This window comes from Diceros bicornis, unplaced genomic scaffold (genome assembly GCF_020826845.1).
Source record: "Diceros bicornis minor isolate mBicDic1 unplaced genomic scaffold, mDicBic1.mat.cur scaffold_92_ctg1, whole genome shotgun sequence".
NCBI classification, from domain to species: Eukaryota; Metazoa; Chordata; class Mammalia; order Perissodactyla; family Rhinocerotidae; genus Diceros; species Diceros bicornis.
The window spans coordinates 383,108-455,196 of record NW_026691812.1 but is presented as its reverse complement, the minus strand read 5'-3'; the positions used below and the strand labels follow the sequence as shown (position 1 = coordinate 455,196).

General features: G+C 37.3%; 1 long non-coding RNA gene across 1 annotated transcript; it reads right to left on the bottom strand.

Moving 5' to 3' along the window:
• Positions 1 to 24,663: 24,663 nt before the first annotated feature.
• LOC131403845 (uncharacterized) lies at positions 24,664 to 44,493 on the bottom strand. The gene is made up of 4 exons (XR_009219567.1): positions 44,413 to 44,493; positions 35,145 to 35,208; positions 26,064 to 26,159; positions 24,664 to 24,826 (listed from the first exon to the last, which is right to left on the bottom strand). It is a non-coding gene; the product is annotated as an uncharacterized LOC131403845 (long non-coding RNA).
• Positions 44,494 to 72,089: the final 27,596 nt, after the last annotated feature.

Genomic DNA, 72,089 nt, shown 5'->3' with positions numbered 1-72,089 from the left:
AAGGAATGAAGTACTAATATATGCTACCAGATTGATGAATTTTGAAAACATTATGCAAGTGAAAAAAGCCAGTCACAAAATACCACATATTATATGAAACCATTTTTCCAGAAAGCTGAGACATTCAGAAAGGAAAGAATAATGGAATGGTAAAAGTTGAGATAAGCAGAACAGACTCTCCTTTACCTCATGAGTTTCTTTAATCAAATTTTATGGTTGAAGCAAAAATTTTCACACAACCTGATGTGCTGCTCAATTAATGCAGAGGAAATACTTAAGAAAATTATGCTTAAAAAGTGAAAAAGGGAAAGAAAACTAAACGGAAGTAAAGTTTCTACACTTCACTTAAAGTGGTAAAATGTTGATACAGTAGAGTTTTGATAATCTAAGTATGTATATGGTAATTCCTAGAGCAACTACTAAGAAAATTTAAGAAAGCAATACACTAAAAAACATTATAAATAAATCATAATGGAATTCTAAGAAACGTCAAATAAGCCACAAGATATCCTTCAGTGGGTGAATGGTGAAACGATGGTATAGTGATACCATGAAATACTACTAAGCAATAAAAAGGAACAAACTTCATAACACGCAGCAATTTGTATCAGTCTCATGGGAATTATGCTGAGTGAAAAAAAACAATTCCAAAAGGTTATATATCATATAGTTCCATTTATATAACATTCCTGACATGACAAAATTATAAAATGGAGAACAGATTAGTGGTTGTCTGGGGTTAAAACTGGGGGTGAGGGAGTGGGTGTGGTTAAAAAGGGGTAACACAAGGAAGCCTTATTATGATACGGTGATGGTACAATTAAGTATCTTGACTATGATGGAGGTTACAGAAAGCTACACATGTGATTAAAATGGTCAGAGCTCTACACACACACACATACACACACACGAGTGTATGTATAACTGGTTAAATCTGAATAAGCTTTATAGACTGTACCACTGTCAATTTTCTGGTTTTCTGTTGTACTATGTAATATAAGGCATTAACATTGTGGAGGCTGAGTGAAGGATTCACAGGCCCTCCCTGGACATTTCTTTGCAATTTCTTGTGGATCTGTATTTATTTCAAAATAAAAAGTTAAAAAAAGTTTTTATTCAATTGATACCTCAAAAATTTTTGACTCTCCAAATTTGTAGTAATTGTGACAATAATTTTAAATAAAAACTAGAAAGCTATGAAAATGAGAACAAGAATGAGCTATTAGATATTAAAATGTGACTGAAAAAAAATTCAACAGAAGAGCTGGAACAAAAAGTTAAGGAAGATTCCCTGAATGTAGAGCAAAAAAAAAACACAAAGAAATAGAAACCATATGAAAAAAAAGAAGAGATTCAGAGGATCACTCCTTTAGGTCTAAGATCTCACTAATAAGAGCACTAATAGAAAGAATAGAGAAAATAAAGAAAAGGAAATTATCAAAGATATAATTTAAGAAAATTTCCCACAACTGAAGAAAGTCACAAAATGAAAGGGGCAACCAAATGCCAAGCAAAATAAATGAAAATAAGATTCATACAAAAACAGGTTCCCATGAAATTTTAGGACATCAAAAATAAGGACAAGTTCCCAAAAGGAGATGACCCAAAAAATGTAGTTTTATTACATCGTTTAAAGTTATAAAGGTGATAAATAAAAGAACTAAAAATAACTACTAAATATTGGGAGATTAAGATGGAAGGGAGGTTGGGGTATACAAGTGATCTTTCCAAAACAAAGAAACAACAGATACTGTGTAAAGGTAAAACATCAAGCACAGGAGTTACATCTACATTATTCAGAAATTTGGAGACAGAGGTGAAAACAGATATAGATTTAAAAAAGGCTTTTCTAGAGATGGAGAAATGGTGGAATGGTTAATACTCCCAATGGATTGTAATGCAATTGCACTGTAATCTTATCTGTATTATTTCACATTTTACAATATGCATTTATGTAACTTTTTTTTTTGGTGAGGAAGATTGGCCCTGAGCTAACACCTCTTGCCAATCTTCCTCTTATTGCTTGAGGAAGCATGGCCCTGAGCTAACATCTGTGCCCGTCTTCCTCTATTTTGTATGTGGGTCACTGCCACAGCATGGCTTGATGTGTGGTGTAGGTCCGTGCCCAGGAGCTGAACCTGTGAACCCAGGCCACCAAAGCAGAGCGTGCAAACTTAAGTACTATGCCACCAGGCCGGCCCCTGCGTTTATATAACTTTTATATGTAGTCAAAGAAAAAGGCACTGCATGGGGCTTGGATTTTAAGGATTCTGACTCAAAAAGAGGCCAGGGTTTCAGGATGAAGGTTGCACTAAGTGTGGAGGTCTGGGAGTGGTTGAGGGCAGGGTGTGATATTAGATCAACAATTCTGCGAAGGAAGAGCAGGGAGAAATTTGGAGAAATTGCAGGATATAGGTGAAAAACAAGGAACTGAGGTGACCGTGTGGGGCCTCGAATGTCGGGATATGGAGTTTAGAATCTATCGTGTAGGTAGCAGAGAGTCAGGGAAGGTTTTAAGCAGAAAATAACATGAATGCACCCACGCTTTATAAGATCATGTGTTCTCAAGCACAGATGATAAACAGGAGGAGAGACTGGAGACAAAGAGATTATAGTAATCATCCCATTGAGCAGTAATAAAGTCTGAGTGGTACATGGCAGTGCGGATGAATATGAAGAGACAAATGTGGATGTTACTGCGAAGGCAAAGCCAATATGACAATCAACTGAATACAGAAGCTACTGGTGTGAGAAGAGACTACTGCAGTCCTTTCTTATCCAAGATAGGGACTGTGGAAAGAGGGGCAGGTTTGAAAAGAGAAGACAACAAATTTGGCATTAGAAATGTTGGCTTTTACTTCTTTTTAAATTTTTTAAACCACTGTATTGAGAAATATGCACATACAAAAAGCTGTGCATATTTAATGTATACAACTTGATGAGTTAGAAATAAGTATACAACCAGAAACATCGGGTTTTAAATACTAGATCTGTGGAGAGATGATTACCAGGTAGTTGGAAATTCAAGTTTAAATATTAGGAAAGAATCACAATTAGAGAAACAGATTTAGAGATATCTGCATGAGAAGTCCACTTCAGGACCACTAGGACAGGTCCTGAAGCTACAAAAATGAATAAAACATAGTTTCTTATCTCTAGGAGTTTACATTCGAAGACCTCCAAAAGGTTTTTTTCTTTTTTGGTCAGAATCTCATAATACGTTCAAGTATATCTGCTATTGCTTACAATGCTTTTCTTTCTACTTCTCTAAACTTTACTTACAAAATGGGATTTGTTTTATTCTCTAACTAACATCAAGAGGAAACAGCAATTTCTGACTAAAGAGTGAGTAGTGAGAAGGGTTACCCTAGATGATACCACACTTCTCCAACCTCAGTCTTAGCCCCAGGTACAAAAGTATTCCCTTTTCCTGAAATGAATTTGCTACGGGTATTGTTAAGAAAATCAACAGTTCTCAATTTAGTCCTCAACGTTTTGGGTTTGCAATGTGCCAATAGCCCTATGCAAACTTGAAGGAATGGACCTTTCTACAGTGCTAGCACACTCCCTGCTTTCTGGATTCTGGAAACTTCCTTCTGCCATAAACCCTTCTGTGAAGGAATGAGTTGATTCGGCAGGTCTGTGTTGTTCAAACCCTGAACATTCCCAAGAAAGGCATGTTTTCAGGATGGGCCCTTGGCCGGCTTCTTGGAATGTTCTGTCAGATAAGAAAGAGTGTTTTGCATGCCTGAGGCCTTGGGCCACAGCTTTTGCTGTGGTTTGTCCAGAGGGTTTCCCCTAACATTGTGGTTTATGGGGAACATCTGCTTTTTCTCTAAGGGGCTAGAGCTTGAATGACCGAGGTCAGTCATGCGGGTGCTGTACGCCCACAGGACTGACCCCCAGTGAAAAGCCTGGACACTCCAGCTTGAGAAAGCTTCCCTGCTTGGAAACGCTCTGCACGCTGTCACACGTGGCTGCTGCGTAACTGCGTCTCGCACGGCTCCACTGGGAGAGCACACTGGGCGGCTTGTGCCTGGTTTACCCAGACTTGCCCCACGTGCCTCTGCTGGTTTTACCCTGTACCCTTTCACTGTAATACACCCCAAGTGCAAGTACAACAGCTTCCGAGTCCCGTGAGTCCTTCTAGTGAATCTCTGAGGCTAAGGGTGGTCATGGGGACCCCGATACATCTTCCTTCCAAGTCTGGGATTTCACTCGTTTTCAGGAATTGTCTGAAATTTACTCCTCTCTATTTACTTTTTCCAACACTTGGCAGACTTTAAAGCACCTGGTCAACCCCCACACATCAGCTAATTGCAAAGTCTGACCTGGTCAATCATGACCAAGAGGCCACTGACACCATTTCAAGCAGAGGACTACATCTGACCTCTATATTTCGCCAGTCCATGTCACCCAAGCCAGCAATGGACATGGGCACGCCAGTCTTGGCTACCGCTTAAATGGCTGAGAAAGTGACAAGGGCACCTCACCATTTTATATCCTACCACAACAAAGCTGCCAGTAGGGTGGGGCATGACAGCTCCCCGCAATTTTCTGCTGCCAATCCTCCCCATCATCTCCCTCTCAGAAACCATACACAACTCTGCACAGACGTAATCTACCACATGGCTGCAGGAGACGAGCCTTTGTCCTTACCCTAGAGCAAGTCTCTTAGCTGCGATGTGGCTCCACCAGGGAGGCATGCCACAGATAATTTAATAGCAACATCAGAAAATGATTTCAATGTTAAAAAATACACGTAAAGCAAATTCTCTATAAAAGTCACTCTCACTCACTCTGATGTGCTTTCTTGAGTGAGAGAGAAAGAGCTGCAAGCATATTGGATGTCAAAAAATAAAAATAACCCACAGCCTTCCTTATAAGTATCAAGCATAAAAATTGTTTATATTGTTGATTTTGCTAGCCATGTGCTTTGATGTTCTCTGGCTCCTGCCCCCACACCTCAAATCTGTGACCTATTACTTTATTTTCTAAGAAAAGGATTTGAGATTTCATTGCCCTAGAGAAGTGGGTCACACATGTGAAATGCTATGTAAATGATAAACACTAGTCTTAAAATGGCTCCGAGTCACAGCACTGGGTAATATGAAGTTAAATGTATTCCCTATTTTATCATTTCTTCAATGATAAACTGCATGTCTCAAATCTGTACAGAATGTACACTTGTACTGCACTGACCCCAGTGGTAACTAAGATAAAGGCTAAATCCCCACCTTGTGTAGGAGCTAACAGGCCAGTGAAAAATTTCTATCACATATTAACATAGGGATTTTATGTTCTTGAGAAAATCTTAACATTTATTTACAAGTCTCCCAAATAGCTTCCCATCTATAAACCACAAGGAGTACTTAACATGTTTTGTTGAAGACCAGCAAAAGACTCAGAAATAGCGTGATAGAATGTAATGGAGCTGGTTGGCTCTCCTTTCTCTCATTAAAACAAACATTTATTTCTGTGTGTGTGTGTTTGTATATGTATGTTTTTTAAAATAAAAGGAGCATTTCAATTTTGTAGACATGTCTTCTATAAGTTCTGATGCTGTTCTTATTAAATAAATGTTAACTGCTTGGAATCCCAGGCACACACTCAAGTTCATTCCCTTTCTCCTCAGGCAGTTTCCATAATCCACAGCATTTTCATTTTAACAGTCCTCATTACTGGTATCATTTAATACTTGAGAGTTTGCTCAAGTCTACATCAATCTTGCTGATCCTGCAAACACTTATGTTGTTGACACAACACAATCTGAATCCATAGCTACTAAATGTAAAAAACTGAGAACTATTCCTTCACCCGACACATCACCAAGTACTAAGAAGAACTCTGTCAGTCACTTGTCCCGTCACAGAGACACAGCGCTGGAGAGACGTCAAGCACAGGGCCTTTCACCAGACCCCATTCCCTTCAATATGGTGCCGTCTCATCTATCTCCCTGCCTCCCATAGGTACTGCATCTTCTCAAAGACATTTGACACCTTAAGCTTACCCACTTTGAAGAGGAAAATGTGTACCTGGAAAACATCTTGTTAGACATATCTGGCTCATACTCCCTCACTAAAAAAGAGCCCTTTACCACAAGTAAATTTTAACTAACCAGAGACGGAGAATCTTCGCCCTCGGAAAAAGCAATAAAAACCCCTTCAGAATAAAATTTCTTCTTCAATTAAGCTTTAAATGTCTTTGAATGAGTCTAAATCAAGAAATAAAATCTCTCTTTACCTGATTGGAAAACTTCACGCTCACGTTACGTTGATTCTGTAGTGGGATATAGCGCTGAACAGGATCAATGTCTTTAGGACTGATTAATTCATCAGCTGAAAAAAAAGAAGGGAAATGACATTATCAAAAATGCATCTGTACAACACCATAATCCAACCAGACCTAATATATATCTATAGAACATTCCATTCAATAAGAGCAGAATATATATCCTTCTCAATGCAAATGGAACGTCTTCCATATGCTAGGCCATAGAACAAGTTTCAATAAATTTAAAAGGACTAAAATCATACAAAGTATGTTCTCTGACCACAATAGAATGAATTAGAAATCAATAACAGGAAGAAGTTTTAGAAATTCACAAATATGTAGAAATTAAACAACGTAATCCTAAATAACCAATGGGTCAAAGAAGAACCAAAAGGGAAATTAGAAAATACTTTCTAATGTACTTTCTGATGAGATGATTAAAATAATGAAGACATAACATAACTTATGGGATATAGGTAAAGCAATGCTCAGAGGGAAATTTGTATCTGTAAATGCTTATATTAAAACAGAAGAAAAGCCTCAAACCAATAACCTATTCTTCCACGTTAAGACAGTGGATGAAAAAGAGCAAACTAAGTCAAAATCAAGCAGAAGCAAGGAAATAATAAAGATTAGAGTGCAAATTAATGAAATAGAGTATAGAAAAACAATAAAGAATATAAATTAAACCAAAAGAAGATTCTTGAAAAGCTCAAAAGTTGACAAACCCTTAGCTAGACTGACCAAGAAAAAAAGAAAGAAGACAAATTACTAAATCAGGAATGAAAGAAGGAACATTACTACCACCTTTAAGGATTATAAGAGAATACTATGAACAGATGTACACCCAGAATTTAGATAACCCAGACGATATAGACAAATTCCTAGAAATACACATATTACCAAAACTGACTCAAGAAAAAACAGAAAATCTGAACAGATTTGTAACAAGTGACTGAAACTTCCCACCAAAAAAAAAGCTCAGAACATATGGCTTCACTGCTGAAGTCTACCAAACAGTTAAAGAAGAACTAAAAGGAACCTTTCACCAACTTTTCCAAAAAATAGTAGGGAGAACACTTTCCAACTCATTCTAAGAGGCTGGTATTACCCAAACACCAAAACCAAAGACACCACAAGAAAAGAAAATTACAAACCCAAATCTCTTCTGAATATAGACACAAAAATCCTCAATGAAAATACTAGCAAACCAAAGCCAGTAACATTTTAGGATTACACACCATGACCAAGTGAGATTTATCCCACAAATGCAAGGATAGCTTAACATCCCAAATCAATACTTGCAATACACCATTTCAATAGAATAAAGGACAAAAAACTACATGATCATCTCAGTAGACACAGAAAACACATTTGACAAAATTCAACATCCTTTCTTAATAAAAAGCATTCAACAAACTAGGGATAGAAGGGAACTTCCTCAACCTGATAAAGGGCATCTATGAAAAACTGATGGCTAATATCATACTCATGATCAAAGAGTGAATGTCCCAAAGATTAGGAACAAGACAATGATGTCCGCTCTTGTCACTTCTATTCAACATTGTAATGGAGGTTCTAGCCAGAGAAATTAGGCAAGAAAAAGTAATAAAAGGCATCCAGATTGAAAAAAAGAAGTTACAGTAATTAAGACAATGTGGTACTGGCATGAAGATAAGACACACAGATCAACAGAATAGAATCGAGAGTCTAGAAATAAACCCTTACATTTACAGTCAATTGATTTTTGACAAGGGTGCCAAAACAATTCAAGAGGGAAAAGAATAAGTTTTTTTCCCCCACAAATTGTGCTGGGACAACTGGACATCCAAATGCAAAAGAATGAAGTTGGACCTTCATTCCTCACACCATCTACAAAAATAAACGGAAAATAGATCAAAAAGTTAAACGTAAGAGCTAAAATTATAAAACTGTTAGAAGAAAATATGCATAAATCTTTGTGACTTTGAATTAGACAAAACTACGACATCAAACCATAAATGACAGAAAAAATGAGATAAATTGGATTTTGTCCAAATTATAACCTTTTGTGCCTCAAAGGACACCATCAAGAAAGCAGAATGTTAGCCCACAGAATGCAAGAGAGTATTCGCAAATCATATATCTTGTAAGGAACTTGTACCTTGAATATGTAAAGAACTCTTAAAACTCAATAATAAAAAGACAACCTAATTTAAAAATGGCCACAGTACCTGAATAGACATATCTGAATAGACATTTCTCCAAAGATTTACAAATTACCAATAAGCACATGAAAAGATGCTCAACATTAGTCATTTGCGAAATGCTTATCAAAACCACAATGAAATACCACTTCACATCCATTAGGATGGCTATAATCAAAACAGACAAGAAGAAGGGTTGGAGAGAATGTAGAGAAATTGGAACCCTCATACATTGCTGGTTGGAATGCAAAATCGTTTAGCCACTTTGGAAAACAGTCTGGAATTGCTCAAAATGTTAAACACAGAGTTACAATATGACTCACCCCTAGGTATAGACCATACATTTCACCTATTTAAAGTTTACAATTCAGTGGTTTTCCACCCCTAGGTATATCCAAGAAAGCTAAAAACATGTCATTTTATGAATGAAACAATGTCAAACAATAATTTGTACATGAAAGTTCATAGCAGTATTACTCATAACAGCAAAAACGTGGAAACAACCCAAATGTCTATCTCCTGAGGAAAGGATAAATAAATCAGATGTGGTATATACATACAATGGCATGTTATTCCACCACAAAAAGTAATGAGGTGTTGATTGATACATGGATGAACCTTGCAAACAATGAAAAAAAGTGAAAATAGACAGTCACAAAAGGCCCCACATTATGAGTCAAGGTACATGAAATGTCCAGAACAGGAAAATCTATAGAAAATAGAAAGTAGATTAATGACTGTCTAGTGCTGGGGTGAGGAGTCAGCCTTGGTGGTCTAGTGGTTAAGATCAGGTGCTCTTCCACGGTCGCCCAGGTTCGTTTCCTGATCAGGAACCACACGACCCATGTCACAGTTGTGACACTGTGGCGACTGGGTGTTGCTGTGATGCTGAAAGTTATGCCATTGGTATTTCAAATATCAGCAGGGTCGCCCATGGTGAAGAGGTTTCAGCAGAGCTTCCAGGCTAAGACAGACTAGGAAGGAGAACCCGGCCACCCACTTCCAAAAAATCTGGCCACGAAAACACCATGAATAGCAGCAGAACATTGTCTGATATAGCCAGGATGCTGGGGGGAATGGGGGAAGGGTGAAGTGATTGGGGGGAAGTGGGGGGTGACTGCTAAAGGGTATGAGGTTTTTTGGGGGATGATGAAAATTAAATTAATTAACTGTTTGTAGTGACAGTTGCACAATTCTCTGTGAATATACTAAAAACCACCGAATTGTAAACTTTAAATAAGTGAAATGTATGGTGTGTAAATTATACCTCAATAAAGCTGTTCTAAAAATAATGCATTTGCATTCTCAAGGAAGGAAATCATTTCACTAAGGGGAGTCAAAGTGTCTGCTGATGCTAAATTCTACAATAGTCTTCTGAGATGGGGCGTTTTTTCTGGGGCACTGACCAGCATGACGGTAATGTCTCCAACTGCTGCTATACTGTAAACACGGAAGCTCTTTTCATGTGGTAGTCCCTTGTGGCAACTTTTGATAAAATCCAAGGATACAACAAGGAACGCCACTTAGATTTTTGGGAGGGGAGGTTGAGAAGAAGGTACTAAGTCAGTGGTTCTTTGCTGTCTTCTGCTCTAACACACCTGAGAGGCCCATCAGCACCTGAGACTCACTGAGGCAGGGATTCTCCCTGGGCCTGGAAGAAACTAAGCTGGGGAGGAGAGAGTCGGTGGTGGGAAACCACAACTCAAATATAATTCTGCATAATCTCGTCAGAGGACAAGTTGGCAGTATTACCCAAATTTACAGCAAGCATACTCTGACCCAGCATTTGCACATCTATCAAGTTATCTTATTATGCTCAGACATGTGAAACATAATTAAATAATAACATCGAAAAAGGAATCCAACTATTCTAAAGTGAGTCAGCACACTTTTTTATTTTTACCGCACTTAAGTTATGAAAATGTGCTCATTTCACTCTTGATCTTCAATTCTATATTGATCACATAAAAACGACACCACGCTGAGTTTTGTATAAATTCACCCACGTATAATATTTACTAAAAAAAAGAAAAAAATTACACCTCATTTTCCATAGCTTTTTAGGTACTGCTTTTAGACAGTGAATAATTCTGAAAAACAGAACAGGGAGTTAACCACAAAAATGCTTATAAATTTCTTTGCAGTTTTGGGAATGTTTCTCATTATATTTCTATTTGAGGGTAACTTCAGGGCACATGTGCAATGTTATCCAACAGGCAAAATCACCAAAGGTGTTTATAGTAACACTTGGAAGATGTTTTTAATAATAATAAAAGTGATATTAAAAATAGAATAACAAAAAAAGGAGGAGCAGCCCCAGAAGCCACTGCTGCCTCTGCAACAGCAGCCCTAGCAACACTCACACAGAACTGACTACATCCCTGGCAGTATGTCACATGTATTAATTCATTAATCGTCACAACAACTTTATCATTTTACAGATGATGAAATGGAGGTACTGAGTGGTTAAGCAACTTGCACATGGCTGGTAAATGACAGAGCTTAGATTCCAACACAGGCAGTCTCTCTCTGGAGTCGGGGTTCTAAACCACATACAATTCTGTCCTTTGAGAACACCGACATTCTATACAATACAGATGGAAGAGACACCAGGAGGAAGAAACAATAAACAAACAATTTAGACCTTGATATGTTATACTTTCCTACCCAAATCAGGGAGCATATTACAGAACATTCTTCTCTCTGAAAAAAAATATACTTTTGCAAAATTTAAAACAAACCAATACAGGCTTAATTATGGCAAATATCAACATATAATTCCAATTTATTACTATCATTTTAGCTCATGATGCAAGGTTGACCATGATAGTCTAAATAGCAGCAAATTGTTTCCCTATTTCATTTGTCTGATCATTGAGATGTGGAAAAATTTCCACTACCAACAAGCATTTTACATAATTGATGTTTCACTGTCATTCTATAGAAATGAAATTCTATCTTTATTATTTTGTTATTTATAAATGATGACAGATAAATTAAGAAATCTTTATATCCTTGGAAAGCATAAATGCTAACGTATCAAAATTGATATGAATCAAATAGTTAACCAAGTCTTTTGAAAGTTTATTTCTTTGTACTTCCTTCTTATTTCTCTCTTTGTACTGCACCTGCGTATCTAGCCTGATGTTCCCCCACTTATACCATGTGCTTGTCTATGTCTCCACGGGCTGTATGCTTCTCACTCATAGCTGTACCCCACTACCTAGCACAGCATCTGGCATACAGCAGGTACTCAAGAGACTTATTAACCAAAATAATAAATTGGTGAGTTAACAAATTTGGAAACATTAATTGCCATAATCATTACTTTAATTTCCATAGAGGTAAAAGCGACAGGTATTTTAAAAGGTCAAGTTAACAGACATACATTTTTTTCACTGCACTGATTTTTATCACTCAGGAGGCAAAAACGGAGCTCCTCATTGCGCTAATTCCGTGACAGCAGCTTTCTGGCGAAGTGTGAGAAGCCTGAAAGAACTTACACCCAACCAACTACAGAATTGCTAAAGGGAAAATGAGACAACAGGAGAAAAGAGCAATTGGCTTTCTACATTTCACAATACAGTACCAAAGCTCACAGAAAATCAAGCATTTCTATAAATAGGAGTAGCTGTCTTTAAATCCTTAGAAGACAGATTAGGTTCATTAATATTTGCACTTTTTTATGCATAGAAAGGCTTATAAAACATACCCTGGGTTCACCTCTAACAATAATTATTGAGGGTAAAAAGAAAATATTAAGGAGAATTTTTGTTTCTTTAATGAAATGACAATTTAAAGGAAATTTAACAGAGTAATTTTTTATCATGACACCAAAATCACATAGGACACACTAAAACAGGCTCAGCAGCTAATTCATGGAGTAAAATTCTGTGCTGCAAAGCCTGGTTGATTCTCAGGGGCAGGGACACATATTAGCAACACATGTATTAAGAAATGAGCTATGAAGAAAAAGAAAATGTAGATCTTCAACCGAATACATTGTACCAAAAAATTTCAAATGTATAATATATGTTTTTAACTCAATTGATTAACAGTGATGAACTTTCAAAGATTAAATGTTAAATTCTATGGCAAAAAGTTAAATAGAAAAACAATGAAACACCTGAATATATAAAGACTTTAAATTTCATTCATCGAAAAACAGAACAAGCAAAGTTTAGAGGCAAACAAACTAGGAAAACGTCAGAGAGATTTAGTATACCTAACATATGAAACATTTATGTAGACTGATAAGAAAAATCGTAAAACCAAGGTTAAATGCGCAAAGCAGATATCCAGACAATTCACAGAGGATACAGAAATGACTAAGAAATATGTTTTTAACAATCAGCATGTAAATGAAAACAGGATACAAATTAATTCTTATTAGGTTACCAAAGTTTTTATTTTTAATAAGCATATTTACTGCCACAAAGGTTACAGGTGACGCAAGCACCTCGAAGACTCCTGAATAAATCAATCAAGTCTCTGTCAGTCCCGGGCTGGGTGACCTCGGGTGAGGTGCTGAGCTCTTCGGAGTTTCAGTTATGACACAGAGTACCCATCTCATAGAGGAGTTAGGAGGATTACTTAGGACATTATTTGTAAAGGGTAGAGCACAGAATCTGACACATTTTAAGGCAGGTATTATTATTAGCATTTCTGGGAAATAGTTTGACAATATGTATGCAGTCTTCTCGAACTCTAGGCATCACTGCTTTCATATTCAATGTCACTAAGATATTTGAGGGTGGAATCATAAATTTTTTATACAAGTTTTCTAGACCTAGTAGCAATTCAACTAAAAATTTCAGTTTCAAGAAAGCTAGTCATTTATACAATAAGCTAAAAGAAGAAAATCTTCCTACGTGAAGCTTTTCAAGTAATACTGTATTACATGTGCTCTCAAGATGTTTATAATGCCCACTGCACAGAAATCCCATTATAGGTCACTATCAATCACAAGGATACCATGAAAAGGATAACAAAAGTGCTCAGAAATTGATGTCTTTCTGCTTGAAGTTTCCTGAAGTGTAACAGATGGGAAATCTTTCAGCAACCACAATTTATAACTATATCTGTACTCTTATCTATTCATTTTACCTTTACTGATCAGTAACAAAACACGTGCTATACTGAGCAATAAAATTAAGTCAACTGCATTTGAAGTCAACGGACCAACGAAAATCAAGACCTCAGTTTCGTATGACCTCATGCACACTAGGGGTGTGATCACTGATTTACTTTAACTTTTAAAAGCATTAAATTTCCAGGCTTAATAAGTGGCTTTTATATTTGAGGTCAATTGGGCAAGAAATATCATGAATGAAATCAAATGCAAATGGACTTATCTTAGTTACAAACACTGGAATTAGGAAGCAGTATATCAGAATAAGTAGGCTGCCCTCAGAGGACAGAAATATTTCCTAGATTGTCACATTCCTTTCTTGCTGTAGAGCTACTGGATATCACAGTGACTAGCACAGAGCAGGCCTCTACAAATAGTAGCTGAATCATCAAGCAGATGAATGGTTATGGAGCAACTAGGCAAGCATTCTCTTCCTGTGATGTTTTGTGGCAATGAGAGTACTAGCAAGGAGGGCCCAGGAGCATCCTGAGTTGCCTGGTTAACAAGAACTATGCAACGTATTTTCACAAAACCATATCCTAAACGGTGGCTGAGAGAGGGAGGGAGGGTAGAAGGGCAGGAAGTAGAAGAACCATTGAAGTATGTAGTTGTCCCACAGTCAATGCTTTATGTATATTTCCTCATCAGTTAATCTTTCTGACATAAAAATAAAGAAACTGATGATCACAGAAGGTAAGAAAATTCTTCAAGTCATATAAATAGTAAGTAGTAGAACTTATATTCAAACGATGAACTGCCTAGTTCCTAAGTTTAGGACCCCAAAACTCTTGATCTTTCCACTACAGTCAAAGAAAAACATGAAGAAAAGGAAAAAAGGAAGAGAAACTAGGGGAGAAGGAAGTGGAGGAAAAAGACGATAATGTCAGAGAAATAATCTATATCACATGGCTACAAGTTTGCTAGGTATTAATACTCATTTAAAATATAGTCTAGTGGAAAATAAATTGAGTTTGAAACAATGACTTACCAAAGAACTTTAGGTACCCAAGAAATTAAGTTGGGAACTTTATATGTACATAACACTTTGGATATTTTAAAGTACTTTTATATCCATTTTATCACTTTAAAAGTCTCTGAATAAAACTCCCAGGAAATTAAATAACATTCATGCCAAAAAGACAAAAAGTCTTCACAAAACTCAAGAAAAATTTCATTCACCTGAATATTTTGGGAGTTTGTGTATATTGGAGAGAAAGGTGTACTTATTAAAATTACTCAATAATTCAAGCTTAATCAAAGAACATGACTGACTTTAACTCCTGATGTTTACTAATAATGTTTTCAAAGTATCCATTCTAAAAAAATCCTTCTATTCACCTGTCTTAAGTTATACAGTATATAAAGCTCTAATCTTTAACGATTTGGGATCTTACAGTAGGACCTACATGAAGGTCATCACTGTCAATGTCCTACGTACAGAGAAAGGAAAGTCAGTTGCATGTATATTGAAAAGACAAGATAAAATCTAGAAGTCAGATATTTTTTAAAGCTAAACAACTGATATGTTAGTTTCTCTTTTTAGAAAATACTAAGAAAACATATTAAAGTTAAGTAATGGCTTTGGGAAAGTTTTAGAGTAAAGTTGTCATTAACCTTATGTTATCTTACATTTCCCTACTTTTCTTAACCTCAGAAAAGAAATGCAATCCAAAGAACTTTTATGTGATAAATACTTTTACAGTTATTTTTGCAAAGAACTCAAAAAGTACACTGCTTTCTACAGACTGATCATCTCTTACATGGATAGTTTCTAAACTTCCAAATTTAAATAACAATTGTAGGTATAACAAATGATCACTTTATTCTAAGACAAGACAAATGTATCTTAAAATATGTCTCTGGTTTAAAATAAACATGTTTACAATTTATTCACCCATTTTATAGCAAACACTGATATTCTAAAAGTCTAAATTTTCTAAAGAAAATAAAAGAAATACTGTAATAATTAACTATTTTCTAAGAACACAGTGGGTAGGTCAAGCCTTCGGCCAGGAAACACCATATTGAGTCTTTTTGCTCTAACAGTGGAATACAAGTCACATAGTTTTGTTGTATAATTATTCACTAAGGCACACACAGAACAAAATATTCTTAGTGGATTTCACTGGATACAAACTGGCCTGAATTAGTAAAAGTCATATATTCCAGAATATTTTTAAAGATTTACTGTTCTATTATTTTCACATAACTCCAATCAATTAACTGTCCATAAAATGTTGCCAAGCAGATATCCAACTGAGGCTTCTTTAATGAATAAATAAGCCTTTGTTGGTAAATGTGGCGTCTAGAATGCTGATTAACGTCCACAGAAGTGTGTTGGTTCTTGGAGCAAGTATACAATAGCTAAGAGTGAGTTGTCAACCAGAAGACACACAGCTAGGTAAGAGTGCTAAAGAATATGCAGCATCTCTTTCTCAGGGAAGACAAGCATGTTGTTTCTTAGTTTGCAACACACCCTCTGCATGTTCTCTACTGCCTTTGTAGAAGCTCAGCAGGGAAGAAAAGAAACTGACTCTTTCTTTGAAGGCTCTTTCTTCTTTTTGATCGTGAAACAGATCAAGGCATGACCTACACCATTTCTGTTCACTCTGGTCTTAAGATAAGAAAATGGTATCTAAACTCAAAATCTGTCTACACTGAATACATTAATTTTGGAGTAAAGAAGGTCCAATGCTTTTTTACTGATTGATATTGTTTTCAATTTTTTTCTTTTTTTTTAAAGCTCAATTTGCTTATGTAGAGTATAGTCAATTCTGCATTCCCAATTCACTAGGCTTCTCAATTTTATCCACAGGCTTTGCTCAAATAGCACTTTTTCTCACTGTATCAAGCTCAGGCTGAATATACAGCAAGAAGCAGAATGAAGAAGGTTTAGATCTCAAATCCCATATCCCAGGCACCAGTTTTCAGCCTCTGAATCACAGAAAAACTTCGTTATGCTCGTTTGTAATTTCCAAGTATAGTACTTAGGATTCTGATGTTAAAATTCTTGTCCTTAGGTAGGTTAGCTACTCCTCTACTATAATATGTTTTATTTAGCTGTGAGTATCAACAAGGCTTCTTCATATTCATGTTAGTGAGAAGGAAATAACATTCTACCCAGAGATAACCTTACCAACTAGGCTTGATTCTAAGAACACTACTTCATCTATATATATTTGTCTGTTGGAAAATCTAAATGCAAAACCTGTATAAATAATATCAACTCCTTATTAAAAAGCTGCCCTTTTAAAGGAAGAAAATTTTTCTACAGGTTTTAAAATTAGCATTAAGTTTATATGGAGACCCAGAAAATACAGTTAGGAAAAGAACAAACTGGAAACAGCATTAAGTTAATTTTCTCTTCTTTGGTTAGCTTCTATTTGCCCTTATATATCATCTGTGTAAAGCTTGAATTGGAAATCTGGCCTTTGAAACATTCTTCCCTAATGGAATGGAAAAAAAAGAAACCAAAGACAATAACTCCTACAGCACAAATTTAGCATTTATGCAGTAGTACTGGGGACAACAAAGACAACAACAGTATTTTACATAGCAAGCAGTTCTTTTAGTACAGGTACAGTATTCACGATCAGCCTGTTTCATAATCTTTTTGTCATAAAGGAATTCTGCCTCTAATAAGATAGCCTTTTTGATGGAAATGCTAATAATATTTTAAATTTTAGCAAGGAATCGCACAGGAAGAGGCATAATAGTTCTTTGTGTTCGTTAAATTAGCCTTCATTTCAATGTGTCCAAAGAGTACTTTTATTCAGCTGAAGTTTTAGGAAAAGCTAAAGAATAATTCTTCAAAGAATTATGAATAATGCTCCCGTTAAGCCTCTAGCAAACTGAGTAAATTGCCAATGTGTATTTACCGGAAAGAAGAAAACTCTGGGATAACCAATTCCTTTTGGCAAGTGGTTTACTAAAGCTATGACCAAACATGATTGCTATATTAAATCAGAATTTTATTACATTATATAAAAGTAACTCAAAGTTCCCATAGGCTTCTGTTAGAAACCTATCCACTAAGCTGAATGCAGCCCTCTAAATGATAATGGTACCCACACTATCTGACTTTCTTCCCAGAAACCGTCCATCATCATTCAGTGAAACAGACATATTAATATACCTTTACATACTAAGAAACTCCCCCAAGACCTCTTAGCAGCATGAAACGCCAGGCAAACACAAGAAAAATGTCTGCAAAGACCTACTTCTTCTTTTTTTTTTTTTTTTGGTGAGGAAGATTAGCCCTGAGCTAACATCTGTTGCCAATCCTCCTCATTTTGCTGAGGAAGATTGGCCCTGGGCTAACATCCATGCCCATCTTCCTCTACTTTATATGTGGGATGCCTGTCACAGCATGGCTTGATGAGCAGTGAGTAGGTCCACACCTGGGATCCAAACCTGCAAACCCCAGGCCACCGAAGAGGAGTGTGTGAACTTAACCACTAATACACTGGGCCAGCCCCTGACATACTTATTTCTAACGACTTGATAACAAGAGATAACATTGTTCCCAACCTTCTCCACTTACCCAGGAGTTTTGCGATGATATAAAGGGCTTGTCCCCAAAGAAACAGTTTTCCATCACGGCCACAGTTGCTAGGAAATCGCTTCTGACTACCAGGGTTTCTTTTTCAGATTCTACAAAATCAGCTGGCACATAGTAGTGCTTTGGTACAACAGGATAACCTATGGAGTTTAAAAATAAATATTTAAAATATAACGAATCAGTGTCCTTCCCAAATTTTCTCTTCAAGAAATTGCAATAACTAGAAGGGAGAGAGAAAGGTTGTAGAGGAGGTAACAGATTTGATAGACTACAGAAAATTGGATATTTTGGCTCCTTTCAGAAATTGCAAGTGCAAAATGCGGAAAAAGCTTCTTGACTTTAAAACACTAATTTGACAGCATATGTTACGCTTTAGCCAACAATGTTAACATATCTCCTTTAACAACATTTAATTTTAACACCTTTAAATGAACCAACAAATATACAGTACGCAAATATTTAGAGCCATTGAAGAAGCTATTTTTAATAGGATTAGTCTATGGAAGTTTTACAAATGAGATACTGTATAATCTTAAATGAAGAATTATAACCCTGAGCCATTGCTTAGAGGGAAGAAATCCTCATTTTAATCATTAAACCCATTATCTACCATTCAATATCACTGAAGAGAAAAAATCCATCATACCCTGTGAGCAAACTGTTTAAAAATATTCCTTGGTGAAACTAAAAATTATTATTTAAAGACTAGAATCTCTGTGGATGATGTAAAGGGGGAAAAAAACCCAATTCCAGTAGAGTGCTACAGAAGACTTTTTGCAATATCAGCCCATAGTAAACTTAATTTCCCTCATTTCCCTAAAATTTGCTTCCTTCTTCATGCATCAATCAATCACGATGTTTGTGTCTAAAACTAGTAAAAAGGTCTATGATTCACAGGGAATAGTTTGAACACCACTCTCTGAATGTGATGAAGCCTAAAGTGTGGTACACTAAACCACCACCTCAAGGCATCAATGATTTACCACTGAGTACTAAAAGATCTCATTCGAGGGATTTTAAATATCATATGCATTACCACACGCATTACATTATTTCTCACATTGCACAAGTAATTATTTGGAGCATAAAGACATAAATAAATTAATTAATTTTTATTTCAAATTCAATGTTTATCCATAAACATTTCACTACTTTAACATTACAAGTATTTTAAAGGGTGAGTACATACTGTGAAGTATTTAGGGTACTTGTGGAAAACCCTAAAGAATATCACAAACTTCATGTGAGATAGGAACAGGGCTCAGTGCTGTAACCGCCAGTTCATGCATTGTGCCCATAAGCCATCCATTTTCACCAACAAATCGTATATACATATTTGTTTTTGTGAGGAAGATCGGCCCTGAGCTAACATCTGCCAATCCTCCTCTTTTTCTTGCTGAGGAAGACTGGCCCTGGGCTACCATCCGTGCCCATCTTCCTCCACTTTATATGGGACACTGCCACAGCATGGCTTGACAAGCAGTGTGTCGGTGCACGCCTGGGATCCGAACCGGTGAGCCTCCGGCCGCTGCAGTGGAGCGCGCACACTTAACCGCTTGCGCCGCTGGGCCAGCCCCAACAAATCATAATTTTTAACTTCCAGATAAATATGTTTTCAAAGATGTTCACTTATGAGAACATATTCTCATTTTATTAATACTTCCAAACCCCAAAGATATTTGGAACTTCTCCTTTGGAATTCCTTTGATAACTAGTTTTCTAGTCATACAGAAAAATCAGTTATGTTCTTTTATGGGCCCTGACAGTGTTTAACTGCAACCAACATACTACTCATAAGATGGGGCCTTTTGACCATTTCTAAAATATTAAACCCATCCTCAAAGGATGACATTTTAGCATCACAGCAGACATTCAAAATAACATGCTAAAAGCCCTAGAAGCAACTCCAAAGAGGAGGCCAGAATGTTCTTGACAATGGTAGTACCTTTAGGCTAGGACAGAGCCTTTAGCTGGCCCTCTGGAGGGGGCAGCAGTCACCTGAACATACCATTTCTGGTGACCTGAATACAAATCAGTCATTTTATATTATTGCCACACTACACAGAGTGGAGTTACACAGTAGATAACAGATGAAGAACCCGGGCCTATCCAGTGAACTATTTTCCAATTACTACAGCCATGACGACCTAAATTCGTCTCCATCCTTGTATTGCCTAATGAACTCCTTTTATAAAAACAAATTTATTATAGCAAATTAATAAATTATTCTTTCTAATTCATTCAAGATCTCATTCATTTTTTTCAATTTAAATAAACTGTTCTGTTTAAAAAGCAATCATTTACGCTTTTCAAAGGAATGTGAAGGAAATATCAGGAGGAAGAATTTCTTGAAAAACAAGCCAACTATACCGTCTGTGGTCTGATGAAGCACTGGAGTCAGAAGGTCCTGATATTCCTTTACTTGGTTGGGATTTTGCCTCTAAAAACTCCTAAAACGTAAAATATAAAATCCAACAGCATCTGAGCTCAATAAGCACCACAGAAATTTTACCTTAGGAAAATCTATTAGCCCAGTTATAATTATTTTGGTAATTTCTACATAAATGATAAAAATAAAATTGAAAAAGGTAATGCAAACGTGCGTGATATTTTTTCAGGAAATTGATTTTAGAAGGTCATGTTAGCATTTAGAATCGAAAACAGAATTTTAATTGAAATATCTCTATTTATATGTGTAAATATTATAGATATTCACAATGTTACGAATTATGGTATTCGTGATTTCTATTCATAAAAAAACTTCTTTGCAAATATGAAAATATGTTTGCATCATTTTTTAAATAAAGTATTTCTTTAATTCTTTAAATTCTTTTACAGAAAATGATTTAATATTCACTCAGAAAGCAGAAGAGTAGCGTACAAAAATGCAGAGCAGTTAACATCACTGTGTGCAGTCTATTTTGCTAGCTGAAAGGAGTCATATTTCATTTTTCTCTTCTTTAAACCCCTTATATCCTATAGCTTAAATTTCAGGAGGAAAGCTCACTTACCATCAATCATCATGTAAAGGAAAAATATGGGAAATTCACACTCAATGCCATCAAATAGCTAAAACAAAAATAAAATATTAAAAATTTCACTAAATTAATTAGAAAATTATATTAATTAGAATAATTATAGTTAGGATGTACATAAAAGATTCATTTATAGTAATAACAAAATTGGACTGATTTATAAGTAGTTTCATTGTTCTTTTTTAAAAATTTTTCTCAGAACTCTTATTATTCAAACGCTCATTCATTTAATCCATCACACACAGTAGTCATTCATTCAATAAGCATTTGCTAAGTACTCAGCAATGCCTGGCACCAACTAGACAGAGGGCTGTGAAGACAAAAAGACAGAGAAGCTGCCCTCAAGAGCTCACAGCCTAGGGGAGAGGCAGGCACGTAAACGAACAACTGTAGCACCCGATGAAATCTACATACGTGATATACCAGAAACACAGGGAATGAAAGACCCAAGTCTGCCTAGGGGGTCAGGGAAGGGTGTATAGGAAAAGAGATGCTTCAGCTAATGCTTGATGGATTTCTCCAGGGAGATGAGCTAAGGGAACTCCACACAGAGAAACAAAAGTATAAACTACAGATGCATGGAAGCACAAAGTTTCTTAAAGAAACTACCACCAATTCAGTATTTCTGGAACAAGCAAGGAAGAAATAGTGAAAGCTGAAGCCCAACAGGTGGGCCAGGCCAGCCAGATCAAGAAGAGCCTGGCAGGTCATGCTAAGAGACTAAGACTTTGATCTGGAGGCGACACAGAACCACTGTTGAATACTGAGCAGGATCAGATTTATTCATTAGATTTACTTGCTAGATGGACAGCAGGCAGTGTTGAAGAGAGTTTTAGGGCAAGAAATGAGACCAATTGGAAGGCTGCTGGGAATAATCCAAAGAGAAAAGACGATAGCCTAAACCAAGGTTTTTCCACTTCAGCATTTATTGACATTTTGGGCAAAATAATTCTTGGTTGTAGGGGCTATCCTGTGCATTGCAGGATGTTGGTAGAATCCCTGGCCTCTACCTCCAGATGCCAGTAGCACCCACCAAGTGGTGACAATGAAAAAATGTCTGCAGATATTGTCAAAGGCCCCCGGGAGAGCAAAACTGTTCTTTGTTATGAACCACTAGCCTAAACCAAGGAGTTAATAGAGAGGAAGGTTAAATCTGTCAGCCTTGGTGAGTGACAACGAGGGGTGAGTGAGAATGAAGTGCCTAGGATGACTCTCAGGTTTGCGACCTGGGCAGAAGAGCGGGAGACGCACATAAGCAGACTGCAGGGCATCCAAGGGAGGACGTCCAGAAGGCAGGTGGATACATGGTAGGGCACTCCTGGGGAGAAGTATGAGTTAGGGACAGAGACACTAAAGTTAACAGTGATAGCTATGATTGCATGAATAGCAGAAGAGTAAGGATGGAACCCAGGAGAAGAGTAATATTTAAGAGGTGGAAGAAGAGGAACCTGCAGAGGAGACTAACAAAGACAGTGAGAGAAGTAAGCAGAGTCAGGAAGAGAATGGGGTCACAGAAAACGTTCCAAGTAAGAGAACTCAGTTAAGACACCCAAATGCCAAGGAAATAAGTGAAATAAGGCCAGAAAAGCATCCACTATGACCCAGTGACCTAAACTGACTGAAGCCAGCACAGCTACCGGAAGTACTGGGAAGAGGAGCAGGGTTATAAGGTGAAGGAGTGAGTAGAGGCAAACGAGGTACTACACCTAGAATGGACCATGCTTTTCAGAAGTGTAGCCACAAAGAGAGAGGCGATGGGAGGCAGACAGGGGTGAGTGGTGAGGGAGAGTTTTTGCTTGTTTTTTTAATGATGAACTTCATTGTGTTTATGTGAAGAAAAAGAAGCTGATTTGAGTTGGGGAAGCAAAACAGCAGGAAGGAAGAAGTAGGGAAGATGAGGAGACAAAAAGAAAGAGATAAAAACAGACACCTATCTATCAGGGAAGAAGACAAATGATACACCAAGAATCCTAGGAACTAAAAGAGAACAGGATGAGGTGTACATATGGAGGGTTAGCCTTAGAATGAAGAACAGACAGCAACTTCTGGGAGACAAGAGAGATGGAGGTAAGTATGGATGAAGGATAGATGCAGTGGAGGAGGCCAAACAGAAATGTAAGGCTAACAAGTAGAAAGTGAGAAGTCAAGTCTGGGAACTTGAGTACAAATGGAAAAAATTTTGAGAAGCTTATAAGAGGAGTCCCTGGCAGGGTCACATAGCAGAACTAACAAGCAGTGAAAGCAATGATGAGAACTGAACCAAGATGGATGTCCTAAATCCGGGGTGGCATCTATCCACACTGCTGTGGCCTTTCTCAGTGGTGCTCAGCAATAGGTGGGAAATAGAGAGAGCCTGCTGGACTGATCCAAACTTGAAAGTATGCAGGGTGGTAGTTACAGGGGGTCCAGTTCAAATGTAAGTGCTGTAAATCAGCACAGGAAAGGTATTAAATAGAAAAGAAACATCTCAAGGTGTTTAAGAGATAAACGGATCTTTTGGCTTAATCTAACAGACTGCTGTAAGGTTTCAAAGATGTACACAATACAATGGCTCCTAATGCTCCCAAATGATAGTCAGTTGTGAAATTAAATAAAATGATAAATAGTGTGTCTCGCTGTTCTGCAAAACTAAATGTATACTAAATTTTAAAAGAGTATTTAATTGTCAAACAAATTACAAGGTACCATGCTGCCTGGACATTTTTTATATACAGATTCATGGGATTTTCCCTATCTTCAGTGAATGAGTCAAAATTATGACAATGCTTACAAAAGTAATTTTCAATCTACCCCACTAATTGTATTCAGCAATGTGGAGGCACGCTTACCTTTTTGGGGGGTGTTATAGTTTTCTGGACAGCTTAAAAACACCTAGTATAAATCTAGATATAGTGGTACATATGTATATTTGAAATAGAAAATATTTTAAAACTAATTATTTAGAGGACTATATTTCAAAGGGAAGTGTCTAAGTGAAACAAAAAAAAAAAGAGCATTTGCTTAACAGATTGAAAATTGGATCACAAATAGATATTTTCTATTACATGAGACAAATGGTATGAAACAGGCAGGCAGAGTTCTGAAAGTGTGAAAGAAGAATTATTCACCCGATGAATCAATATGGCTCCATATGAGCAAATGGGCTTCACTGGTGGTAAGAGCTAACACTTATCAAGTGCTTACGATGTGCGAAGCACCGATCTAAGCATTTTTATATATACTAACTCATTTAATCCTCACAAGAACCTCAATAATAGGACCAATAATAGTAGGTACTATTATATTACCAATGAAGAATATTAACACAGAGAGGTTAATTAACATGCCCAAGGCCAGACAGCTAGTAAGTAGCAGAGCCAGAAGTCAAACCCAAGAAGTCTGACTCCTCAATCGGTGCTTTTGACCACTCTGTTATGCCCTGATATGGAATAGTTTTTGATACCTTCATTTCAGCTGGTTTGTAGCAGCGTATGTTGGGATCTTCCAGTGATGTTCTATATCCATCTCTCAAGAAACGTTTAAATCCATATTTTCCTTTTAATTTTCTAACCACTTTATCAAGTGTCTGGCTAAACAGAACTTCATCATCCAGGGCAAATGCAGGATAAGTGATGCAGGGGAGCAGGGCAGCATCTGTGTTCTGGCAGCAATAAAAAAAAAGAAGGGACTGTAAGTGCCTGCAGTGATATGATCAACACAGCCCAAGGAGAATCATGGAGATGAAAAGCCGATAAAAATAAGTCAATAAATAAGGAATAGATAATAAAAGGTAAGTAAATAAGAAATAAGTCAATAAATAAGTCAATAAAAGTCTTTAACTGACAGTGAGATTGCTGTGCTACAAGGGACACACAGACGCTTATATGGTATGGTTTAGTGAAGCTTACAGAGGAGATAAAACTTTATTCACCAATAAGGAGTATTTTCAAGGTTCAACACTGGACTCAAACTTTAAGATATTAATTAAGGCAGTGTGTAAAAATTTAACACCAATAACTAATCATTAAAACTTAGTTTCTCATAACAATTTTTTGGTATCAGTGAAAAACACAAAACAATCTAAATGTCCAACAATTAGATAAGTAAATTAGCAGCCATTAAAGTTTATATTGTAGAAACATTTATTGATCTGGAAACATGTCCATTCATAGAACCAGATTATCAAATATTATGAACAATATTCTCCCAGTATTATAAAATGAAAAGTATATATGTATATAAAAATATATAAAAACATATAAACACAAATGTTGTCACCCTAAGATTATAACTGAGTGGTGGAATAACGAGTGGATATTATATTATTATTACTTGCTTATTTGTGGGTTTTGTTTTTCTTTGATCATAATCCTGCATTACTTCTATAAAACAGTTATTTTTAAATAATTAAATTATTCCATTTTGAGTGTTTTCTAAGAATAGAGCCATAAATAACCCCTATAAAAATCCGCAATTGCGTACTATAGGCATATAAAAGTTTATCAGCCAAAAAAAATTGTGACTCGAATGAGAGAAAAGAAGCATGAAAAATAATTTTATTCAAAAGGAATATAAATTATGAAAAATATTTTTCTAATATTCTGTGACAAAAAAATTCATTTTGGTATAATGTTGCTACTCCCTCCTGAAAAAATAAAAGGTCTACTTTTCTCCTGTTCTACAAAAGACTCGAAAGACAAAGCAGCTGTGTCCACAGCTCTGCTCACTTCCTGAACAAGACCTCCACAGACCAGGCAAGTGAGAGGCAACGTCTATTCTCTCTTCTCTTCTCTGCTGGCAACCTCTAACATTCTGGAACACATTCTTAGAAAAGTAAACAAAATTACATAACAATCATAAACGATAGCTCTTATTAATTTATTATAAAAATATCTCACATGAGATCTTGATTCTCTGGGTAAGAGTGAGCACAAAGTTTGCCTATTGCGATTGTGAGCATCGAGATCCACAAATATAACCGACCAAGAACAGCCCTGGAACAAGAAAGAGAAAAACATTTCCTAAATTAAGAAAAAACGACTTGTAGAACATTGGGCATTTTGACTGTAAGAAATTTCACAAAAACACTAACACTGGTTGCATTGAGAGTGGCATTACAGAAGATTTTAATTTTCTTTTTTTATACTTTCAGCACTTCCCAAATTTCTTGCAATAAACATTCATTTTATAATCATAAAAAATGTTATTTTTACATTTCCCTATTTCTCCTCAGTCTTCTTATAAATCAAAATGTATTGATTGTAAGATACCTAATCAATTAAGGATATTCATGTTAATAAAAATACAAATAGTTTACTCACATTTTTGACAAGGAATAAAACAAGAACCAATTTGAGTTCACAAAATCTGAATTGTACAGTCCTAATAAAGACTGTTGATTATATGATCAAACTAAGCAAATTTAGATACAATCTAGAATTATAGATATAAAAACTACTTGATTAAAATATAGAGACAGGAGAATCTCAAATAATAAAAATGCAAATAAAAGCTAATATTCACTGTGTGTCAGGCACTGTGCTTTATGCTTCACATGGATTATCTCATTTAATCCCCATATATAGAGGATTATTATCCCCATTTTACTGAAAAAGATGCTAAATCTTAGTTTAACAGAGCACGGGTTCAAAATCAAGTCTCTAACACAGAAGCCCACACCTTAACGACTAAGTTATACAATTTCCCACAATAAAAAATATCTTTCAAGTAAGAGCCAAAAAACTTGAACAAAAAGACAGGTGTAACAAAAAATGTCAATTGGTCTGCTAACCAAGTTAAAAAAAATTTAATATTTAGCCATTAGTGCTTTCCATATTTACGAGCATAGCCATAAGTAAACATAGCTTTGTTCTTTTACTGGGGAGCTAAACATTTTGAAAACAGAGAATGAAACTGGAATACAAATACAGCTTCCATTATAAGAGAATACTCAGAAAAACACATGGGGAAGGGAAGAAGAGAACTATCATTCCAATTCTCACCAACTTCAAAGACGCATTCACTCTGAAACTAAAATACCTCAAATCAATCACCTAGACTGAAACTCAACGTCTAGTGGTACTAGGCCCTACCTCCAAATATCAGACTCACTATATGTACATTTTTCCTGTTAACCCATGTACATACATGAGTATTAGCTCATAAAATAGAATGATTTCTCAGGCCGGCCCGGTGGTGCAAGTGGTTAAGCGCGCACGCTCCGCTGCGGCAGCCTGGGGTTCGTCGGTTCGGATCCTGGGCGCACACCAACACACCGCTTGGCAAGCCATGTTGTGGCGGCGTCCCATATAAAGTGGAGGAAGACGGGCACAGATGTTAACCCAGGGCCAGTCTTCCTCAGCAAAAAAAGAGGAGGATTGGCAGATGTTAGCACAGGGCTGATCTTCCTCACCAAAAAAAAAAAAAAATAGAATGATTTCTCATTCATAATATCATTTCTTAAATCTGTTTTAACTCTGACGAGTAAATTAATAAATGAAGAAGAAATGAGTGAGGCTGTCATTCTACAACCAGATTAACGCTAAACTGTCCTTTCTATTATTTGAAATTCCCTAGTTTTCATACCCACTGACAAAATTGAATTCAACAAAGCTTCATGCGGTATCTGCCACTGTCAGAGTGATGTGTTCTCTGCTTTGAGGAAAACAAGATAGAACTTGACCTCTGCTCTCAAGGAGCTGACCCAGGTGATATTCAGTCCTAACCAGATGAATATTAAACAAAACAAAAAGACTGCACATGGCAGGCAATACATGACGATGTACCAAGATATGGGCCTATGTACCAAGTGAGTGGCTTAGATGAGAGAATAATAATGATAATAAATCTCTAAAGGTAACATAAAAAAACAAAATAGGGAACCTGGGATACTTCATGGAGAAGGCAAAGACCAAAGCTAGGATCTGAATTTTTGTGGGAAGGGGAGCAGGCAGGGTAGTTAGAACAAACAGCAGAGAAATGAATAGGTATGAGATGTTGGGAGCCTGTGAATACACAAAATAACAGGACTTATAATTTATCTTTAGGCTCATAATTAATAAAGTTAATTGCATGCCAAATCAGTCTGCCTTGAACTGAATTTTTAAAAGATAAAATCTAACTAGTGTAATTTATAAATAATGAAGTGAAATAGCAAATTTGGCAATTCTTGCCATTATCTGATTAATATAAACAAGCCAATTTCTATTTTCTGGCCACGAATAAATGGTTTATTTATCTAAATTCATCAAAGTATTTGTTCAGGTTTCTTCCTCTGCCAGCCTCTAAGAAATATGCACAAAGGGAAAAATAATTTCATAATATTACTGGATTTTAACAGTGAGAGCAAATGCTAGTTAACTATATTGTGTGGCTGTCCTCTTAAAAAATATACCATGCTTAGGCATAGGGCCAAGATTCACAGGAAGATAAAATTCACCATAAAATTCACCTAAGACCATGGGCACCTATTCCTCTTCAGAAGCAAATTTTTAAGAAAGTCATCAAGGAGACCCTACTTATGGAATTAATTATCACCAACTTTAAATCATCAGACACATTAATTTTATGCCTGCAAATTTCAAAGGAAGTTTGATATGTCTGCATTGCTTTGAATGCTCTGCATAACATGAGCAATTTCTCTAGTCATTACCTTTTAGATTCTGGCCTCAGCTCATTTGTCAGTATTGTGATTTCTCCAATCAAAACCAGGAATATGAAAGGATGTTTTATATGTATATGTCACTCCAAAGTATCTGATTAACACTGTATATTTTATTTTCATCTTCCATTTCCTGAAATTATCACAACTCTACCATCATATCCTGACTCCATCTACAGAGCATATTTTAAGACTGATAGCTCAAACTGTATTCCCAAACTGAGTTTCTATGACTACTTTCTAGTAAATACACTAGAAGATGATTCAACCTAACCACTGTCATGGGGACTTGAGTTCCAATGGTGGGGAAGAGCTGCACTGAACCATCTACCTCAGACTCCATGACTGCAACAAACACTTTTGAGATGGTACCTAAAGCCAAGGGTGACATCTATGACCATAAGACACTGCTGATCTCTTTAGTCTCAATTCAAAGGGAAATGATTTGAAGGATTGTCTGGGCCTTTCTTTACCCCATCAATCACTTCTCTGAACCTGAGCTAATAGGCTTGCTGCCACATAGCATCAAAGCATAAAACAAGATGAACCCACTCAGTGTATCTACTACACATGATTTCTGTTCTTCTGAATGCAAAATCATACCACAGAACTACCATCAGGAGACTTTCTTCCCTAGTTCAGCATTAAGCTGTTCTTGAGCTCCGTGGCAGAGCCTGGAGAGCAGGATTCTTACAGAAAGGATATTTACTGATGGGAATTACCCCTCTGCATCATGGCTGTGGTGGCAATGGGCATGTAAATAGTCAACTTTTACTTACTGGCCCAACAGTAGCTTCCAGCAGCCCCTCTCACAAGCCATGCTTCTCTTTTCTACAGAAGATTCTACTCACATGCGTTAAAAGAACTTTCCAACTACAGAGCGAGGTGAACCTGAGTAGTAATTCTTAGGGTTTCAGAAAGGGGAGAGCTGAGACTCAGACCCAGGAACCACAAAACTGTTGCTTAGCATGTCTATGACATTTGCTGAGTGTGAATTATAATTTATTTAAAAATTATTATTTAAATAGTGTCAAATATCACTTAAATATTATATATGTCACTATATTTATAGAGAACATATTTGAAAGTATGATGAAATATGTGATTCTCATATTGATGAGTATGTTTCTAAATGCTCCAAATTAGCCTTTATTATAAACTTATCACTAAAGACATTAGGCCATTTTATCACATTTTCTTCTTAGATATTTTCTGCCAAAGAAAAATAACTTGCTTTCACAGGGAAGATTTAAATGATAAGGTTTTTTCCTTGAATAATAAGACAAGTCTGACATTTTAAAAAAAAGAAGAAAGGAAGTGTAAGAACACATAATAACCATTATCAAAGCTAAAAGCTTATTCCACCCAACAATTTTCCATAAAAATAAAAATTAACATTTATTTTATCTCATACACTGAAGCACAAAAAGGGCAAAAGGCAAGCCTTTCACGCTGTTTGCCAAGTGGATGTCTCATTCAGAAGTTCAACAATTAAGAAGAAAATAATGTGGTCAAAAGGTAAAAACTTCCAGTTATAAAATAAATAACTCATGGGGACGTGATATACAGCATGGTGACTACAGTTAACAATACTGTACCGCATATTTGAAAGTTGCTAGGAGAGTTGATCTTAAAAGTTCTCACCACAAGAAAAATAAATTTGTAACTACGTGTGGGTTTGGATGTTAACTAGACTTATTATGGTGATCATTTCATAATATATACAAATACTGAATCACTATGTTGTACACCTGAAACTAATATGTTGATTACACCTCAATAAAAAAATTAAATTTTTTAAAAAAGAAGAAAATGGCTTAAAAGTTTTCAAAAGCAAATGCACAGTTCTCACCTCTAAAGGTAGAAAGCATTCAAGATTTAAGATTTCCTGTACTAATAGTTGATATTCCAGATTCATTACCAAGTGGCTTTGGTTTAATTCCTGTTCTGCCTCTTTGTTGCATGACCAGTGAAAAGCCACCTCAACTCTGTGACCACTCATTTTGAGAGAAGGGCCCTTCCAGCTCCAAAGATCTAAGATTGTCTGAGTTGCGATCAATAGGTGTACTTTTTCAAAGCTCTAAATTAATTTAGTTAAAGACACATGATCAGGTCTTCTAAAACACTACATCAACAGTTTTTGGAAATAGCTGAGAATATTCATCTGATCTGAAATCCCTCAAATCTTGAGGAGGTTTCTATAGGTTTTCATTTGAATAAAAACATTTCTTTGTTACATCAGTTCTTTTCCCAGCCACTGACTTCTAATTAGACCACAGCCCATTGAAGGACATGGAGCAATATGATAAAATGATTAAACACTGAAAAGATCATATGCACTCTTAAATGTGCTACTATTTAGCAGGTATATTTTTAACTTTGCTGTAGAGGTGGGAATTTTAACATTAACAAAGTCAGGTTTCTGTAATTCTCCACATCAGAAACAAAAATGAAAGGGAATTGGTAAAACTAGGATACTGTTTGATATTATCCAAAAAAAAGGAACATGGAGAGCTCCACTTGCAACATGTGACATCTATGTGGCTAAAGGAATAAGACATTATTTGTCTATATTTCCATCCAAAATACTCAACGAATAGTCAACTCGGCAAACATTTGGCACACAGCTCTGCTGGGAATGGACATGAGCTAACCAAGGTCAATATTAACTCTGCTTAGAGCAGTCGTTCTCATCCTTGGCTGAACATTACAATTCCTGGGCAGTTGGAAACATCTCAAGGCCAAGGTCTCCCCCTAGACCAATTAAATCAGAATCTCCAGGGGTAGAGCCCAGCAATCAGTATTGCAAATAATTCCACTGTGCAGCCAAGACTGAGACATTATGGCTGAGGAACAATTCTAGCAGTATATTTATAACTCAGAATCAGAAAGTATAGTAGAGCAATTCAGTGCTTTTAGAGTTATGGCTAAGAGATCTATGAAAGCTTCCTGGGAAAAGTAGGCTGAAGACAGAGCCCTGAAACATGGGTAGTTAGGAAAGGTAGCATGTATACGTGTGGGCTTCTATGTAGGTGGAGGCATATATGTAGTATATATACCAGACACATAAGCAACATACACTAAGACTCAGGGACATCAAAGGAGATGGCACGATTGCAAAAAAGAGCTGACCAATACCTTATAATGTCCAACCTAGACACAAAACTCCATTCAGCACACTACTTGGTATGCCATGGAAGGCAGAAGAGCAAGACCTGTATCTTTCCAGACTGCTGCTGTAACACTATTGATTTAGTCCATGACTCCTCTAAGTCTCCTTGAAATACTCTCTAGAAGCTTTTCAGTCCAATCTCTTCATTTCCGTTCTTTAACATTACCAGTACTTCATTAACAATAACAAGAGATAATATTTATTGAGGGTTTAATCTTTGCCAAGCACTATACTAAGCTTTTTATTTGCATGAAAACCTTCTGAGTTAGGTCCTAGTATCATTATCTCTATTTTTTTAGTTGAGGAAGCCGAGACAGGTAAACAACTAGCCAATGTCACAGAACTCACTAGTGGGAGTACAGAGCGTACAGTGAGTCTCCTGACTCCAAATACAATGCCATTCTTTTTTTTTTAATTGAGGTATAATTGACGTATAACATTATATTAGATTCAGGTGTACAACATAATGACTCAATATTTGTATATACTGCAATATGATCACCACAATAAGTCTAGTTAACATCCATCACCGTACATAGTTACAAAAATTTTCTTTCTTGTGAAGAGAACTTTTAAGATCTACTCTTAGCAATTTTCGAATATGCAATACAGTATTATTAACTATAGTCACCATGATACACATTACATCCCCATGACTTATGTTATAACTGGAAGTTTGTGCCTTTTGACCCCCTTCTCCTATTTCACCCACCCTCCACCCCCGACCTCTGGCATCCACCAATCTGTTCTCTGTATATATGTGCTTGGTGTTTTGTTGTTTTAGATTCCACATATAAGTGAGATCATATGCTATTTGTCTTTCTCTGTCTGACTTATTTCACTTAGCATAACGCCCTCAAGGTTCATCTATGTTGTCACAAATGTCAAGATTTCATTCTTTTTCATAGCTAAATAATGTTCCATTGTATAGTCATGCATCACTTGATGATGGGGATATGTTCTGAGAAATGTGCTTTTAGGCACACTGTATGCTGTTCATCATTGTGTGACTATCACAGAGTGTACTTACACAAACCTAGATTGTATAGCCTACTACACACCTATGCTACATGGTACTAATCTTATGGGACCACCATCATATATGCAGTCCATTGTTGACCAAAACATCGCAATGCGCCACATGATTGTATATATATTTACCACATTTTCTTTATCCATTCATCCATCGATGGACACTTAGGTTGTTTCCATATCTTGGCCATCGTAAATAATGCTACAATGCCATACCTTTATGCCATGTTTATGCCTTTATACCTTTATGCCATACTCCTTCCTTCCTTCCCACCTACCTATCTATCTAATATACCTATATACATACACAAACACAAACACAGACATACACACACACATATACACACACAAATTCATACATACACACGTACACACTAATTTAAATGAATGTACTGAGAGTGAGGCAAGGGTGAAAAGGAAATGAGAAGTACTGAAGGATACATGTGGGACTTCCATGAGTATGTTGACTCTTCCAGTGAGAAAGAAATGTTGACATAAGCCAAGAGATCAGTGCCAGAGGCACCAAGAATCTCCAGGAGAGGCATAATATTAATAATCATGATTTCGATAGGCTCACACCCCTCAAACCCCCATGAGCTCTGATCTCTCCATTTCTCCAGCCAGAGGTCTTGAGAGTGGAGGAAGAGTGTGGGAAGTGGGCGATTTAGTCTTGGGCACCCAAAATAAGGTGCTGCTCCCCTCTTCCCAATCCGTTCATGTCTATGTTCATTCTTCATTCTTCATGTCCTGGATGTAAGCAGAGTCCATCCTCCAAGAGGAAGTTAGAGTGAGAACAGAAGTGAGTTTGTGGATGTAGGGAGTGAAAGAGAGGCAGTTGTACTATAACACTTCAACTTAAAACTTTCTTAAATTCAAGACTTCGGGTACATAGTATTACAATTGCCATAACAAAAACCATGTTACCTTTTGCATATCTGCATAACTTTCTAAAATGTATTTTTACTGACTCGGCATTTTAATTGGTTGTTGTTTTTAGTGCCATCAAGTCCGTTCCGACCCCTAGTGACCCTGTGTACCAAAGAGCAGAACCCCGCCTGGTCTTTTTGCTCCATCCTCTCACCTTCTGGTGCTGTATCAGATAATGCTCCAATGCTATTCATAGGGTTTTCATGGCCAATTTTTTCAGAAATGTGTGGTCATGTCCTTCTTCCTAGTCTGCCTTGGTCTGGAAGCTTCCCTGAAACCTGTCCACCACGGGTGACCCTGCTGGTATTTGACATACCAGTGGCATAGCTTTCAGCATCACAGCAACACATGGCTGCCACAGTATAACAACCAACAGATGGGTGGTGAGGTTCCCTGACCAGGAAACGAACTCAGACCACAGCAACGAGAGTGCTGAATCTTAACCACTAGACCACCAAGCATTTTAATAACTTAAGGTTAATTATAATATCAGCTGGAAACCGCCTTTGCCCTCCCATCTTAAGAATCTTTACAAAAATTGCTAAAGACAATTAGCCTAGTTCTTGATCCAGAGTAATAACCTGTATTCCTACATTTTATTCCCTTTCATTGACAACTCAATCCACGGTCACTTGATTGGGTGCAGAAACTTGTTAAAGATCTTGTTTTAAGAAAATTTAAGGCAACCCTTAGGATTTCTCTTTTATCCCGAAGAAAATGAGATTTAGACATATAATTACAGCCAGTTGAGGGTTAAGCTAGGATTAAAATTTCCAATTCTTTGGCTGCACATATTACACAAATTCCCCTCTACATAAGATTTACATTAAGTTGAAACCAACATGAGAACTAATATGGAAAATATATGATATATAAGGCTAGGAATATTTAAAACTGTGAAAGCTCAACAAGAGACCTGAGGAAAAAGCTAGGGAACAAAGACAATGAGAATTCTTTATGAAGAGATTTTTTTTTTTTTCTAATTAAGCAATGTTTTTTAGTTAGAAAACTAAAATTTAACCGGCAAATCATATTCAAAGGAAAGTCTGTTCAACCATGGTCTGCCACATAAATTTCAGACATTCTCTGATCATAAGGAACAACTTGGTTAATGAATGGCCAAATTAATTAAAAACATAATTCAAATAAACAATCACAGTTTATTGTTACTATTGCTGTTTTTTTTACCTGGTTGCCAAAGAGGTTGAATCCATTAATTGCTTCTAGAGCTGCTTTTGCTAAGCCAACAGAGCTAAAAGAGAAAAGGAAATACTTTATAACTCTAATATATCTGGCTACAAAATAAGAACCATTATCTGATGAATATTCACAAGTAAGTTTCTTTATTAAAACTTAGAACAACTTCTGTAGGAAGAATAATGTCTAAGAGATCGCAGTCTGACATTTCACTATTTTAATTTCTCTTTTTTATAGTTAGTGATCTTCTGGGAAAAATATTTCTAAGTTCACCTTGATCTAGGCAAATGGTCATACTATTGATGGGAGTAGTTTTAATTCCAGTATCATTTATATTCACTAACTCAAGAAAAAAAAAGATGAACTTTAGAGGAAGGTATATTATAATATGTGCACAGTAATAACAAGGTTGCGCATCATTAGCTCAGATCAATGTAAAAGAGCTTTTCTGATATCAACTCTGAGCCTTAAAAAAAGTTCTTGCACATCATACACTTACCACGGAGTGGGGTTTAATATACCCATTCAAATACTCTTTGCTTAGAGTCCAATAAAATAGGCATTACTTTATGCTCACAAAACAACTGATCATCATACCTCTCATTTTTTGCTATATTGTTCTGTTTATAATAAAATACGTACTCCTTTGCCCTCTCAAATGCCACATACAATAGTGCTGGAAAATGGGAAGACAAATTTCATTAAAAATATGACTGTCATCTTATAAATAACATTTAAATATTTTAGATCTAATATCCAGTTTATTTTACTTATTGCATTTTTTCTGTTTTTATTAAAAGCAAATGCATATGCTATTAATATCATTTAAAATTAATGATCAGTCATCATTTCAGCATTTCTCTAAAGGAGTGATTATCAAAGTGTGGTCCCCAGAGCAGTAGCATTATCTGGGAACTTGTTAGAAATGCCAATTCTCACTCCTCTCCAGGAGTGGGGCCCAACAATCAGTGTTAAAAAGCCCCCCAGGGGGTTAAATGCACTTTAAATTTGAGAACCACTGTTCTAAGCTATTCGAATCATCATTATCTACATTTTCAATGGGTTGTTTACATGAAATGTTCTCAAGTATGCATTACTTTTAATACAGGATAGTAAATAGGTGGGAAACCTTTTAAAATACATGGATGGGGAAGTGGAGTAGACATAAGTTTCCCTATTTCTCTCACTAAGTACAACAAAAAACCCTGGACATCACATAACAAAAATAAAAAGCCTCAGAAAGATGGAAAGGCAGACTGGCTAGGAGCCTTAGGATTCTAGGAACAACACTTGGTAAGTTCCCTGAGTTTCCTTTTTGCCTCCAATATACCAGACTTAGAGCTAAAGAAGCCAAAAACCAGGAAATGCCAGTAGGTGTATTAAAAAAAGCCCCAACAAAAGCCTGCTCTCTCTAGCTAAAGGACCAGGAAAAGGATAGCCTAGCAAAACACAATAGACAACAACCACTCAAAATTTAGACAGTTTAAAATTTAGAGAAGAACCACTCAAGAAAAGAAAACTGTGGCCCTACCCCCACTCACTCCTGTAAAGGCTAGTGGGGAACCTAGACTTCTACATTGAGTCTATAATAAGGAACTGCACCCAACCTGCAACCCTCTCAGCTGCCGTGTGGTGTCAGAGAAGTCCAAGAAGGAAGCCAAGACTTTCATTACCAATGAGTGTTAAGAAGTCTCCCCCCTCACACTTCAGCGTCAGTGGAGAACACACGGAAAGCCTAGACTTCCACACCTGCTTGCCAGTAATGAGGTGAACCTACCCTTCCTGCTGGGATGGCATCAGAGGAGGTCCAATGGAGAGTCAGTACTTTCACTAATGCCCAGCTGCAAAGAGGCCATATCCTCTCCCTGTTCCATAAGTAGAGGCCAACTGGGAATGAGTAATGAGGCACTCCTATCCTTCCTAGCCAAGGAGGTATCAGTGGAGGCCTACTGGGGAACTAGGCATCCCAACTGGACCCAGCAACAATGAAGAGTCTCCATCTTGGATATCAAAGAAAAACCTAGACTTACATTCCTACCCAGTAGTAATGAGGTGATGACCCTGCCCCCTTCCCCTGGCAGAGTGGTGCCAAAAAAATATAGCTAAAATAGAAAGTTAAAATAAGATTCAGGGTGTTACAACATAATACTCAAAATGTCCACATTTCAATCAAAAATCACTGATCATGTCTAGAACCAGACCCAGCCAAACTGAATGAAAAAGGACAATCAATAGATGCTAACACTGAGACGAAAGCAATGTTAAAATTATCTAACAAAGATTTTAAAACAGCCATAATAAAAATTCTTCAATGAGCAATTATAAATATGATTGAAACAAGTGAAAAGATAGAAAGCCTCAGCTAAGAAACAGAAAAGTGTAAACAAAGTTTTTACAAGTGAAAAATTACAATAATAAAAATTAAAAGCTCAGTGGACAGGATCAATGGCAGAATGGGGGAGAAAGGGGAAACAATAACCAAATTGGAAGATAAAACAATAGAAATTATCCAATCAGAACAAAAGAGAAAAAAATTGACTAGAAAAAAAAAACGAAGAGAGCTTCAGGGACCTTTGGGGCTATAACAAAAGATCTAACATTCATGTCATTGGACTCCCTCAAGGAGAGAAGAAAAAGGGCAGAGCTAAAAAAAAAAGTACTTGAAATAATGGCAGACAACTTCCCAATTTGCAAGAAACAAAAAGCTACAGATTCAAGCAGCGAGTGAAACTCAATCAGAATAAAATAAATATATCCATGCTAGGCACATCAAAACTTTTGAAAACTAAAGACAAAGAAAAAATCTTTAAAGTAGCCATGGACAACATTTTACCTATAGGGGAAAAACAACGGAATGACAATGAATTGCTTACCAAAAACCATGAAGGCTAAAAGGATGTGGCGCAAGTGTTTTCAAGCATTGAAACAGAAGAACTGTCAACCCAGAATCTTATACCAGTAAATATATCCTATTTGTTTATTTATTTACACAAGACATTCCCAGATGAAAGAAAAATAAGAAATCTGTCACCAGTAGATCTACCCTAAAAGTATGACTAAAGTAAATTCTCAAAACAAAATGATTGCAAGCAACCAACCAACCAATCAACCTTGGAACAATCAAAAAGGAAGAAAAAATATAGTAAGCAAAAATATGGGTACACACGATAGGCTTTTCTTCTCCTCTTGAGTTTTATAAATTATGTTTGACAATTACAGCAACAGTTGTAACACTGTGGGTTCTAAATGCATGTGGGAAAAATATTTATGATAACTATAATATAAATGGGGGAGCGTAACAAGACATAAATGGAGGTAAGACTTCTATATTTGCCTCCAGTGGGTGAAATAATGACCGCGGTACACTCAGTTTATATATATAATGTAATACCTAGAGCAATCGCTAAAAAGCTATACAAAAAGATACCTTCAAAATCATTACAGATAAATCAATACGCAATTCTAAAAAATGCTGAAGAACCCACAGGAAGGTAGGAAAAAGAAAACAGAGAAATGACAAGGCCTAGAACCTGAAGGAATAAAGTCCAAGCGAAAAATATGTGCCAGTTTAAAACATGTCTGCAAATTCTTTGACAGTCTTCCCATCAAGAGGTGGACTCTTATTCCCCTCACTAGAATATGGCCTGGTCTTACTGACTCTAACAAATAGAATGTGGTGGAAGTTATACTGCATGACCTCTAAAGCTAGGTCATAAAAGGCAATACAGCCCCCACCTGGCCCTCTCTTTTGTGACGCTGGACCTTGGAACCCAGCCACCATGTTGTGAGGAAGTCTATATGAAAAAACTTCATATAAGTCTTGTGGCAGACAGCTCCTGCCAAGGTTCCAGTCAACATTCCGATACCTGAGTGAGGAAGCCATCAAGCTGACTCCAACCCCACCCACAACTGACGGAAAATGCATAAAAGACCCTGAGCAGGAACCACCTAGCTTAGCCCAGCAACCCTCAGAACTATGAGAGTTAATACTAATAAAATATTGTTGTTGTTTTATGCCTCTAATTTGGGGGTAGTTTATTGGCAACAATAGGTAACCAGAAAAGAACCTAAGTCAGGTTCCTAATTCTATCACGTACCCAGAATAAGTAGGCCAATCATACTCAGCCTTGCATGCTCCAAATGGAAACCAAATAGTACCTGCATAAGAATTCTAGACTCCTGGAACCTAAGGGTTAGGAGAGCCCCTAGGGGTCATCTATTCTGACAGTTCATGCAAAAACATCCATCGTCAACTGGTGTTCTTGCTTAAGAATGTGTTCCTGATGTCCTAGGAGTTCCCTTATAGTCCCCAACGCACAAACATTTACATGCATTTAACTGAGTAATACCAGAAAACCTCCACTTACAGTGTGACGTACATGTGTTATGAAGACTGTTTGTAGTATTTTGAGAAGCGAGAATAAATAAATTATTCAAAAGGCAAATATCCAAAAGAAATACTGCACTGGAGGAGATACACGATGTAGCTAACTCAAGGTTTTGTCTTTAACAAGACAGCTAAAGGATGAATTTTGAAATTGTCTTCTAAATAAAGCATTACAAAAAAAAACAAACACTGTACCTGGACTAGAGTAAATGTGGAACTCTTTCTCTTTTAACTTTCTTTCCCAATGCAATTGGTTAAATAATTGGACTTAACTGAAATTCACAAATATGTTACTTTATTATCCACTGGTTATTTAAATCTCTGGCTACAGCAAGCTATTTAGAAACTCAAACATACTCCTAATGTGATCTTACATTTTACTGTCAAATATAATACATACTGTTGTAAGAGTTAAAAATATTTTACTAGCACAAGACATTCTCAGAAAATTAAATTACTCTATAATTAGTTATTGAATATATTAATATTAGGTGAATACTACCAGTAGAACATTCACCAATCTGGTCTTGAAAAGTGTTACCTCAACATTCATTTAACAGGGCTAAAATGAAGTGATGTTCGCTTGGGAGATAGTTTGTAATAAAAGTGGTTTGTTGCATATTTCAAAGCTTTTCTAGAAAAGATGATGGGTTTGGACTCAGTGATTGACAACCCACCACAGAATCCAAAAAATTCATTGACAAGCATGAGAACTAAATTCACATCCTCCTGCTCATTAACACTATGCTTTAGTTCCCTGAGCCACCCAATCATATCCCCTGAAACAGCAAGGACTTGACAGGACTATAGTTTTAATGGGTGCTGATGAATTGTTCAGTACAGCAAAAATACATAAAATGAAGCAGAACGGAGGGATAGTTGCTTCTATCATAGTTCAATGACTGGAACATCAAAAATGATTTAAGAAGATTAAGTAGTTACTTTAAATAACAAGCACTGTGTGGAATAAAATGGTCACTAAAAACATCTTAAACTGAGTAAAGTGGTGATATGATGGTTACTTATCTGATATTTTAGTGATGGCTTTCTTTATTGGAAAAGCCAAGCGAATAGAACATAAAACCATGAAAAAAAAAAAAAACTGAAAAATCAGATCTAAATTTCTAAATTCTCTTTGCTTCTACAGTCTTCTTTGTACCGCAAATATTAGATTTAACAAAGTAAAAAAGGAAATTATGCTATTAAATAGAAAGTTCTATTTAGGAGTTAATGTTTCAAAAACTTTTCTTTCTATTTGGGCAGATATCCACATTACTAAGTTATTAAGTACAATTTTCCTTTTTCTTCCCAACAGCCAAAAAATTCAAAGTTAGTCTTGGTGAAGGTTCAATTCACATCTTATAGATGACTCATCTCTTCTCCAAAACAAAGAATTTTGGTTTAAAGGTAGTCCCAAGGTGTAGGAATATCCTCACATAAATGAGGAAGGGGAAATATAAAGATTAAAATACTTTAATTCAACTTGGAGCAGCTGAGAAGACTACTTGGATACGTAATTCTGGGGGTTAAGAATTAGTGCTACAATAAATAGGTACCAAAAAGATATATGGAGGAAAATGTAATTAAATCAAATAATATAGGATTTTAAAATACATAGGCATTTGTTAGAGACTGAACAAGAGAAAAGAGGAGAATTAGCTGACACAGTTCCAGACACCCTGGGAGAAACTGAAAGGAGCATGTCACTTGAGGAAAGTCAAGTCAACAGAAAAACCAGGAAAGCAGGGAACACTTGCTTAGGAAACATTTCAAGAAAATCATAGTGAGCCTAGAGCAATGGATCCTTTTCCTAAAGCCCTGAAAAGGGTGAGGCAGCTGCTAGAATGCGGTTCAGATAAATGTAAAGAGATCACCTTTCAGAAAAAAATTCTAGGGTTTATCTAAGAAATACTAAATAATTCAAAAACTTGGACTAAAAGGGATACCAGCAAACCTGGGGCTGAAAAGGGCAGATCAGGAAGGGTCTGATCAAAGCATTAAGCTGAATCAAGCTGTACTGATTACTAAACAAAGATATACTTGAAACTTATAACAGTTTCACCAAGAGCATATACCCTACTGTTCTTTCAAACTTTAGAAAAACTTTTTAAGACTTGAAAATACAACGTGAAAGAGCAGAAACAACTTTGGACTTGGAGGCCAATCACCTGGAATCCAGTTCTGGTTCTACTACTTACTGGGGTGTATCATTTAAAGGCAGGGTCGGGGGGAGATCGCTAAACCTTCTAAACCTTAGTTTCTTCCCGTATAAAAGGCAATAATGTTCCCTGCCTGACCTAAATAAAATATATTCTGTAACTGGACAGTGCCACAGATTGCAATTATTAAAGGACCACTGAGAATGGATGCTGAAAAGGGAGGCTCTGACCTCAGAATACTATGCGTGCGTTTTGGGGGCCTAGGGGTGGTAACCTTCTTTGATCAAGTTGCAGCTTAGAAGGGATGTGCCCAGTGTGATAAGGGAAGAAAGGAACATTCACCAAGCCAGTCGCTTTGGCCAAGGCCCTAGTGAGCACCAAGGCAACAGTCAGATTGTGCTCTGTCTCTTCTCTGACTCCTGCTAAGGAGGACCGTATAGTACACAGCTAGAGGGAGAACGGCAAAGAAAGCCAGAAGGCAAAAAGGGTGGTGTGGGTACTTACAGCAAGAGTTACTGTAGACTACTTCAGGCTGTCTGAAATGAGGAGGACAGCTTAAGGAGATAACGGGGTATTGCACTACGCAGTAAAGATCAGATCCAACCAGGCACAGACAGTTCTGGGATGTCTTACAGCAGCAACAGGCTAAGCAGCAGCTCCACATTCCACTACCCAGGCCTGAGCACAGAAAGATACTGGCCTCCCACCACTACCGCTATCACTGCGTCCCTCAGTGCCAAGTCCGCCTGCAGTGTCAAAATAGACCCTTTTGGCACCAGAGGTGACACATCCAAGAAGGCTTGTGGAGATCTGAGGTCAGACACATTTGAAAAAAATGTTTAGAATTCTTATGGAGAATTGTAAAGTGTTATACCATAGAAAATTAAAAGATCAATGTTAAATGTATAAAACCCGTCATCCAAACCTAATGGCAAACTTCATTACCCATCCATTTGAATAGAATTGGCCTGCTACAATTAAGATTAATTTTGCATGCAAAAGGTAGCAAAGAACATCATATAATGATCTTCCAAGCCTTGAAATAAAATCCTTAATGGTTCAATTAAAGATTAGCACCTTAGTTACAAGAAAACAAGTTGGAGCCTGTTTTTTCACTAGAAACCTTCCAACACCTTCACTTTCTAGGATGGTATCTTTCACCCAAGGTTCTTTCTGAGTTTACTACACTTTTTATAAACAGGAAAAACGCCACTCCAAATATTTTATACTGAAAATAATGTCAGTGGGATAACATTGGCATGTATCAAACGGTTATTAAAACGCAGATAAAAGGTCTGATAAATCATAAATGCTAGAAAGGTAAATTTTTAAAAATCACCTTTTCTAATCAAATCCACTTTCTTTCTTGTAATTTGATAATCTGGAAAATGTTGAGAACTTAATTTGGATTATGGCTGAAATATAACATTATCTTCCTATTTTTAATATTTGCCAGAATTTGTTTAATGTCTGAACTGAACTTTCCCACAAATTATTTCTCCACTTCACTGACTTCTTCACTGATTGTTACTATTCTGCTGTGCACTATAAAAATGCCTCATATGAATCATAAAACTTACAGAAAAATGTTTGTATTTTAGTTAACCCAGAGTTAACTGAAGTCCTTTTTGTTTCAATCTTTGTTATTAAAATATTCTTAAATGTGTGAGTACACTTGTATTCTAGTGCTCACTTATGCCAGGTATTCAAATGCTTTACATATATATTAACTCAATCATTATAACAACTTTATAAAGTAGAAACTATTATTATCTTCATTTTATAGATGAAGAAACTGAGGCATGGAGATGATACACAGCTAGAGATCTGGAGCCAGTTTCTATATCTTAGTTTATATCTTATATTGGCTTAGTTTTCTGTGTGATTAGTTCTTCTACCCAAAAAAATATACAGCTGTGGATTCCTCTTAACCACTGTTTCTTAAACTGTTTCTCTACTTCAAGTCTCAATGATGTAAACTGACCTATAGTTAATCACCTTTAAATTCTTAAATCTTTTAGTGTGAAATGGATAGGACTCATTGAGCTACACTTTTTAGTTAAAAGATGACCTCCTGGGCAAAAATTTACAACATCTGAAAGGTGCAATCAGTCATTAAAGCTATTTCCCTCACCCTAAAGAGTAAAGGAAATTCACAAACTACTAACATAAGTTATCAACTATTCTTGTTTATTCAAACCCCCTAAACCACAGCTCAAGATGGTGACCACACCTCTCAGAGAAAACAATGAATGTTAAGTTTTATATGAAGAGTATAAGTATCTCTGATTAGGACAAAAATCAGCTCTATAACATGGAAGGGAATTTTACATGCAATGTATATACATAGGTGTTTGGCAATTTTAATTTCCTTGATCTTTCAAAGAGTGTCATTGTAAAGAGGAAAAAGAAAATGACTTGGCTGAGCAGCAAGGCCAAGCCGTGGACTGGAGGCTGATATGCATGTACCAACACCACGGGAGGCTGGGAAAGACACCCTGCTCCTTTCCTGCATCTGTTTATCGGCACTGAGAGCAGACTCTTCTGGTTTAATTTTAAGTGAATTTCATCTGCATCACATAGAAAAAAAAAAAAAGAGATGAAATTAACATAGAAACCACAGTTCCCATCTAATACTTTTGATTTTTATTCATATTCAAATTCCACACATTTAAATTAAAAAAAAAAAAACCCTTAGAAATAAACAAATTACCTCGAATGTAGCTCTGTGCTGCCATTATTATATTTGCTTCCTCTTTCCCAGACACCAAAATCAGGCACATGGTAAACTCTTTCTACACAAAATACAAGGTTTTGAATAAAAGAGACCTAAAAGAAACGAAATAAAACATAAGGACACATGCAGTAACAGGATCTTTCGATACTGATAACAACAATTAGATACCGTTTGAAAACCAAATACATACTTGCCTACTAGCACTTTTTTACCATGTTGAAACTCTTGTGATTATTACATTACTATTAATATTCTGCTATACCCGGCTTTTCAAATATAAAGCTTAAAATGAGAACCTAATATTATACCGTACAGATACAGAATTTAAATCCTATCAATGCTCCAACGATAATTCTTCAATGATACACTTATTACTGTTCATGACTACTGTGCATCTTAAGAATTAAGAAAAACATAAAGCACTCTTTTATACTAGATAATAATATTTGGAATCTAAAATAGCCATATGAAATGTTAAATAAGCCTAAAACTTGAGAGATAAAAAGGTATTTCTCAGTTCTGCAACGAGCCAGTCCCATGTTGAATAAACCAGGAGTCTTGGGTCTATTACTCCTGGAATCTAATTTTCCTCCTGCCTTTTCGACAGCTATAGGTACCCATTCTTATAAACTCAAAGCTTGCACTTGGAGGTAGGCTCCAACCAACAGGTCAGGAGTCACAGCTTCCGTGTAAGGATTTCAAATATTTGATGAAGTTTACACTCTCAGAAGTAACTACGGAAAGCAAAGATTACGGTCAGTTCTTATTTAATAAAACTTTAGTCATTTTAATAAAGGCAATATCTTAAGTGGGCTATGGTCCTGATTATAGGGTTTTTAATTTAGTCATCATGTTTGGTTCAATAAGACAAACTGAATATGTGCATCGAGCCTAGCCTTCATCTCAAGATCCCTCTCAAGTGGCAATATATATTCCCAACTGCCACCCTACACACACATAATTAATATAATGTATATACCTTCAGAATGACAGAATAATAACACTGAAAACCAAGGTAAGGTCCCACCAGTAGACCAGAAACTTTGAGAAATTACAGGAAGACAGAAAGCAGTAGGAAGGAATTGATCAAGAAATCAGAGCAGGAGCCGGCCTGGTGGCGTAGTGGTTAGGTGCGCGCGCTCCGCTGCGGCCGCCCGGGGTTTGCGGGTTTGGATCCCAGGCGCGCACCGACGCACCGCTTGTCAAGCCATGCTGTGGCAGCGTCCCATGTGAAGTAGAGGAAGACAGGCACGATGTTAGCCCAGGCCCAATCTTCCTCAGCCAAAAGAGGAGGATTGGCGACAGATGTTAGCTCAGGGCTAATCTTCCTCACACACAAAAAAAAAGAAATCAGAGCAGAGGAAACCATAGCCCCTCAAAATGGTTCTTCATTGTAATCTAGCGTCTCTGGAAAGTCTCTACGGCCAGAGTCAACATATACATTGATCAAGAGTTGAGCAGGGAGCAGTCTACCCAGATTCTCTTACAAATGATAGACAGCTGGGGCACTTGACACCTGCCTTTTCCATTCTCCATCCCAACAGAGAGATATTTGCCCTCAGGGCCAAGAACAGCTCACACATTTCAGTGGACAAAAAGGACCTAGGATGTTGGGGCCTCACAGAAAGAGAACTGAACATAAGATAATTCTGGCTTTCCACAAAACATGCATCTATCTCACAACTTGTCTACCCAAGAGTGGAGCAGTACATACCTACAGTAAACTTTTTTTTACTTTGATTATTGGTGAGGGTCTCCCTAGCTTTCCCAACCTCTTGCTACCGTGTCTACATACCCTAAGGAAAACCTGCCTGTATAAAAACTCTGGTCCATTTTCACAAAACCTGGTGTCTTTGCCTCTTCCAGGGTCTTTCAAGTTATTTAGATTCTATAACACATACAGGAAATATGCTATACTTTGTCAGGTCTCCATGTTTAAAGCTTTGAAACCATCCAAACCTTCTTCCTTTCACGATAAACTTCTCAAGTGATAGTCCATATACCTCTTTCTTAATCCTCTTAGAAGAACTTTAGGAACAGGGTTAGGCCCAAGTAAGGCAGTCTGGTCAGGCTGTGTAATTGGTATAACAGGTGGCTAGAAAGGCATTTTTGGCTAACAAGCCCTGTGGGGAAAACTAAAATAACACTTACATTCCAGTTCTGCAAGTAAGCAGTTTGGAAACTGCCATTCCACTCCGTCTTAACAAGTAAAAAGCTGAACAGACTGAAAAATCCACAACTCTTCTTGGATCCATAAGAGAAAAGAGGACACAGAGCAAACTGCTGCTCTATGACTGGAAAGACAACAGGTGAATACAGGCAGTCACGGCTTCCTGGAGCAGAGACTCACGGGGGAAACCAACTTGGGAACTAGCACTGGGGTAGTAAAACCTTAACTGTAACTGACAAACTGCTCAGTTAAAAACTGAGAGTTAAAAACTCCAGGAGGACCCAGTCATAAGGGGGTTCCCACAATATTGTGAGATTTACCTCCAAGAGTCCAACTAGATTTCCATACTAAATATCAGAGAAAAATCCTCTCTGGCTTCCAACAGGGGGAGGGGAAAAGAAACCATTTTGAGAGACACCAAAGCACTCAGTTTTTCTTAACAAGGCCTGCCATTGTGGGGCAACCAGTCAAGCAGAGCTTGACCTGCTGGGCTATTATCAGAGCCTAACTGACCTGGGGAAGGGGAATACCCACCTCCAGCCAGCTCTAGCCTTCCACAAAAGGAAGCCCACCATAGCCATTCTGTCCTCTCTGAGGGGAGAGAAAAAACTAAGAAACACTTGTAAAGTCCACAGTCCAGAAGCATAAGGCAACTAAAAGACTGAGACCTAATCATAGGACTACAGAGTGCTTTGCTTCCCTCCCCCTCACACCTCACCACCAGAACACTAAAGGCCTACTTACAGCAGATCCTTTTAGTTGGCACATCATGTCTGGCTATCAAGGCATACCAAAAGACAAAAAAACACAATTTGAAGAAACAAAGCAAGTACATGGCAGGATGTTGGAATTATCAGACTGAATTTTAAAAAACTATGATTAATATGATAAGGACTCTCCTGGGTAAAGTAGACATCATGTAAGAACACATGGCCAGTGTAATCAGAGAGAGGGAAATCCTAAGGAAGAACCAAAAGAAACACTAGAGACAAAAAATTGTAACAGAAATTTAAAATGGCTTTGATGGGCTTATTAGTAGACTAGACTGAAGAATCTCTGAGCTAGAGGATACGCCAACAGAATCCTTGAAAACTAAAAAGCAAAGAGAATGAAGACAAAAACACAGAACAGAATGTTCAAGGACTGTGAGACAACTAAAGAAGGTGAAACATATATGTAATGGGAAGATGGAGGGACAGAGAGAGGGAGGGAGGAAGAAAGGAAGGAAGGAAAGAAGGGAGGGAGGGAGGCAGGGAGGGAGGGAGGAAGGAAGGAAGAAAAGAGAAGAAATATTTAAAACAATGACGTCTGAGAAGTTCCCCAAATTAATGTCTCACACCAAACCACCAAACCATATGATAAATGCCAAAAAAACTACACCTCAGCATATCGTTTTCAAAATACAGAAAATCAAACATAAACAAAAAAACCAGAAAGAAGTCAGAGGAAAAAAACACCTTACCTATAAAGGAACAAAGATAAGAATTACATCCAACTTCCAACTTCTCAGAAGCCATGCAAGTGAGAGTGGAGTAAAATATTTAAAGTGTTGAGATAAAAAAACCATCAACCGGGGCCGGCCCGGTGGCGAAAGCAGTTAAGTGCGCGCGCTCCGCTGCGGCGGCCCGGGGTTCACTGGTTCGGATCCCGGGCGCGCACCGACGCACTGCTTGGCAAGCCATGCTGTGGCGGCGTCCCATATAAAGTGGAGGAAGATGGGCACAGATGTTAGCCCAGGGCCGTCTTCCTCAGCAAAAAAAAACAAAAAAAGAGGAGGATTGGCGGATGTTAGCACAGGGCTGATCTCCTCACAAAAAAAATAATAAAAAAAAAAAACATCAACCTAGAATTCTGTACTCTGTAAAATTATCCTATAAGAGTGAAGGAGAAATAAACACTTTCTCAGGCCAATAAAAATTGACAGAATTTGTTGCCAGTAGACGTGCCCTGCAAGAAATGCTAAAAGTCCTTTAGAGGGAAGGAAAATAATATAAGACAGAAACTCAGATCTACATAAAGAAATGAAGAGCACCAAAGAAGAAATAAGTGAAGGTAAAATAAAAATTTTATTTTTCTTATTTTTTTTTTGCTGGGAAAGATTTGCTCTGAACTAACATCTGTTGCCTATCTTCCTCTCTCTCTTTTTTATTTCTCCCTAAAGCCCTAGTACATAGCTGTATATTCTGGTTGTTAAGTCCTTCTAGTTCTACATGAGCCGCCATAATATGGCTACTGACAGACAGGTGGTGTGTTTCTGCACCTGGAACTGAACTCAGGTCGCCAAAGTAGAGCACACCAAACTTTAACTGTAGGTCATCAGGGCTGGCTCTATTTTTCTTATTCTTAGTGGATCTAATATATAACAGTTTGTTCAAAATAATAATAGCAACAATGTAATTGATTATGTTTATGAATATACCCTATGTATGCTTATATATACGTGAAATGAATAACAGCAAAGATAAAAGGGAAGGAAAGAAGGAACTAGTGTTATTTTGTTATTATAAGGTATTGACACTATATGTGAAGCAGTATAGTGTTATTTGAAAGTGAACTAGGTTAGTTATAAATGTATATTGCAAACTCCAGGGCAACAAGTAAAAAAGCAAAAAAAAAAAAAAAAGAAGTGTAACTGATATGCTAAGAAAAAAGGGAAAATGAAATCATATAAAATACTCAATTAAAAAGACAAAAGGCAGAAAAAGAATGGAAGACAAAAATAGACAAACAATAAGGGCAACAAATAGAAAACAGTAAAAAATATAGTAGATAGTAATCCACCTGTATCAATAATCACTTTGAATGTCAATGGTCTAAATGTACCAAGTAAAAGATAAAGATTATTAAAAAACATGGCCTAATTATATGTTGTCTATAAGAAACCCACTTTATATATAAAGATACATAGATCACAAGTAAATGAATGGAGAAAAACACACCATGCTGACACTAATCAAAAGAAAGCTGGAGTAGCTATTTAATTTCAGAGAGAGAAGAATTCAAAGTAAGGAAAAGTTATCCGGGGTAAAGAAGGGCATTACATAACGATAAAGGAGTTAATTCTCCAAGAAGACATAACAATCCTTAACGTGTATGAAACTAACAACAGAGCATCAAACTAAGTGAGGCAAAAACCAATAGAATTGGGAAGAGAAATAGATGAATATACTATCAGGATTGGAGACTTCAACTCCCCTCCATCAAAAATAAGCAGATCCAGCAGGCAGGAAATCAGTAAGAACATAGTTGAATTCAACAACACCATCAATCAACTGGATATTACTGACTTCTACAGATGATTTCACATAGCAACAGCAGAATACACATTATTCTCAAGCTTACATGAAACATTCACCAAGACAGATCACATTCTGGGCCATAAAACATACCTTAACAAATTTAAAAGAATAAAAATCATACAATGTCTGCTCTCAGACCACAATAGAATTAAAGTAGAAATCAATAAAAGAAAGATAACTGGAAAATCCCAAAATATGTGGAGATTAAACAACATGCTTTTAAATAACACATGGGTCAAACAAAAAAAACCTCAAGAGAAATTAGAACATATTTTGAGGGGCTGGCCAAGTAGCGCAAGCGGTTAAGTACGTGTGGTTTGCTGCAGCGGCCCAGGGTTCGCCAGTTTGGATCCCGGGTGCACACCAACGCACCGCTTGTTAGGCCATGCTGTGGCAGCGTCCCATATAAAGTAGAGGAAGATGGGCACGCATGTTAGCCCAGGGCCAGTCTTCCTCAGCAAAAAAGAGGAGGACTGGCATCGGATGTTAGCTCAGGGCTGGTCTTCCTCACACACAAAAAAAAACATATTTTGAGATAAATGAAAATACAACTATTCAAAATTTGTGAGATACAGCAAAAGCAGTGCATAGCAAGAAATTTATAGCACTGAATGCATATATTAAAAAAGAAGAGGGGTGGGCCCGGTGGTGCAAGCGGTTAAGTGTGCGCACTCCGCTGCGGTGGCCCGGGGTTCACCGGTTCGGATCCCGGGCACACACCGACGCACCACTTGTCAAGCCATGCTGTGGTGGTGTCCCACATAAAGTGGAGGAAGATGGGCATGGATGTTAGCCCAGGGCCAGTCTTCCTGAGCAACAAAAAAAAAAAGAGGAAGACTGGCAGATATTAGCACAGGGCTGATCTCCTCACCAAAAAAAAAAAAAGAAGAAGAGAGATCTAAAATCAACAATCCAAGTTTCCACCCTGGGCAACTACAAAAAGAAGAGCAAATTAAATCCAAAATAAATAGAAGAAAAGAAATAAGAATTAGAGCAGAAATCAATGAAATTGAAAACAGAAAATCAATAGAGAAAAATCAACGCAACCAAAAGCTGGTTCTTTGAAAAGATCAATAAAATTTATAAGCCTCTAGCCAGGCTAAGGAAAAAAAAAAAGAGGACACAAATTACTAATACCAGAAATAAAAGAGAGAACATCACTACAGATCCCACGGAAATTAAAAGTAAATAAAGAAATATAATGAACAACTCTATGCCCACAGATTTGATAGGCTAGATAAAATGGAGCAATTTCAAGGAACAATTCCTTGAAAGACACCATCTGCCAAAACTCACACAAGAACCAACAGACAATCTGAATAAACCTGTATCTATTAAAGAAATTGAATCGATAATTAACGAAATTCCAAAACAGAAAACACCAGGTCCAGATGGGTTCACTGGTGAATTCTAACAAACATTTAAGGAAGAAATTATATCAATTCCCTACAATCTCCTTCAGAGGACAGAAGCAGAAGGAATATTTCTTAACTCATTCTACGAGGCCAGCATTACCCTAATATCAAAACCAGACAAAGACATTGTAAGAAAAGAAAACTACAGACCAATATCTCTCATGAACATTGATGCAAAAATGCTCAACAGGGGCTGGCCCCGTGCCATAGTGGTTAATTTCGGCACCTTCTGCTTCAGCAGCCCAGGTTCACAGGTCTGGCTCCTGGGCGTGGACCTATACCACTCGTCAGCCATGCTGTGGCGGCAACTCACATACAAAATGGAAGAAGACTGGCACAGATGTTAGCTCAGGGTGAATCTTCCTCAGCAAAAAAAAAAAAAAAAAAATCCTCAACAAAATATTAGCAGAATGAATCTGAAAAAGTATAAAAAGAATTACACACCACAACTAAGTGGAACTGATCCCAGGCATGCAAGGCTAGTTCAACATTAGAAAATCAATTAACGTAATCCATCAGATCAACAGGAAAAAAAGAAAAATCACATGATGATATTAACAGATGCAGAAAAGCATTTGACAAAATCTAACACCTATTCATGATAAAAACTCTCAGTAAACTAAGAATAGAGGGGAACTTTCTCAACTTGAAAAAGACTATCTACATAAAACCTATAGCTAAAATCATACTTATGGTGAGAAATTCAATGCTTTCCCACTAAGTTGGTACAAGGCAAGCATGACCCCCTCACCACTCCTTTTCAACATGGTACTGGAAGTCCTTGGTAATCAAAAAAGGCAAGAAAAAGAAATAAAAGGTATACAGATTGGGAAGGAAGACATAAAACTATTTTTGTTCACAGATTACATGATCATCTCTATAGAAAATCCAAAAAAAATCTACAAAATAACTGGAACTAATAAGTGAATATAGCAAGTTGCACGATATATGTTTAATATACAAAAGTCATTCACTTTCCTATATACCCAAAATGAACAATTTGAAATTAAAAACAGCACCCCTCAAAATGAAATACTTAGGTATAAATCTAACAAAATATATATAAGATCTATATAAGGAAAACTACAAAACTCTGATGAATGAACTCTAAGAAGAACTAAATAAATGGAGAGATATTTCATGTTCATGGATAGGCAGACTCAATATTGTCAAGATGTCAGTTCTTCCCAACTTTATCTGTAGATTCAATACAATCCCAATCAAAATACCAGTGAGTTATTTTATAGGTATCTACAAACTGATTTTAAAGTGTTTATGGAGAGGCAAAAGACTCGAATAGCCAACTCAATATTGAAGAAAAAGAACAAAGTTGGAGGACTCACACTACCCAACTTCAACAACTACTATAAAGCTATGCTAATCAAGACAGTGTGGTATTGGCAAAAGGACAGACAGACAAATCAATGGAAGAGAATAGAGAGCCCAGAAATAGACCCCCATAAATATAGTCAACGGATCTTTGACAAAAGAGCAAAGGCAATACAATGGAGTAAAGACAATCTCTGCAATAAATGGTGCTGGAACAACTGGACATCCACATACAAAAAAATGAATCTAGAGAAAGACCTTATACCCTTTAAAAATTAACTCAAAATGGACCATAGACCTAAATCTAAAAGCAAAACTACAAAACTGCTAAAAGATAACATAGGAAACAACCTAGATGACCCTGGGTTTGATGATGCCTTTTTAGATACAACACCAAAGAGACAATTCATGAAAGAAATAATTGATAAGCTGAACTTCAATAAAATTAAAAACTTCTGCTCTGTAAAAGACAACGTCAAGAGAATGAGAAGACAAGTCACAGATTGGAAGAAAATATTTACACAAAAGATACATCTGATAAAGCACTGTTATCCAAAATATACAAAGAACTTTTAAAACTCAATAAGAAAACAATCAACCCAATTATAAAATGGGCCAAAGATCTTAACAGACACCTAACAAAAGAAGATACACAGATGACAAATAAGCATGTGCCAAAGGATGCTCCAAGTCATGGCATCAGAGAAATGCAAATTAAAACAACATTAAGATACCACTACATACCTATCAGGATGCCCAAAATGTGGAATATTGACCAAACGCTGGCAAGGATGTGGAGCTACAGGGAATCTCATATATTGCTGGTGGGTATACAAAATGGTACAGACACTTTGGACTATAGTTTGGAGGTTTCTTACAAAACTAAACATACTATTAACAAACGATCTGGCAATTGCACTCTTTGCTATGGACCCAAAAGAGTTGAAAACTTAGGTACACATAAAAACCTGCATTCAGATGTTTATATCAGCTTTATTCACAAATGCCAAAACGTGGAAGCAACCAAGATGTCCTTCAGCAGGTAAGTGGATAAATAAACTTTGGTATATCCAGACGATCCTACTTGGAAAAAACACGATGTCATCTCCCTTAAGAACTTGTCTTGTATCCACCCTTCAGACAATATGAACTCGCAATTCTATGGGATTCCCTGATTATGTAATCACCACAGAATTACATAGGGTGAGGTTTTGGTTCAAAAACGTTTTGAACAGCAGTTTTTGACTCTATGTTTTATGTGCTTTTAAAAGAACCCACCAATTTCATTTCCCCATCAATTCTCATTTCTTTTCAGTTTTCTTTGAAAATTCATTTTGTACTGTGTGCCCGTGTCACTGACTAGGTTCCTCAGAAACTCAAGGGTGGGTTTGGAAACAATGAACTGTTTTTCCAAGTTGTTTCTTTTCCTTTTGTATGTTAAGGAGATGTAACCACCAGCCATCCTGAAACTGACCAAATGAGGCACTCAAGGGAGATGTAACCACCAGCCATCCTGAAACTGACCAAATGAGGCACTCAAGGGAGATGTAACCACCAGCCATCCTGAAACTGACCAAATGAGGCACTCAAGGGAGATGTAACCACCAGCCATCCTGAAACTGACCAAGCCTCACCACAGGAGCTGTGCCCACGACCTTTGCCTTATTTTTAAAGCAAAGATCTCTCCAGGGGGAGCTTAGGCCTCATTATGTGGACGCATGTTCTCCAACTGAGCCTCTACAAGTGAATACCCACCTCTCCCTTTTGAATATTCATTCCCCAACGAAATAAAAGTTGCTGCTTCCCTTTGTTCAGGGATGCCATGACTTCAGAAATGATTCCTCGTGGCCTCTTATTTGCTGCAAATACACTTTACTTTGTGAGACAACTTCTACTCGTGTCGAGTCTTATTTAACTCACCAGGAGGCGAGCTCACTTGGTTCAATAACACCTGTTCCTCAATTTATCTCATTTTTAATTCATCACCAGCAATGGTCTTCTCCATAAACTGGCAAAGTTATCACTTTGATGTAGTTTTTATAAAGATATATTATGCTTACATGTTCTAAACATTTCAAAAGTGTGAAGTCATCAAGTCTTTCCAGGCTGCATTCATTTCTACAGCACTTGCACAGCCACCACTGCTCTAAAACTGGGCTGAAGTCCAGGAACCTTGTTGTCACGCATGAACAGGTTTGTTCTAACCCCTGTGTCTAATTCCAAGGACAAATGTTTGTTGTTCTGTTAATTGAGCTATACATACATGCAGCAAAGTACACACAAATCTCAAATTCACAGCTTGATAAATAAACACATGTCCTTGTCCAATGACCACCAGGCTTAGAGTACAAACCTCCCAAAACCCCACTAGTCTTCAGATGGCACCAGGTCTCAGAATCAATTCCTGAGATCAGACCCTGCACACAGTGTGGGGCAGTCAACAGACAAGTGCTCAGAGCCTCAGGCTCAACCGCCAACAGGCTGTGTGGCCTCCAGCATATTATTAATCACTCTGAACTTTCATTCTCCTGGCTGTACAACAAAGATGATGTGACCAGTGTCAATGTCACTGTGTGAATTACATGAGACTGTGCACGAAAATCACTTTCTCTGCATCTGACATATCATTGCTAGTTCCCTTCTCCCACCACAATGAGGAAACTAGGTTGGGGGTAGTAGAAACAGACCTGTAGCAAGGTGGCCACAGGCTTGCTCTAGGCATTCAATAATTTTGCTACATTCTTCTGTGTTTGCAGTCACAGAAATCAAATGAATTGGCAGGGGCCACCTCCCACAGCAGGATTTCTCATGGCGCAGGCCTGCTAAGACTGTCCACTTGTGGATGCCTCGGGATGTTCATAAAAATGTAAATCTTTCCACTTTAAACCTAGTAAAACAAATTATAGATGTATGCATGTATATATCTGTGTGCGTACATTTGTATGTATTTGCATGTACGTGTATGTGTGTGCGTGAGTGTAAATTAATGTGTGTACATGTGTGCATGTATGTTAATTTGTGCATGTTTAGAACAATTCTTGAAAACATGCATTTTTAAAATGTTGTTTTGTATTCTTTTGGCACATTCACATTTGATAACCACCATTAAATATTGGTTATTTCATTTGAGATTCTATGAATTACATTTGGTGAGTAATTTGGTGTTTTCTACTAAGTGGAAGTGATGGTAACTTTCCTAGCAACAGATACCTGAGATCTTCAAACTCACCATCTAGTTTGCAGTTTCCCCATGTTCTTTCCTACGCGGGCAGAATGATGTCAAACAATATGAATTTAGTAACTCTCTTGGTGAGAAAGACTGATCCCAAGATACACTTTTAAAGATAAGACTTGTTCATAGAAACTGAGCAGCCAGGACACCTGTAGATGCTGGCAGGCGACCTCAACTCAAGGGAAAAGCATCCTTGACCACTTTCCAAGTGCTGGTCATGGGGCGTAAGGTAAACTTCTTGCCCTCCAATTTTTCAGTTTAGTCTTAATATTTACCTGATTAAGATTCCTCATTTGGCTCCCCTAGCATCTTCTGGTGGTTGTTGGAAAACAGCCCTGCTCTCAGCCTCTCTATGGCCCACCAGATGATGCAGCTTTTAGAGAAGGTTCCTACTAAGTTATTCTAACTGTCTGTCTTATCAGACCCGAGCGTGGGGGCCCAATCTCAGTATTCTTTCAAAGGGGGAGGCCTTCTCGATTACCTTCAGCTGCCTGACCTAAATTCCTGTACTTGCAGAGGGGAAAAGGCTAAGACTTCCTCAGAGCAAAAGGCATTTTAATTATTAATCCTTGCAGTTTTTGTTCAATGCAGATTGAGTTTTTTAAGTATCCCATTTGGCCGTTTTTCTATTATTTTCTTCTAAGTTCATAATGAAAGACAGCTTTCTGTTAAATCACAAAATCTAGTTTACAATTTACTTTTCAAAGACAGTGCGGTTATTAGGAAAACATAACTTTCAACATGAGGCACCCAGATCTACAATCTTACTCCCATTGATTTATGTAGAAAACAGCTAAGATTGTCTCTTGACCTCTCCTGTTCCAGTTTGAATGGAGAACCCTCCACTGGCCATGTCTGCATCTGCTGTCACAGTTTAGATTTCTGCTGTCCCAACTAGATGAAATCTCTTCAAAGACAGACATTGTGTCTTATTTTTGCCCAATTCAACAAATATAATTTGAGAGCCTGCTAGACACCAGACACTTTTCTTGGCACTGGGATAGCGGAGCAAACAGAGAAGAGAAACCCCCACCACGTGGCACTTGCCTTCTCGTGGAGCAGATGGACATTCAGTGTAATAAATAGTCAGTTGTATCGTGTATCTGACAGTGAAGAGTGCTATGGAGAGGAAGCAGAGAAGGGTGGCTGAGATTGCCCCCAGCATCCAATGAAGTGCACGATTCAAACACTATTGAACACGACTATATTTAACTAAAAGGAAATAGCATCTTTTGAAAATATTTTGAGAACGGAAGATAATGTTCAAACAATTCACTACTCTTGTATAAAAATGCCTGCAAGGAAAATAATGAAGGATGTATTAACAGTGTGTGTAGGACAATACAATTTAGTCAGAATGTCCAGGATGTAGAAGGCATTCCATTAGCCTCACTGCATAAGGAATCAACTCCATGTGTAATATTATTCACTATAAACCAGTTCCTGGACTCCTGCTGGCACCTACTGTGTGCTTAATAAATACTTTTAATCTATAAGTGAAGGAGAGCAGAGGATAGAAGAAGGAGGAGGAGATCTCATTTCTAACATATGAGAGCGAGGAGTGAAATCCAGTGCTCTCAGCACTCTAAGGGGAGAATCAAGGGTTAGCGTTGAGGACAAGAGCACTCCAGATTGACCTCTTTATTGGAGAAAATTCTGAGTAATCTATGCAGACTTACGTTCTCTCTTGGCTCATTTACAACTGTGAATAGACTGTCATCATCATTTGGGCAAGGATTTTTTTATCCTAATTTCTTAAAATACTTTAATAATTTGAGAAACTCGTGTTGTTCAACTATTTTCACATTTTGATGTGTCTAGAAAGCCTATTTGAAGACAGGAATGGCTATCTGAATCATACACGCACAATGCTATTAATTGCAGCTTAGTATTTTTTACTACTTCTACAGTAAACAAAAATTATTTTGCCTGAAACTGTAACCCTTCTTCCCTTGGTAAATCTCCTGTCTGACCATCTGGTTCTTGAAAAAGAGGAGTGCTGCCCTCACAGTCTCCACACTCTCTGGCTCCAGGTGGGCCCTGACCCTGGGTGAATCAGCATACTCCATCCCTCAGAACAATGGTTGGTCCAGGAAGACACACCTGACTCTCCAGGCCAGTCGGCACCCTCCAGGAGTTTCCTGTCCAACTCTCTGGGGAACAAATCTCCTTCACATTCTCCCAACTCTTTAAGGATGTGACTCCTGAGCTCCCAGCAGCTGTGTGCTCAGCTGTGTGAAGAAAGCCATCAGACGTACAAGAGCATGAAGCTGAGACAGAAAGAAAAACAAAAAGCAAAGACAAAATACAAAGAGATCGAAAGAAAGAGAGATAGAGAGAGAGGAAGAGGGGTGGGTACTGGGAGAGAGATTGCTGACAGTGATGCTAGGAGATGCCTTACCTCCTTTATATTTTTCACTAATTTTGTCTTCTACTTTTGTACTCTTCCAATAAAGCCTATTTTCATTACTTTCGTTCAAATTGGATTTCTGTTACAACCTAAAAAATATGGAGTGCCACAGAAATTAGACTCAAGCGTGGTGTCACAGGGAAATACTCCAAAATACAGCTGTGCTGAAGTGAGAGAAGTGGGTCTGGGGAGCAAAGACCCTTGAGTCCTGGCCACTCACAATGAGGAGTCCTCATTCTGGTCGCTCTTCTAAACTGGGCACGTAACACCTCCAATTGTCTCAATGAATTGGAAGGAAGGCAATGTTATCCCCATTTTACTAATGAAACCTAAGCTTACATAAGTTTATGTAATAAGTTTATGCAATAGAGTGGAGTTTTGTTTAATTCAAAAAAGGTAATATGTGTTTTTGTCATGGATGAAAGATTTAGACTAATATTGAAGGCTATTAGTCTAGAGAGGAATAACAGAAAGGCTTGGAGACCAGGTGCAGGAGACAATCCTTCTGGAGCCAACCCCAAGACCACTTACCAAAGGGCTGGAACTGTGTCAGCTGCAAAGCCTCCATTTGATGGTAACCAAAGCTGGTAGTGTTAGTTGTCTGGAACATCATGAAACATTTTCCTGTGTGAGAACTCACATCTGGTTCTAGTGTCCCATCATTTTTGGGTTTGGCTCTCCTTTTTTCAACAACGGTATCTGCTGATAGAGATGGGAGAAACCAGCAGCCTTTCATTTTCAACAAAATACATCTTAACCTATTTTTGAAAGGTTCTGGCAAACACATTTTGCACAAATTTGTTTTTCTCCTCAATCACTGGATTTGCAAAGAAATGTTAAACCATGTGTATTTGATTAAGTTACCATTAACTCTTTGAAAAAGCTCTTTAGAAGAAATGTTTAATGGACAGAAATCCTTGGAAATCTTTGTTGTTGGACCAAATCTTACCATTTTGTTGAAATGAAATGAAACTTGAAATCAATGCATTGAATTTGAGTCTACAATTGGCACTCTATATTTGACTAAATGTACAAAAGACTGAAAACACAATAAGCAACATAAATTATACATATTGAATGTGTTATGTTTTAGAATATTCTCATTAGTTTCAAAACAGCATCCTACCATTACTAAATGGCATTTACTTTAAGTGAGTAACTATGACTATATGTCTCACAAAAAGTAAATTAAATTTAGCAATAGGTTTACACAATTGTAATCTCATAACATGTTATAGTCTCTCAAGTGTAAAATATGAATAGAAAAACCAGAACTGGTGATTTTAAGGAGTCAATAAGACTTTCAAAGAGGTTTAACTTCATCTTGAGTATCAGGAGTAGAGCAGCAATTAAGTGATGCTCTGAGAACATATTGGGTACTGTCTACGGGCTCCACGCAGCCCCTCAGTATCGCTTATATCTGGATATCTCTTCTGAGGCCTCATCTCTCATTTCTGTCACCCAACTGCGCACCTTACACTTAATCTCCTCGCCATAACCTCAAAACTAATTTGTCTAATTAATGCAAAGTTTCCCCTGTTCTCAAACTGGTTTTTCTCTTTCTTCTTCTATTTTCCTGCTGATAACCGAATTGTAAATTTCTCTACCACTTATTTTTTTTAACAGCTTTTTTGAGATATTAACTGCAAAGCACAAATTCACCCAATTTAAGTGTACCATTCGGCATACATTTCCTTTTTGTCTTTACACAAAGGTCATCTTCTCAGTGATTTCTCTCTAACCAGTTATTTAACTTTTCAATACCTTTTCATCAATAACTCCCAGATATTGTCTTTGCTTTACATTTGCCACTTACCATTTGCTTTTTTATTTTTAACACACCTTAACAAGGTCAGGGTTTTTCATCTGTCTCATTTGTTACTACGTCCCCAGTAAGTACAACAGTGGCTGGCACAGAGTAAGCACTCAATAAATATTTATTAATGAATGAAAACTCGTGAGAAATTATGATTAATAGAGACGGAATAAGAACTATTGGATTTAGTGGTAGGGAATTAAGTAGCGATCCTGTCAAGAATAGTTTCAATTAAATAGCTGGTGTAAAACAAGATCATAGTGGCTAAAAAAGTGAAAGAGACCTTTGTGCACTGTTGGTGGGAATATAAAATGGCACAATCTCTGTGGAAAACAGTATGGTGGTTTCTCAAAAAATTTAAAAAAATAACATACGATCCAGCAATTTCACTTCTGAGTATACATCCAAAGGAATTGAAAGTGGGGTCTTGAAGAGATATGTGTACACCCATTTCCATAGCAGCATTATTCACAATAGCTAAAATGTGGAAGCAAGTCAAGCGTCCATTGACAGATGAATGGATAAACAGAATGTGGCATATTCATACAATGGAATATTATTCAGCCTTAAAAAGGAAGGAAATTCTGACACATGCTACAACATGGATAAACCTTAAGAACATTATGCTGAGTGAAATAAGCCAGTCACAAAAGAACAAATACTGTATGATTCAGTTATATAAGGTCTCTAGAGTAGTCAAATTCACAGAGACAGAAAGTAGAACGGAGGCTGCCAGGGGCTGGGGGAGGCGGGGATGGAGAGTTACTGTTTAATGGGTATAGAACTTCAGTTTTACAAGGTGAAAAGTATTCTGGAGATGGATGGTGGTGATGGCTGCACAACAATGTGAATGTACTTAATGCCACTGAACTGTACTCTTAAAAATAGTTAAGATGGTCAATCTTATATGTGTGTATTTTACTACAATGAAAAACAACAACAACAAAAACAAGCAAAAAAGTGGAAAGTGAGGAAAAAATTAACGCATTGAAACCCATTTAAAAGCTTAATATGTGGCATGCAGAAGAGTGATAATTAAAAAAGGATGTGGGATCAGGGGAGGTGTTTTAACGTACAGATATGGATTTACATGTTAGGAAATATAAAGAAGTTGAGAGAGAGAAGCGAGAGAGAATAACTGAATAAATCAAATAGTCTGAGGAGGTAAGAGGAGATGTGATCCAGAGAACACACAGGGAAATTAGCCTACAGGAAGGAGGAAAGACAGAAAACACGATATATAAAGATGCAGATAAATGTGTAGCCTTGAAGGTAAATTTTAAGAGAAATTTGTCTCTTACTTCTGTGTTCTTTGTGATGTCTGAGAAATGGAAATCCCTGGAGGTTTGAGGATGCTAGGGCATACTTGAAAGAACTGTTACATAAAACGGCAGAGAAGGAGAGAGAGACGACTCACAAAGTGTAATGACACAGTAGGCAGAAGGGAGGGTCCAGATGAGGTTGCTGACTGTACTGATAGTGGTGTCAGTCTAGACTTGGTACGTAGATTTAAAGTTGCTGCAGTCTTCACGTTTCATTCTGTTATTGATGTTTTCTCAATTTTATGGGTGTGGGGTCATTGCTGTGCTATTCTTATCTCTACTAACTGTTCTTAGAGCCGTGGAAAGATGAGGAATGTGAAAGCATTGGGTTTGAGAAAACCCGGCTCCGGGGGTACTGAGGTGGCTGTGTCAGCTCCCATGAATGATTCCACAGGCTGAAGTTGAAACTTAAGCAAATTAGCCTCCAAATAAAGACTGTTCTTTCAGCTTTTGACTCAGAGATGAGCAGAATAAGTGGGGAAGGGGCCATATATTGGGATTTTCTCTTGGTAACAAAATAAGGGAAGATACACTTCGATGAAATTTTTACTTATCTGTGGAGATAAGTAATTCCATAACGGAAAGAGATACCTACTAAATTTTATAAAGTGGCCGTGAATTTGGGGTATTTAAGTAACTGATCATTTTTTTTTAAATTATCATTTGTATGTTTATACCACTGTCTTGATAGTTTTGTAGGCAACACACCCAGATATGATTTATAATGTTAGTTGGGATAGGGTGGAGTTCTTGGCTGTGGACCTGTTGGAGCAGGAGCTATAATGCATGCCCATCACCATCTTCTCTTCTTGACCCCGAAATGTGAGAAGAACAACAAAAGAGGCTGCACAAGACCATGCCCTATTGTCTTACCTTTCCTGGGAATCCAGAATTTTTACGTTTTTCTTGTATACATAAAACTGAAGATCTCCCCCCACCACTTTCCTTCAAAAATTGTAAAAATACACTCTGGACAGGACGGCCCTCTGAGACTCTGACTTGCTCTTTCTTTCTCTTCTTCCACATGATGACACAGTGGAAGTGGACAGAATGGAGAAGGCCAAGGCTGTGGCCCTAAGATTTGGTGCAAAGTGGTGACCACAGGAAATCTGGCCAAGTTGAACTAAGACAGCTCTAGGCTTCTCTCTGTGTCTGTCCTGGCTTTTGGCAGCCCTGGATTCTTTTTAATCAGTCTTTCTTCTAGTTATATTGACGATGGCTGACACTAAGGCTTAGACGTTAAAGGGAAATATATAGGAGTGATATTTGTGCTTTCTTTGAATTGAGACTATTCAGACCTTCCTGGAGTAGGGGAAAAAAAAAAGTAGTGCCCTCTACATGGTCCAGCACATTCGCTAAACATTGGGTTCTGAGGCCATTGGGATCTCTTGCCCAATCCCATTAAAAATAAAGGGATATTTTGATTCATTTTCCCTCTTGGTTTGTTTTAACTCCCTCTAAGTCTTCTTAGAGGAGAAAAAGAGGCTCAGTTAAATCAGGATTCAAAAATTCAAAAGCCTACTCACAAATTCCATTGTAAGATAATCTTACTGCTACCCCAATCAACATTACTAGCATTTTCGTAGGGTTCAAGAGCCTTCAGAGACATTATAAAGGTATTTCTAACAACCTAAGGCTGGAAATGCGGGTAAAGGTAGAGGAATAAAAACATTAGAAAATAAATATCATAAACAGTTAGGTAGCATTTTATTGATATTCCACTGAAAGCCATCCTCAAAGAGGAAGGGGGAACAGGAAGACCCTGGACAACCACCCTTCTGACTTGTAAGCACATTCGGTCAACAGGAGAAAGCACCACAATGGAGCCACATGGATGGCAGAATACGGCTTCTGGGAGGACTCACGGTGCCTTCTGGGAAGATGTTACTACAGCAGCTATGTGTGCAAAAACGAAATGTGATTAGGGTGAGAAGAACACACATAAAAGAGATAAAGTTAGTGAAATTTTGGTCAAAAAGGAGATTGGTTCCCAGGTCACTTAGGACCTCAGATGTAATGCAAATGAGATCTTTTTACACTAATAATTGTAATAGCTAATATGTGTTGAGCACGTGTTATGTGCCAGACACTGCAAGCGTGATGTGTATATTAAACAAATGTACAATATACAACAAGAGGAGAAACACAAAGAAACCCAAACCTGGGCACATCATGGTCAATTCCATCAAGTTAAAGATAAAAAGAAAATCCTAAAGGCTTCTTGGAGAGATGGCTGTTTCTAGGGATGGAGTAGGAAATATAGAAGATGAGGCTGGTGCATCTTGTAATGACAGAAGTAAGGAAGCAATTATTAAAATGCACAAAGATGCAGTCTGTCAAAGGGACACAGGAGCCATCCTAAAGAGCTCCCAATGGCCAAAACTGGACCAACTGGAGGAACAAAATAGAGTTACTTGGTCATAACCCAAAGTATAAATAGATATCTATGAGCCCATACTTATATAAACAAATGATAGAATGAATTAAAAATGGGGGAGAATGGATGTCTCCCATCTTCAGAACTTCAAATAATTCACGCAGATATTCTGCCCTGTAAGTGGTGGAGCATAACTCTTCACTCCTTAGGTGTGGGCTGCACATAGTAAATTCCTCCCACAGAGCACAGCATGGAAAGGGGGTGAGAGTCACTTTACAGTGGAGACACTTGACAACCCCACCTCAGCCAGGTGATTGGGGTCAACATCAATAGTGATAAGCCATGTTGAGATGTAACTTAGATACAGTGTGATGAAAAAGGCACCCTGCCTCTGTGTCTCTCCTCCCAAGAACACATAACCCCAGTCCCATCATTAGGAAAACAACAGACAAATCCAAACTGAGACACATTCTACAAGATTCCTGACCAATCTGTCAGGAATCCTCCAAACTGTCAAGGTCACCAAAACAGGGAAAGTCTGAGAAACTACCGTAGCCCAAAGGAGGCTGAGGAGACAGGGCTACATGTAATGTTGTGTCCTGGATGGGATCCGTGAACTGAATTAGGATGTTAGGTAAAAAACAAGAAAATCTGAATAACATACAGACTTCAGTTAATAACGATATATCAATATTGATTCATTAGTTGTGACAAATGGAATATCCTATAGTAAAATGTTAGTAATAGGGTAAACTGGGGTGTGGGGGCTATGAGAACTCCCTGTATTATCCTTGTAATTTTAGTGTAAATCTAAAACTGTTCTAAAATAAAACGTTTATTTAAAAAAGGAATTCTTCAAGCAGATTAAAAAACACATTTTATAGAGAGGAATAATGATAAGAATGAGTCCGTTCCATCAGAAACAATGTAGGCCACAAGAAATGGGTTACTTCTTTAAAGTGATAAAGATGAAAAGCATCAATCTAGACTTCTATGTCCACTTAAAATATCTCTCAGAAGCGAAAGCAGAATAAAGATATTTTCAGATGATCAAAAGCTGAAAGAATGTATTGCCAGCAGGTTCACACCATAATTGCTAAAGAAAGTCAGGCTAAAGGAAAATGGAAATTTGTATTTATAAGAGTGTTAGAAATTGTAAAATGTGGGTAGGTATAAAAGATTTTTTTAACTAATAATCTTTAAAAGTTAACTGATTCTTTAGAGTAATATAATAATGCACTGTAGAACCTACAATATACATTGAATTGAAATATGTAACCTACAAAGCACAAAGGATAGGAGAAGTTAAATGGAATTATACTGTTGTAAGGATTTTACATTACATACAAAGTGGTGTCATATTAATTCAAAGTAGATTGTATTAAATTAAGGATGTGTATTTATAAACCCTGTAGTAACAATAAAATATAACATGAAGAGTTACAGCAAAAAAACCCAATAGAGAAGATAAAATGCAATGTAAAGAAATACTTAGTTAACCCAAAGTACAGCAGGAAAGGAGGAAGCAAGAATAAAAGAACAGAAAGGATGAACGGAAGGTAAATACCAAGATGACGGACAGAGACAGGGAGATGGAGTGTGATGGAACACAGCAGGCAGAGAAGGCGGTGTTGCTTCCTAGGGCAACAGTGATGTGTAAGAAATATGGACATAAAGAAAACATTCAAAGTTTTCTTTGTTAGCAGATTATAGACATGTCAGAGCCCTCACTGATGTCCACTCTCCCTTTCTGGAGATCTCAAGTGGGTACAGCATCTTCAGTTATAAATCAGCCAGGTGTGTGAAAGGACAGCCCTTATTTCCATGGAAGATTTTCTAGTTAAGAAACTGGAAGCTATTTTTAGTAATTGCTTGTTTTCAGTCGGCTCCAGTTTACTAAGTTGATACAAGATGTAATCTTTTAGATCACATATTGAAATATTATTTGTGAGTAAGAGAAGTATATGACTTCAGGTCCCTAACTGAATATAAAAATTCTCAGGCAAGACACTCAACATGAAAACAATGACCATTCCAAGAGGCTATTCCTGTATGCTGTAAGAAATCTGTGACTAAGCTATGTGTGAAAAGATTCAAACTCTATTGCAGAGTCACAGGAATGTGCTATTTCTATGAACATATTTTAAGCTGGAGTCACATTTAACTTAATTCTTTGAACATCTTTGGTGGCTTCCTGGGTACTCTACCAGTTCACTGGACTATCTTCCGCATTCACATGCTTAGGCTAAAAGTAATGGTATATTTTTCTTCAAACAAGCAGAGTTAAAAACAAAATTTGTCGAAGATTTACAGATGATACACCGCCTTTTGGAGGTGATTGCTTTTCTGTGGCTTGAAGGTGCGTTGGGTCCAAGGAGTTCCTCCTGAACCCAGAGGAACCTGGTTCCGCTGTGGAACCCAGAGATTTGTAGTGAGCTATTCAGCTTCACTTCCACTACCTTTAACTGTAATTAGTACCACTCAGAAATTTGGGGACAAGGTTTGATCCCAGAAAGGGCAAGCATAAGGAATCCCACGGCAGATGGTCTTGCTGTGTGTCCCCGAGGACCACGTGATATCATGGATAAACCAAGAATTCTGGAATCAGAGGGATCTGAGTTTCAACCTACGTGGCCTCTGGGTAAAGAGGGATAACGGCCTTCTCAGAGGAACTCGAGGATTAAATCATGGCAGCAGAGCTCTCGCACAGCCCCTGCTACTGGCGGGTAGCAATGAATAGTGGTCCCACCTCACTCCCTCTCTTTCTTTCTTCGCTGACCTTGGCCACACCTAGATTAACTGAAAATATTCAGTTATTAGTCTTTTAAATTTAAGACAATATGTTCTTATATGTCTGCAATGGTCATTGTGACTCTAATTTTCATTCATTGTTGACTGCTGATGTTAAACATCTTTTCACATGCTTATTGGCAATTTGTCCCATTTGAAAGTATTTATTCAAATATTTTGCCCACTTTTTAATTGTCCTGTTCATCTCTTTACTGAGTTGTGAGTGTTCTCTTTGTATCCTGGAGACAAGCCATTCCTTTGTCATATATTTTCTCCCAAGATGTGGCTTGCCTTTTCTTCTTTTTCATTTTTTAAGAGCAGGATTTTTTATTTTGATAAATTCAAATTTACAAAATTTTTCTTCTGTTATACATACCTTTTGTTTCCTGTGTAAGAAGTAACCACAAAGTCTCAAATATTTTCTCCTATAATTCCTTTTGGAAGTTTTATAGTTTTAGCTTTTATGCTTAGGTCCACGATCCATTTTTAATTCATTTTTGTCTATAGTATGAAGTAGTTGTCAGGGTGTTTTCCCTTATATTTCTATTGGTTGTCCCAGCACCATTGGTTGTCCCAGCACCATTGGTTGAATGACTGTCATGTCTCTCATTGATTTGCATTGCCAAACTGGTCAAAGATCAAATGACCATTTGGGTGTGGTTCTGGACTCTCTCTTTGTTCCTTTGATCAATGTGTCTATTCTCTCTCTCATACCCGCTCTCTTGATTATGGCATCTTTATAGTCTGTTGCAGGATCTGAAATCTTTGTAGTTTGATACATGATTCGAAACCAGATCGTATAAGATATACAGATTTTTTTCTTTTAGGTTTGCTTGACTCTTTAGATTCTTTTTATTCCCATCTAAATTTTAAAATCAACTTACAGTTTTCTAGATGAAATTTACACTTTTGGAATTTGACTAGGATTGCTTTGAGTCTATAGACCAAATTGGGTAAAGTGAACACTATAACAATATTGAGTCTTTTGATCCTTAAAACAACATATATCTCCCCATTTTTTCAGGTCTTCCTTAATTTCTCTCGGAAGTCCTATTTACTTTTCATTGTACAGATCTTTTTCATATTTTGAGTTCATCCCTAAGTATGTCATATTTTTTTACACTGTTGTAGATAGTACTTCAATTTCAAAGTCCCATTTTTCTTTTTTTTTACAAAGATTCATGCTGAGCTAACATCTGCTGCTAATTTTCCTCCTTTTTATTCCCCTTCTCAAAGCCCCAGTACATAGTTGTATATTCTAGTTGTATGTCTCAAATTCCCTTTTTTTTTTTGATGAGGAAGATTGGCCCTGAGCTAATATCTGTTGCCAATCTTCCTCTTTTTGCTTGAGGAAGATTGTCGCTGAGCTAACATCTGTGCCAGTCTTCCTCTATTTTGTATGTGGGATGCTACTGCAGCACGGCTTGATGAGCAGCGAGTAGGTCCACGTCTGGGATCCAAACCCACGAACTCTGTGCCACCGAAGCAGAGTACACAAACTTAACCACTACGCCACTAGGCTGGCCTCTCAAATTCCAATTTTTGATAGTAGTATATAGAAATACAAAAATACAATTGATCTTTGCATTTCTATATTGTGTGCTGTGACCTTGTTCAACACATTTATAAGAGCTAGTGGCTATTTTGTGGATTCTTTAGGATTTCCTATGTGCATGATCATATCATTTACACATAAAGATAGTTTTACTTCTTATTTCCCAATTTATATGTCCTTTATTTCTTAATTACCTTATTAGGTGGGGTAGGATATGTCCTTTTTGGTGGAAAGTTTTCAATATGTTTTTTTTCTTTTTGCTGAGCAAGATTCACTTTGAGCTAATATACATTGCCAATCCTCCACTTTTATTGCTTGAGGAAGATTAGCCCTGAGATAACATCTGTGCCAATCTTCCTCTATTTTGTATATGGGGCACCACCACAGCATGGCTGATGAGTGGAGTAAGTCCTTGCCTGGGATCTGAACCTGTGAACCCAGGCCGCCAAAGTGAAGCGCATGGAACTGTAACCAGTCGGCCACGGGGCTGGGCCCTCAATATTTTTTTTAATGTATATAGGACTTTGCAGATTTTCTATTTCTTCTTAAGTCAGTTTTGGTAATTTGTGGCTTTCAAGGAATGTGTCCATTTCATCTCATTTTTCAAATTTATTGGTGTAAAGTTGTACATAAAATAACTTTATTATTCTTTTAATGTCTATAGGATCTTAGAAATGTTCCATCTTTCACTCCTCATATTAGTAAGTAATATCTTCTCTCATTGTTTTCTTATTCAGCCTGATTAGAGTTTCATAGATTTTATTGATCTTTTCAGAGATCCAGTTTTGGGTTACATTGATTTTCTCTATTCTTTGTCTATTGAATTGATTTTCCACTCTTCTTTTTATTTTTCCTTCATTCTACTTACTGTGAGTTTACTTTGATCTACTTTTTTTCATTTCTTGAGGAAAGCATTGATTTTATCATAATCATTTCAAATTCTACATTTCCCTCTAAGCATTTCTTTAGCAATACCTCAAAATTTTTGAAATTTTGTGTTTTATTTTTATTTATTTGAAAGTATATTCCAGCTGCTCTCATAATTTCTTTGACTCATGGATTATTTAAAAGCATGTTGGATTATTTCCAAATATTTGGATATTTTTCAGATATCTTTTTGTGATTGATTTCTTATCAGTACTGTTATGGTGAGAGAATGTACTCTGTACAATTTTAAGCATTTTTAACATTCTGAGATTTGTTTTATGGTCTGGAATATGGCCATAATACCCGGTGAGTGTTTTATATACAACAGAAATGAATATATATTCTGTAGTTTTGGACTAGAATGTGCCATAAATGTTAATTATGTGATTAAGAGTATTATTTCAGTGTTGCATAATCTTCCAAAGACATGTGTCTGAGATTTAATTTAGTCTGATAATATCTGTATGTAAATCTCCTGGGGGAGAGGTCCTAGGGTAACACTGAGCTCTGTTTCCTTTGGTGATGGCCCTTGACTGTGTAACGGGAGGACACAAGAGAAGGAATTTGGTCTTCAGACACAATCAGCAGCAGCAGGAGATTTTCATCATCATCAACTTAATCTTCAAGTATTTATTAAGAATCCATTAGGTTACATTCCCCCAAAGACCTAGTTTCCAGTCTGTCCTGTTGTAAGTCACTAAAAAAATATAAAGTCACAAAAACATTAAGGTTTTAGTATTTTTAAAATGGAAATATGTTGAGTTTTGCACGTAGCAATTTCTCCAGTGATTTCTGCTCAATCTACACCATTTTTTACTTTCCTCCAGTTTATGTATTTGTAGCTTAACTCAGCCTCAGCTAATCAGATCCCCATGATTCTCTGATATATGTCCCTGTTAGAATCCACTGAGGACTTCCCATGAGGCTGTTAAGAGAGAGGGGTTTGCTCTTTCCCTTTGGTCTTGAATCTGGGAGGATCCAGGGGGAGCTGCCCACAGGTGAATTGCATCAAAGGGATCTGAAGAGACCAGAGACAAAGATAGGTGAGAACAGATCCCAGTGAACGTGAACTCCTGAGTCCAGCTCCCCCTGCAGCTGCAGATGTGTCCCGAGAGCTTTTTGATGGCACAAGCCAATGCAGTTAATCCTTTCTTCCCTAAGCACTGCGAGCTATTTATTCTTCCTGTTGCTTAAATCTGTAAGACTTCTAAATGATGTAGATATTATCAAAGTCCTCAGTTGTATAAAAAATATGTTAATATGTGTTTTCTGGTCTGAGCTTCTATAAGACAGTGTGGATAGTTTGCTCTGATGATCTCTGCATCTTCACTGGTGAAACAAGCATCTGTTCCTGAGACAGTGGTTAATAAATGGCTAATGAGTAACTGAAATATTGAAACGTGTTTAGTGTACAGTAATACAGAGGATGAAGTAGTTGCCTGAGTCTTATAATTGTGAATGGTTTAGGAGGGCTCCCTAAATTTTCTTCGTAGAAATTTCTGGTTGAATGCAGCCAATCGTCAACCTCCAGTTTTTGTATCCTTGTCATGCACATTACCTGACGACCTTCTTCTCAAACACTTAGTGTTGGTGGCACCTTGCAGGACCAGTCTTAGACCATAGGGTCCATGAGGTAGGGACTCTTGGTGTTCCCCTTACACCTGGCCTGTGATGGTGGAGCATCATGAAGAGGTGCTTCAGTGCCTCTATGTAGGCTCTCTCCTGCAAATCCTCCTCCCAGAATCCTCCTCTGCTTGAGTTCTGGCCAATGTCTTTCTCTCTTGAGGGTACAAATGGATAAACATCGTCTTCCATGGAACTCATCCCAGTTTCACTGTGGGGTGAAGACAGGGAACAGACAAATATGAACTCTCCTCCCTGCTCCTGCCTTGCTCCCCAGGGTTATATCTCATCCTTTTCCTCAATAATATCCTGCACTTGGAAGACTATCCTACATTAAGATTCAAATAAGTCACACTTTGCAATGTGTTCCTGACCCCAGAATTTCTTGGCTAAATTCAACCCTTGTTCCACTGTCTACAAATCTTGCTCGAAAAAGGAGTCAAGCCAAGGGGTCTGTCTTCTGCTCACTCACCAGTTCAAGCCCACTTGTCACCCAGCAATGAAGACCAGTGGCCCTGCCTGATTCTCTCTCAGCTCCAGAACAACCACAAAACCCTAAACGTTATAGTTTGAATTATGCTCTTTCTTTTCTTTCTAAATTGAAATGAAAAGCAACTCACAGAAACCACAAACTGTGTCAGGAAAAGTAACAAAGTGGCAAATTGGAGGAGGAAGGAGGGCAGAATAATTTGCAGCAGTTTTAAGTGCACTTGTCATCTCATAGACAGAGATGGTTAGTTAGCATCTTACATTTTGCTGGCAGAGACTGTGTATGATCCAGAGCATTATGTAACACAATTTTTCGATAGCAATGGAAGGCTTCCATATTTTTATGTATTTGTCTAAGAAGTCAAAATGTGAAGAAAAGATATTGGAAAGGCTCTGGCCGCCAGCCATTAATCTCATATTATCACTTTTTACAGCCTGTGCTGATTATGCTTAGAAAATTGATGTAGTAGGGGGAAAACAAAATTATAGCCATTGGAATGAAAAGCTACTTACAGTCGAGCCAATGGAGATAAAATCCAATAAGACGTCTGCACACGTTCTCCACTCTCACCCTCCACTAAATTGCTGACATATTTGTTATGCTCGAACTCAACAATATCAAATACCAATATCAAAATGTAAAAAACATTTCTATCCCTTTACTAATTGCAAAGAGGGCAGTAGCTTTATTATTATTTCTTTACTTTTGTAAAAAAAAAAAGAACAAATAAACAAAAACGTGATACAAATTTGGAGCATTGGTTGACACTCAGTAAATGGGCCAGAATCCACATGGATGCTGACACTGCAGCCACCACTCACTGGAAGTGACCCCACATTATGCGTGATGGGGCGAGAACCTCAGAAGTCCCTCAGCTTCTTGGTGAGTGAAGTTATAT